General features: G+C 35.8%; 11 protein-coding genes across 11 annotated transcripts; all 11 read right to left on the bottom strand.

Annotated features, from left to right (window-relative positions):
* Positions 1 to 2,569: 2,569 nt before the first annotated feature.
* On the bottom strand, positions 2,570 to 4,947 carry LOC114520226. The gene is made up of 5 exons (XM_028540454.1): positions 4,667 to 4,947; positions 4,290 to 4,326; positions 4,156 to 4,210; positions 3,626 to 3,761; positions 2,570 to 3,445 (listed from the first exon to the last, which is right to left on the bottom strand). Exons 1-5 carry the CDS (start codon positions 4,880 to 4,882, stop codon positions 2,909 to 2,911), a joined length of 981 nt encoding a protein of 326 aa, XP_028396255.1. The 5' UTR covers positions 4,883 to 4,947; the 3' UTR covers positions 2,570 to 2,908.
* Positions 4,948 to 7,030: 2,083 nt separating this feature from the next.
* Positions 7,031 to 10,441, bottom strand: LOC114520116. Its single transcript, XM_028540331.1, has 5 exons — positions 10,083 to 10,441; positions 9,248 to 9,281; positions 9,032 to 9,086; positions 8,371 to 8,506; positions 7,031 to 8,121 (listed from the first exon to the last, which is right to left on the bottom strand). Exons 1-5 carry the CDS (start codon positions 10,392 to 10,394, stop codon positions 7,591 to 7,593), a joined length of 1,068 nt encoding a protein of 355 aa, XP_028396132.1. The 5' UTR covers positions 10,395 to 10,441; the 3' UTR covers positions 7,031 to 7,590.
* A 497-nt stretch (positions 10,442 to 10,938) lies between these two features.
* On the bottom strand, positions 10,939 to 14,708 carry LOC114520053. The gene is made up of 5 exons (XM_028540255.1): positions 14,098 to 14,708; positions 13,009 to 13,042; positions 12,744 to 12,789; positions 12,487 to 12,622; positions 10,939 to 11,937 (listed from the first exon to the last, which is right to left on the bottom strand). Exons 1-5 carry the CDS (start codon positions 14,401 to 14,403, stop codon positions 11,416 to 11,418), a joined length of 1,044 nt encoding a protein of 347 aa, XP_028396056.1. The 5' UTR covers positions 14,404 to 14,708; the 3' UTR covers positions 10,939 to 11,415.
* Positions 14,709 to 16,854: 2,146 nt separating this feature from the next.
* On the bottom strand, positions 16,855 to 19,342 carry LOC114520167. Its single transcript, XM_028540392.1, has 4 exons — positions 19,040 to 19,342; positions 18,432 to 18,505; positions 18,197 to 18,332; positions 16,855 to 17,754 (listed from the first exon to the last, which is right to left on the bottom strand). The coding sequence occupies exons 1-4, from the start codon at positions 19,340 to 19,342 to the stop codon at positions 17,263 to 17,265; spliced, it is 1,005 nt and encodes a 334-aa protein (XP_028396193.1). The 3' UTR covers positions 16,855 to 17,262.
* Positions 19,343 to 20,800: 1,458 nt separating this feature from the next.
* LOC114520215 (uncharacterized skeletal organic matrix protein 5-like) lies at positions 20,801 to 21,706 on the bottom strand. Its single transcript, XM_028540441.1, has 2 exons — positions 21,635 to 21,706; positions 20,801 to 21,476 (listed from the first exon to the last, which is right to left on the bottom strand). Exons 1-2 carry the CDS (start codon positions 21,698 to 21,700, stop codon positions 20,976 to 20,978), a joined length of 567 nt encoding a protein of 188 aa, XP_028396242.1. The 5' UTR covers positions 21,701 to 21,706; the 3' UTR covers positions 20,801 to 20,975.
* A 2,701-nt stretch (positions 21,707 to 24,407) lies between these two features.
* LOC114520111 (uncharacterized skeletal organic matrix protein 5-like) lies at positions 24,408 to 25,326 on the bottom strand. Its single transcript, XM_028540324.1, has 2 exons — positions 25,258 to 25,326; positions 24,408 to 25,103 (listed from the first exon to the last, which is right to left on the bottom strand). The coding sequence occupies exons 1-2, from the start codon at positions 25,321 to 25,323 to the stop codon at positions 24,612 to 24,614; spliced, it is 558 nt and encodes a 185-aa protein (XP_028396125.1). The 5' UTR covers positions 25,324 to 25,326; the 3' UTR covers positions 24,408 to 24,611.
* A 3,562-nt stretch (positions 25,327 to 28,888) lies between these two features.
* On the bottom strand, positions 28,889 to 30,027 carry LOC114520110 (uncharacterized skeletal organic matrix protein 5-like). The gene is made up of 4 exons (XM_028540323.1): positions 29,943 to 30,027; positions 29,809 to 29,857; positions 29,571 to 29,706; positions 28,889 to 29,486 (listed from the first exon to the last, which is right to left on the bottom strand). Exons 3-4 carry the CDS (start codon positions 29,634 to 29,636, stop codon positions 28,986 to 28,988), a joined length of 567 nt encoding a protein of 188 aa, XP_028396124.1. The 5' UTR covers positions 29,637 to 29,706; positions 29,809 to 29,857; positions 29,943 to 30,027; the 3' UTR covers positions 28,889 to 28,985.
* Positions 30,028 to 32,974: 2,947 nt separating this feature from the next.
* LOC114520166 (uncharacterized skeletal organic matrix protein 5-like) lies at positions 32,975 to 34,113 on the bottom strand. The gene is made up of 4 exons (XM_028540391.1): positions 34,053 to 34,113; positions 33,917 to 33,971; positions 33,626 to 33,761; positions 32,975 to 33,466 (listed from the first exon to the last, which is right to left on the bottom strand). Exons 1-4 carry the CDS (start codon positions 34,111 to 34,113, stop codon positions 32,975 to 32,977), a joined length of 744 nt encoding a protein of 247 aa, XP_028396192.1.
* Positions 34,114 to 38,269: 4,156 nt separating this feature from the next.
* Positions 38,270 to 40,975, bottom strand: LOC114520165. The gene is made up of 5 exons (XM_028540390.1): positions 40,712 to 40,975; positions 39,423 to 39,456; positions 39,287 to 39,341; positions 38,996 to 39,131; positions 38,270 to 38,828 (listed from the first exon to the last, which is right to left on the bottom strand). The coding sequence occupies exons 1-5, from the start codon at positions 40,973 to 40,975 to the stop codon at positions 38,334 to 38,336; spliced, it is 984 nt and encodes a 327-aa protein (XP_028396191.1). The 3' UTR covers positions 38,270 to 38,333.
* Positions 40,976 to 41,809: 834 nt separating this feature from the next.
* LOC114520164 (uncharacterized skeletal organic matrix protein 5-like) lies at positions 41,810 to 43,693 on the bottom strand. The gene is made up of 5 exons (XM_028540388.1): positions 43,550 to 43,693; positions 43,003 to 43,033; positions 42,622 to 42,673; positions 42,391 to 42,526; positions 41,810 to 42,301 (listed from the first exon to the last, which is right to left on the bottom strand). Exons 1-5 carry the CDS (start codon positions 43,691 to 43,693, stop codon positions 41,810 to 41,812), a joined length of 855 nt encoding a protein of 284 aa, XP_028396189.1.
* Positions 43,694 to 44,345: 652 nt separating this feature from the next.
* LOC114520163 lies at positions 44,346 to 50,255 on the bottom strand. Its single transcript, XM_028540387.1, has 9 exons — positions 50,240 to 50,255; positions 49,996 to 50,131; positions 49,210 to 49,733; positions 48,861 to 48,864; positions 46,774 to 47,088; positions 45,839 to 45,872; positions 45,703 to 45,757; positions 45,418 to 45,553; positions 44,346 to 45,250 (listed from the first exon to the last, which is right to left on the bottom strand). The coding sequence occupies exons 2-9, from the start codon at positions 50,059 to 50,061 to the stop codon at positions 44,759 to 44,761; spliced, it is 1,626 nt and encodes a 541-aa protein (XP_028396188.1). The 5' UTR covers positions 50,062 to 50,131; positions 50,240 to 50,255; the 3' UTR covers positions 44,346 to 44,758.
* Positions 50,256 to 50,926: the final 671 nt, after the last annotated feature.

Here is a 50,926-nt window from a genome sequence, read left to right as displayed (position 1 = left end):
TGTGACAAGTCTTGGATAGAGTTTGCTTACAGTTATATTTCCTAACGCGTACGAACCCATTCTACACATACAGTTATAGCAGTGGCGTAGCCAGCCTGACAATTTAGTCATGCTATGCTAATATTTTGGTGTTCATCGACTGTGAAAACACTAAATTTCTAAAGAAATAAATAATGATAATAACATAAAATTTGCATAGCATGACTAAATCGTCAGGCTGGCTACGCCACTGAGTTATAGCAGAACTGTATTTTGAAAATATTTAGGCATTTGATCTCACGCATGTAACACATAAAGCCTCTTACAGACGAGCAAGTTTTCTATGACAAGTTTTTATGTGACAAGTTTTAATTGTTCGTCTGTACGCCCAACTTTGACAATTTTTTCCATGACAAGTACACTTGTTCAAATATACTTGATTTCGAACAAGTGTTCTTGTCATAGAACTAGGACACCGGATAAATTTATGAGGCATATTATTACTGTAATGAGGCTTGTTTCAAGTCTGGTGGCTTATGCTCAACTTTGTATTGCTATATTAGCGTGAAATAAGCCTTATTTAGGTTATTTCCATGATGAGTAAAATCTTGGCCAATTCTTTTAGCTTTTGCAGAAGTATTTTACAAGAGAAACATGTCCGTATACGTTTATATACCCTTTCGATTTACACCACAATAATACTTTTTTTTCCCTTTAGATCTTAGACCTACTGAGTATCTACATATCTCATTATATATGCAATATGTATATATATATATATATATTGTATATATATATATATATATATATATATATATATATATATATATATATATATATATATTGTATATATATATATTGTAACTTTTGTGGTGAAAAAAATTTCGCATCCAAAGTGAAAATCTCGGAGCATGGTTATACACAAATGCTACAATTTCTTATACACGACATGCATTTAAATAAATACTCAACAACAATATTTATGAGTTCGGGCTCATCGTCTGTCAAAACAAAGTCCTCATTCTTGTTTTTTACTTTGGATTTGGTAGATTTTTGCTTTGAATTCGACATCCAACCTGTGACACGCGGGTGGAAAGCATGAAGGTCTATTTGCAGGATCAAATAACTTTATCGTTTTCGGATCGTTTTTGTGTTTACGTGTGGACACTGATAAACATTTTAACGGATAAAAATTTTTGCGTTTTCAAATTCACAAATTAACCAAAAATATTATTAACGAGATAACCCACACAATATCGGCGTGTCAGTCTATAAATCATATGGCAATATATCGGTTTATACCATTCTATATATAGCCATTATAATCTATATAATTATTAAAATTCTCTTACATAATACCACGCGGGCGTCCGAAAAATCTACTCAATTTTTAGAAATAGTTGCCATTCTATTATAATAAGAGCTGCATGCAAATACTTTTTCGATGGAAAAAAGCAAAAAAAGATACATTTTACTCTAGACTTTTAGCTTACATCACAGAGGGAATAGACACACATGCACAACTAATGTTTGACCAACGTCTCAAGTTCTATATATCTTATCAGTTCACTATCTCGTGCTGTCATGCAGCCATCTGACAGCATCGGAATTTGTCGATATTGTCCAGCGAGTTACCAAAACCACGATAGAGTCCAGCGATGTAATGCCCTGGCTGAGAACAGTGTGCATGGCCATCCTTCTTGATCAAACGATGTTCCAACATTTTCATAATAACACGATCCATACTGGTCATGCAGGATGATAATTAGGTTTGCTGCAATAAACAATTACTTTATGGTTTCCGTGTTTAGACGGCCTGATCCAAAAACGCAGGAATGTTGCGAGAATTAAGAAAAGCGCGCGAAACACAAGCGGAGGGCGAGTGATTTAGTACTAAATATTACTTTTGCCTGTTTTGCAGGCGCCATACTATATATCACAGACTGCCATATTCGTATAAGTATTTGGTGCCTGCGTTCTGCATTGCCTGATAGACGATATGTTATCATTATGATCGAAATTAGCCATGGGTACAAAAAGAAATAATTGCACTATTTTTACTTGGCTTCCAGACTTCTTAAATATTCTGCATCCTGACGTGGCGACTAAATTTTATAATGTATTCGACATGATAATAATCGAGTACAGAGTAAACCGCATTGAAAATCGAATTTTGTCTGTTTTGTTGATCACCTTATTCGACAAGTACCTGTATCTTCGCTCATTTCTTTCTAAAACACCTACTGACTTTGAGCCTGGATTAAAAATAAGTAGAAGAATAAAACACAAAATGCGCGCGCTAAAAAGGACACTAGTTTAAGATAGACGATGTGAAACACGTCTCAAGGTGTAGCCCTATAGTTTGTTAATTTCGCTTGATCCAAATCGGCAATTACTGTATGACCTGTTCGTGGAAAAGGCTATTTCGTTGTGCACTATGATTGGCTGTTTAGATGAAAGTGGCTTTGATCATAATTACACCCGTAATAATTATAATATTTTTTTGTGAGGTATTTGTCATAATTTTATTCGAACATGCAGGATTGGTTGAGACAATTGTTGTCGTAAGATAATAATTATTGTTGTCGTAAGATAATAGTTATTGTTGTCGTAAGGGGTAAGATAATTGCAAATTTTAAGATTGGTGGAGCTCATATGGAAATCTATGGAGCTCTCTCTCTATATAAGAACTTTTTATATATAATCCCGGTTATACCCGCGATGACAAACTTTCACGATGCCTAAAATAACTTTGAGGTATTGAAATAGATATCTAACATCATTTTGTTAATGGTGTAGTTATGCCGGCTGAGCATGTGCTTGTTTGGCCATTTCAATACCTCAAAATCATCTCTATATAAAAAGTACACGGAACATACTAGAGTCTCCTACGATTCTAGCTTCCTAGTTCTTTACACTATAGGACCTGCTACTGGACGAGTATATAACCGAATGCCCAGATGTAGGTGTCAGCATTATAATGGGAAGAGCTGTGACACACTGCCAAGTTGCCGCATGTTATTGTAGATTGAATACCACAGCCCAGATACGAAACACCAAGTCCAATATACGAGTCACAGGTATCACAGGTGACTTCATTATTCGCAACTAATCCAATTCGAACACGCATGTAAAGTTCGTTAATTTGACATCTCAGGTTAAACCCTTCATCATTGCAGTTGTTTTGCAGCGATGAGCCCGCGATCAGCGATTTCCACGTTTCCTTTCCAGCGGTTGTCCTAGTTGTTGCTCCGCCAGCGATCACATCGAACAGCGACCTAGCTTTCTTGTCAATCGTTATCCAGTTTGTGACATCGTTGACCTTCATTCCAAGGCAGATTCTGGTAAACGGTGTGTTCCAGTAGGAAGCCATTTTTGTTTGCTTCTCTGACAAGCCTTCCAAACCATCTTCGACTGCAAAAGTTTTCTTGTTCGTCCAGTAGGAAGAACTGTAGTTGAAATCATTCTGGGGTGTTAAAAACATTACATGTTGTCAGACATTGTAATGTAAACCTGTGATTCACTTGTTAAGCCCATTAAATCTTACAAAAATATCGATTGTTGTATCTTTTGACCAAGAAACTTCGCTCTCGTTTAACAAAGCATAGGCGTGTGAGGTAAATTTTGAAAAGGTGTTGGAGCGTACCTTGTTGCCATCCACCTTCATCACTAGTGTCCAGCCTCCCTTTCCACATCCAGCTGTATCAGCCATTTGACAGTACACTGGGTATTTTTCGAGCGAGTCATTTGCTTGTAACGTGTAAACACCGTCAGAAAGTGATCTAAAATTTTAATGATTTTAGTGGTTATAAGGTGCGATCATATAATCTTGAAAATAAAGTCATTATTGTCCTTGAATTTAATATATAATACTAAAACAAAATAACATAAGATAACATAACATAATTTTATTTCACATTATTTTTGACTAAGTAAATATAACTACCTACTACAGAATCAATTAAAAAAGGAAGAAAATAAACACAAGAAATATAGCACTGAGGAAAATGTCTAGAGGTCGAAGTAGCATAGCTTTCGAACCGTCCTCTGATATAAAAAAGGCATATGGTTTAAAGAATATGTCGACAGTTCTGATGAAAAGTAGGTATATAATAGTATAAAAGGGAGAGTCGTGTGAATATTAATAAAATATTTACTATACGTCAACATACATACCCATCTCTTTCTAACAAGTCTTTGCAACTTTGGTGTAATTTACAAGTCTTGGTTGCTGTAATAGTGAATTCAACTATAGAATGATTCATCTCTTGACAAAGAATCGACAAAAATTCACTATTTAAGCCACTCACCTTCCGAAAAGAATTGAGACTTATCGCCTCTGCAACTCTAAAATAACGTAAGAATATATACTAAATAATTCACTTCATGTACACGCGATGTATTAATCACCATACGCGCAAGCTATAGTTGCAATTTAAACAAGGCGATTACCCTACATAGGAACGCTTATAAAGAAATTATATATAATTTTGGCACATGACACACTTATATCAAAGATATGTGCAGTTCAATTGAGCCCAATGTTTCCCTTTGGAGACTGTTTTACTATCGCGTTAATGTGTATAGAATACAGAGAAAAAAATTTAGGTGTAGGGGAGCTGATCAATTCATATATTGCATCGAATTTTCGATGATGCTTCTAAAAATTTCAAATCTATCATCTTACTCTCGTTACTATTTCAAGATAGTTGAATTCCGGATTGCTTTCTCCTCCTATTTCCACTGTTTTGCTGTTTAGCTCGCACAAACCTCGACCCTTCCCGGACGTTTTGAAATTTGCCGACGCGCACGATCCGTCCATCGAACAATAATTACTACAGTGTAGTTCATTGTTCGCCTTTACTGTCTTGAATACATAATTTGGTAGGTATTTCCCTCTCATTTTGCGAAATACAGCTTCGTCTAGGCATCGTGCGCCCTTTAGTATCGATAGAAAGATCAGCGCCAAAAAAGCCTTCGCGAAGCCAGCCATTTCTGCTATTGTTGACTTTGTTTTTGTGACATGTCCCGACAGGAGCAGCTGGATTGACATTATAATTACTTTTGAGCCTTTCCAATTACGACAATATAATACGATACACGAAAATAGGCAGCGTTAATACAGCACGCTCATGCTGAACCTTATGTAAATATTTCTCGCATAAGCTATGATATTATACATACAACTTGAAATATATGCTGCTAATTTTGATGTAGGGAATTTCAGCACTTTTACAGGCATTGGAAAAGCTAAGCCTTCCTCTCATATCGACTTACAAATAAGCAAACATAGTAATTAGTTTTTATTCCTTTATTACCTGGTATTAAAACGAATAAAAATAATCTTTATGAATCTGCGGTTGACAATAATTACTTAACATTTCATACTTAGGAGTATTTACATGTCTTTTATCGCACTTTAAATCATTAGGCCCGATGTTCAAATTTCTAAAAACCTCTCATTTAGATAACCGCAACGTACTGTCACATTGGCGGAATTTTGAAGAAAAATATCTTATCGATTGAGATCAATAATAACATAAAAAGTGAAATTTGAAGAGCGCTTTATCAAATATCAAAACACTCATTAAATATGAATTTCTTCGAAAGAAATTTCAAACCTCGTCAATATTTTGCAAAGGTTGACATTAAAATTAAAAACATTTGATATACCAACTTCCGGCGGAGTCCCTACACTTGCGCACGCGCAGAAGCCACTGTGACCTTTCTTACCTCTTTTTAACTATAAAACTAACAATTTATGAGTTTATATGATCAAAAAATTATGTTATATCCTAATGAAGTGTTAAATGCCTCTTCTTTCAAATGACTTTGGCACTATGATTCGCTGTTTGTTGGCAGTAACTCTGGCATAATTTCGTGCAAATTTGTTGAAATACAATCTACCATCTTTGTATATATACATATATTAATATACATATTATACATATTACCATTTGTTGATAGGTATAGACAAGAAATACGGAAGCCTTTTAAAGCTCACAAATGTATGAGCCTGTTGTTCGCATGTTGGCATTTTTAATATCTATATTTCACTCTGTACTTAGGGCATTTCGAAAGGATTATATTCTTTTTATAGGCTACAATTAAAAGAAAATAAAGTTGGTTAAAAAATTTCGATCGATTGAAAATTTGCTCTTTGTTGAGAGCCGCTCTATATGACAAGTTCCATTTTCAAAAAAAATTACCCTCAGGTTCTACGTGGGGAGGGAGAGTTTATTTCCACGGCTTTGCTTCGTTGTTTGTACAGGGTTCAAGCTGGGTTAAAAACATCCTACTTAATCGCATATGCCCCTATATGAGCGCATCTCATATATAAACACTTCATCCTGTGCCGCAAATGTTATTAATTTTCTTCAACCGTTAACGTTAAAATGTAGTTTTAATTAAAGTTTTAACCACTTGCGCGCAGGTTATAATCATACCTTGCGTTTATTTGCTCATGAAACTGTAAATATACGACAATATATTAGTGGGAATATATAGTTTCTATATCCCTCAGGACATACTATATCCCTCAGGACAGTGCTGTGCAAACGCTTTTGGTTCTATCCCACAAATAAAAGCTCCGAAAGGCTCTGCATGGATAAAACACCTTTACTGAAAAATCAAGTTAGTTCAAAAATTTCGATCGATTGAAAATTTGCTCCTTGTTGAGAACCGCTCTATGACAAGTTCAATTACCCCCACGCATGCAGGTTCTGCCTGGGGAGGGAGAGTTTATTTCCACGGTATTGCCTCGTTGTTTGTCCAGGGTTCAAGCTGGGTAAGAGACATCCTATGTTTAATCGCGTATATACGAGCGCATCTTAAACACTTCATACCGTGTCGCAAGTGTTATTAATTTTCTTCAACTGTTCACCTTTGTAAAATTAAGTTTTAATTGAAGTTTAACTCCAGTGTACGCGTCTAAGGGCCTGTTTGCATGGAGCGCGAGTCATCCCGTGGCTTGGCGGGGGTAAAAAGCGCATCACATCAAAGGCTTAACCTTATTAGTCTTTCGCTTTATATTCAGTTTTCACCTCGCCTAGCCAGGATAACTTGCTTCATGTAAACATGCCCTAAATTGCGTCTATTGCGTCTATTTACTTATGAAACTGTAAAAGTTATAAATATGCGACAATATATTAGTGTGAATAATTTCTTTTGAAGATAACAACCTTGGCTGAAACACTATACAAACATATCATCGAAAAATCAACTCTAAAATAAACCAAACTATAAGCAGCCTAATTTATGCAAAAATACTTATATATATTGTTCAAAAATACTGTTAACTTACATCAACTCTCTGTAAGTTACGAAAGCGAGTATCCAGCATTTAATTCATTAATGAATTACTATAATTATGCGATGATAGCCAAGACGAATTGCGCCAGACATTTATAATGTAGTCCTACGTTTTAAAGGTTATAATATATATATAAGGGTGTAATATTTCAAAGAGGTTAAGTAATTAACACTGAATAATTTCATCCGAATATTGTTATACAAATTCTTGCATTCAAATAATGAAAAACTCAGGTGCTACCACAACAGTGTAAACCATGCATATTATCCATAAGTTTCTATGTTAAACAGTTGTTTCATTCATTGCACCAAAATGTACCCAAATGCTTGAATGTCGACAACTTTATCTGCTGCGCATACTGCACGATTACCACAAGATTTAGATTCGCTCGTGTCACAACCAACGAAATTTACACCAAAACCAACCCAAGAGTCACAAGATAGACAATCGTGCTCATTGTTTGCGACGAAACCGAATCTGACATGCGTCTTCAATGAAGAGTCGTGGGATTGGAAATTCACGTTAAAACCCTCAGTATTACAATTTTTCTGTAACAATGAACCTGCGATGAGCGATTTCCATGAGTCTTTTCCGGCGGAGGTGCGTTGGAACTGGTTGCCTGCGATCACACTGTACAGCGAGCTTGCTTCGTAATTTAACACCATCCATCTTCTGTCGCCATTAACGGTCATACCAAGACATATTTTCTTAAAAGGAGTGTTCCAATAAGAGGCCAGTTTACTTTCCTTCTCTGTTAGTCCTTCAAGTCCATCTTCAACTGCATAACTTTCCTTGTTCGTCCAGTAAGGTGATTCATAGGTGAATGTACTCTGTTTTTAACAACAACAAGAACAATTATTAAGGGCATGCTGGTGTAAAATGATGCTGTTACGCACAATTGTACGTTTTGAGTCGAAATTTAAAGCTTTCATTCCAATCATTTTCAATGTTTCTTCTGCAAATAAATTCACTTTGATCTGCAGTAGGTTAAAATTATAAAGGTGTTATAAAGATAGAACGAGAAACATTGTTTATTGTGTCACTTATTTCCTACACAATCTTAATAACTTCAATCTCACCTGAACTCCATCGACTTTTAAGACTAGTGTCCAACCACCGCCCCCACAGTTGGAGATGTCGGACATGTGACAATATGCTGTATAGGGCGACTCAGAAGTATTCAACTGCATGGTGTATCTACCGTCAGGCAATCGTCTAAATGAAACATTTTGATTTAATTATGCGGCTGAACGAAGTGAAAGAAATTAGAAATAGATCACGAATGTCATCCGAAGGATCATAATCGTATAATGTTAGTTTATTTTATAGAAGGAAATAAATTATCACTGCTATAGAAAGATCTTAATTAAAATACTGCAAGTGCAAAGCTAGTCTGGCAGCAAATTTTGTAAAATACGGAAAACATAGCCATGCAAAGTTGCCAAATTTTTTATACTTTTGTATTACGCGCAGAAATGTGTAACTAAATTAGTTACAAACTTCCGGCCGTAATACAAAAGTATACAAAATTCGTCAACTTCGCATAGCTATATTTTCCGTGATTTACAACAACTCGCAGCCAAACCTGACGGTTTTTCTAATTTTAGTAAGCTCTTTCAGAAATGTCCTTTTTATCGCCGAGGTAAGAAATTAGTCTAAAGCACAAGTCGTCCATTAACTTCCTTAAAAGTACGAGAGTAAAGACAATGTAAAAGTTCAAAGACAAAAATTCCCACTTACCCGTTTTGAAGAAGTAATTCGTTGCACGATGGACTTCGAGTGCAAAGTTTAGTTTCTAAAATGCATATATTTGTCAATTTTCTTGAATTTTTGTCATTCGAAATCAAATTCAAAGGGATTTCCATTATTCAACATGATTTATTACTTTCTGCTTATTTAAGAATACACTACTGCAACGCTTTTTTATAAAGATGTATTGTTATTTATAAAGCATACCTGTTGAAAACACTTGTCCGACTTCAGGGCAATCCTAAGAATAAAGCCAGATTTGATAAAAATTAATATAATTATACCCTGAGTTTTGTGTCATTTCCTAATAATATACGTTTAGGTCAGGTTAGCTCAGGAAATTGTGTACTTGGTTTGAAATAACGAGGGGTTGCTGCATGGCCATGGGTGTATTTCTATATATATACATATATGCTAAGTGCAAGAGTTAAACTAATCATTAAATGTTTTAATTTAACAGCGCTTCAAAAAGTCGTTCCATGTCCCCAAATCTTTGATAATTGCGTGCATGGGAAATATAACCCGTTTAATATTTTGTATGTAACATATACATTACGAGTGTAATAAATATACACGCGAATTGCATCAATTGAGTTTCCCGCATTTCTTATTTTAATGTAAAGAAAATAAAAGAGCATGTAAACAATATTAAAATTTAACAGCGACAAACATTTGAAGTAAGCTTTCCAGCTGGGTATAAGACAAAAACAATTAAATAACCCGTCGTTTTTGTCAGTAATCTATGTTTTTGTGTAAGATCATCCCTTAGTGTAGGTTTTCTTTTAAAGTAGTTTCTCCTATGTTTTATATGATAATGCTTGAATCCTATAGTAACTTTTCTGTGGTCAAAACATGTACATGCAGCAAGAGTGAAAGGTTCACGGATTAGATATATTTTTTTTACGAATCCCTATACAAGATGATCTTCTTTAAAGCAATTTCATTTTCTTCTTCAGAACTTACGACAAACCGTTAAGATAACGACAAAGCGCGTATAAGATGACGATATATAGATATATATAGGTTTATTATATTCTTTTACCTTCTTCACAATTGCAAGATGGTTAAACTCCACATTATATGTTTCTTTTTTGGTGTCATCGTGAAGCGGTTTACTGTTGAGCTCACATAAACCTTTGCTTTCCCCGGATACTTTGTAATTTACCGATGCGCATAGTTCATCCCTAATACAATAAGTGGCACAATCGTGCTCGTATTTTGCCTCCTCCTTCCGGAAAACATGATTCGCCAAATATCTTCCTTTATGCTTGCGATACGAGGCTTGAAATGAGCTTTCACCCTCGTGGACTGCTGTCAAAAATATGCACAAGCAGAAACTGGATAAAAACGACATTATCAGATATACGAATTAAATTGAAATGATTGAAATTATGAGCATCTCCCGACCGCTTTTAGCTATATCCAAATAATATGCATATTTGCATGCCCAAGCAGGTGCATGTTTCCATATTGCTCCAGAATTATTAATATATTTCTCTCAGCATTTTTTTCTCCTGGCGATCGAAGCCCTTTAAGTTGTATCATCAGAAACTTTTTTGTATCTCTTTACTAAATGCTTCCTTTGGTTAGATACTTATATGATTCATATGTTTTTTACATCGTATATTTCAGGCTGATTTTCCCAAAAATTATTGTTATATTTTAATAAAAAATAATAATAGTCAGCCGTATAATATAGTTGTCAACGTATATTGGCACCTTTTTTCAAAACTTCACAGTCATGAAAAGAACCTTTCTAAACAAAATTAAATATAGAACTTTTATATTGCATACGTACTCTAAAAACCCATAAGAATTTTCTTAAAGGTTTTGAATTATAGTAAAGAAATATTTTCAATATTGCACAAAGTGCTTTGTGCGAAATACATGCATGCAATCTAAATTCCTATTTACATATAATTAAGCGAACAATCCATATCAATGAATATATACATATATATATTTATTTATATATTACCCGCAGTTGCGAGGAGATGGATTTTATGTTCGAGTGTATCTTATAATAATAGCTATACGCGTGGTAATAAAATCACACAAATTGCGCTTTTGCGAAGGTACACTACTGCAGGTGGGAACCATATTTTCTAAATTTGCTCACAAAACTAGATGCGTTAAGAAAACGAGGATATATGTGCAATAGGCTGTACTGGAAATCCGCCGGGCAGAACTTGATATATGAATAAACCACCCCCCCCCCCCCTTAAGTACACTACCAAATGTAAATGATGTTTCTTAAAACAGACTACAATTGTCAATTACACAATATCTATATCTGAGCAATGTCAAGTCTATAGCTTGTTCAAGTTATACGTATTATTGCCAAACTCCTGTTGATGTTCAAATAAGAGATTCAATTACTGCACCAACATATATCCAAATGCTGGAATATTTACTAGTTGAGATGATCCGCATACAACGCGGTTACCACAGGCGAGGTTTACCGTTTCACAACCCGTGTACTTTGCACCAAAACCCACCCAGGAATCACTGCTCAAACAATCGCCTTCGTTATTAGCCAAAAATCCGAGACGGGCATCGAATGAGTAAATATGAAAAGCATTACGTATCATAAAACCCTCACGGTTGCAATTTGCCTGTAAAAGTGAGCCAACAATCATAGACATCCAGGCGTTCTTTCCAGCGGAGGTGCGTTGGAACTGGTTGCCTGCGATCAAACTGTGCAGCGAACTGGCTTCATAATCCAACATCATCCATCTTCTGTCACCATTAACGGTCATACCAAGACATATTTTCTTAAAAGGAGTGTTCCAATAAGAGGCCAGTTTACTTTCTTTCTCTGTTAGTCCTTCAAGTCCATCTTCAACTGCATAACTTTCCTTGTTCGTCCAGTGAGATGATTCATAGTAGAACGTCGACTATACAAAGTGATGAAATGAAAAAATTATTCCAGCGTATTATAGTTAGGATTAACAAACGATTACATGCAGTAAAAGTCTTTAGCAGAGATTGACGTGCAATCTCTTGAGAGTCAAGTCTATTCAATAGTGTTTTTATTTAAAGTTCCCTTGACACAAGTATCACTATATACAAACACTTACTTGATAGAATTGTTACTATTTAAATCAATTGATAAAACGTACCCCGGCTCCTTTCAAATTAAACAGCGCAGCTGTTCCCTTACAACTGACAATTTGAAATACATGCATCTGACCTATATAACTTAGCGCTGTTATACACTATGAAACTTTGCTTGCAACTTGCAATGCAACTCTAATTTTGTGGGATGTTCATTTGTAAAGAGAGTTCGATATGCTCAGAAAACGTTATCGATTGGAATAAATGTTGTCAACTTTAGATGCCTTAAAAGTAGAATTTCATTGCAAGTTGCGAAGAAGGTTGCATGGTGTAGCACCGGTTTTATGAGAGTCTGAGTTATTTTGACGATTAATTTATAAAAAACCTGCCTTTTTCCCATCAACTTTTAAGGCTAGTGTCCAACCTCCACCTCCACAACCTTGGATATCTGTCATGTGACAATAAACCTTGTATGGTGCTGTAGAACTGTTTAGGCGAAGACTGTAGACACCATTCGGCAATAACCTGGGGAAAAATACATGTCGAGTATCACATCTTCTGATGGAAATTATTAATTTCTAAAACAGTTTCTTTCAACAACAAATATAAAAAGAACAAAGCGATGTTAGATTCAAATATAACTCACGGTCTATGCAGGTGCAAGACCTTGCAAGATGGAAAATATTTTGTCGCTATAAAAGGAAAACAAAGCCCTTACATTCTTTGCCATGTCGACAATCGGTTGTAAGACATTTGTATTGTGGTATGACAATCATAAAGGTCAACACTGATATATAAATAAGTTTGGTAAAGTGATGCTAATCTCAATAAAATCCGGGGCAAATATGGAACAATAAAATTCCAAAGCAGTGAAAGGGAGAGGAAGTTCGTATTTTACCCCATGCACGTACCTGATGAAAATACTGGCGCAGGCGCGGCCCAAAACTGGAAAAAATATAAAAATGAATTGATTAGTGATTGATTGATCAATTATTGATTGATTGACACGACAATTAAAGGACATAATCGACAAATCAACTAAAACGTAAAAAAATCCGTAAAAAATAAGTTAAATTACTTAAAATGGCGCCACCTGACATTGCTTAAGCCATGCAAATGATGTAAAAATGAAGAGGAGGCCGAGATACTTATTCCACCTGCATCGCGGTGAACATGACTTTTAAAAGAAATTTTTGAAATTTTTATCATGTTTATACTTGTTTTTATAAATTTTGGCTGCATCAGTCGAACTAAATTATTTTATTAAAACTTTTTAATTTGCACTAGCAATCGACAAACAGAATTGTTGTTATATAGTAGTACTTTTTTCCCAGCTCGTTTTCTACTTCGAAATTGCAGGTAGATACGTATGTAACTACGTACGTAAATAACAACCCTGACACAAAATCTTTTTACTCTCTAGTATAGCTGTTTCATCGTAGAAACAAAGTATTTTTGATGTGATAATTGGAATGGCATCTCTTCATTCCCTCCTTTGATAGAGCTCGTTTTCGTCTTTTTTTATGAACTTGTAATGCGTGCAACAGGTGCAGGGCCGAAACTAGATGCGATACATATAGTCGGGGGTGCATGTTCATATAATTATTCGGTCTGCCCAAGGGAGTTTCTTTTCTACGTACATATATGCGTTTCACAAATCCTTCCGGCTGAACAGAATATATGAATATATGCACCCCCTAAATTATTGCGCTATATTCTCGGCCTTGAATGGGTGCAGATAGAATTGTTCATCAAGATTAAATCCGGCGCATATTAGAGCTTTCTGTTTGGCAGAATGACGAAGATTTTTGAGATATCTGTCACTCGTGACTCGTGGCTGATTCACGAGTAACAAATGAATAAACCCATGAGCGTTCACCGCGCTTCGAAGCTTGCTGCTTACCACTCTGCCATCAATGACACGTTGTGTTAATAAGAAAGTTCTATATTCAGTGTTTGGAGGACTTTAAAAGATTCTACTTATTCTGTTGTCTACTTACGATTTCTAAATGAGTATACTCAAGATTATAGACTGCCTCATCCAGTGAATCGTTCATCGTCATGTTGTTTAGTTCACAAAGTCCTTTATCAATTCCGGAGGTTTTATAGTTTACTGACGCGCATCCCGTTTCCTTGAAACAATGAAGAACGCACTCGAATTCACTCTCCGCTTTTTCAGTGCGGAAAATATGATTTTCCAAGTACTTTCCAACATGTCGGCGAAAGACTGTTTCATTTAAGCGTTCGCTGGCTACTACCTCAATTAGGAGGAAGATCGACACATAAATCAAGTGTACGGCGTACATTTCTGCGACAACTGCATGTACCTGCTATGACATGCGATATTTAAGTCGTGCAATCCATTATCGCATTAGTAATATCGCCAGGTGATGTTTACTATTAACGATGAAAAATGCACTCTCAAACCACCTGCATGTTTTAAGTATTATATCTCTGAAATTTCACTAAAATTCGTAATAAAAAAATCGGTGAGTTCCAATGTCACCAAAATGTTTTTCTTATTGTATTGATTAATTTTTGGCCCACTTTACTGACACCCATTTTTATTATACTGAAAAAAAAACAGCTATAACTCAAGATTCTTGTTGCTGAGCAACGTCAATGATAATATATAAAGACCACATGAGACATTGATATTTTGATAAACATTATTACACTATATTATAAGAAAATAAAGCGTCTTGGCTAGTAGATGATTCTTTGTAAATCTTCAAACATACACTTGCGTGTTTCGATACCATACATTCCGCGCGCTCTTTCCTTATTTCTTAAATGAAAACGAACATCGACATGGAAGAGGGGGGTGGCGTCGGAGTAATTCCGATGTAATTATAGGGACAATTCATGTTAGGGACATGAAAAGGCACTTCTGTAATAGTGCATACTGGATAACGTTTGAAAAACAGCACACAGTTATAAATGCAACATTACATAAGGAATCCATTAAGTCATTGCGTATTTTCATAGTTAAATTATCTAAATCTAAATCAAGATAAATGGCCTATTTTTATTTATCATTATTATATTAATCTTAATGTCATCTTAATCTTTAAATCAAAGGATTACTTGAGTTGCCTAGGCAGTTGCGTTATGTAAATGTCAATGTGTTATCATATAGCTTTTTATCTTACACTTTCTTGACGTCATGTGTTATCGTATAGCTTTTTAACTTACACTTTCTTGACGTCATGTGTTATCATATAGCTTTTTAACTTACACTTTCTTGACGTCATGTGTTATCATATAGCTTTTTAACTTACACTTTCTTGACATGTGTTATCATATAGCTTTTTAACTTACACTTTCTTGACATGTGTTATCATATAGCTTTTTAACTTACACTTTCTTGACGTCATGTGTTATCATATAGCTTTTTAACTTACACTTTCTTGACGTCATGTGTTATCATATAGCTTTTTAACTTACACTTTCTTGACGTCATGTGTTATCATATAGCTTTTTAACTTACACTTTCTTGACGTCATGTGTTATCATATAGCTTTTTAACTTACACTTTCTTGACGTCATGTGTTATCGTATAGCTTTTTAACTTACACTTTCTTGACGTCATGTGTTATCATATAGCTTTTTAACTTACACTTTCTTGACGTCATGTGTTATCGTATAGCTTTTTAACTTACACTTTCTTGACGTCATGTGTTATCATATAGCTTTTTAACTTACACTTTCTTGACGTCATGTGTTATCATATAGCTTTTTAACTTACACTTTCTTGACGTCATGTGTTATCATATAGCTTTTTAACTTACACTTTCTTGACGTCATGTGTTATCATATAGCTTTTTAACTTACACTTTCTTGACGTCATGTGTTATCGTATAGCTTTTTAACTTACACTTTCTTGACGTCATGTGTTATCATATAGCTTTTTAACTTACACTTTCTTGATATGTGTTATCATATAGCTTTTTAACTTACACTTTCTTGACGTCATGTGTTACCATATAGCTTTTTAACTTACACTTTCTTGACGTCATGTGTTATCATATAGCTTTTTAACTTACACTTTCTTGACGTCATGTGTTATCATATAGCTTTTTAACTTACACTTTCTTGACATGTGTTATCATATAGCTCTTTAACTTACACTTTCTTGACGTCATGTGTTATCATATAGCTTTTTAACTTACACTTTCTTGACATGTGTTATCATATAGCTTTTTTTAACTTACACTTTCTTGACGTCATGTGTTATCATATAGCTCTTTAACTTACACTTTCTTGACATGTGTTATCATATAGCTTTTTAACTTACACTTTCCGTGCATGATTGAGGTGGTTTGTTTTGTTTCTGAAATTATAAAAACTCAAATTTAAAGCCTAAAGCTGGTTTTCCAATAGCGATATTTTTCGCGCGAAGCGACTTTATTCCTTTGTATTTGAGCAATTTGTTCCAGATGGCTGCAGTTGAGAGCTCTGAAACAAAAGTAAAATGTCGCTTCGCGCGAAAAATATCGCTAGTGGAAAACCGGCTCAACCTTGCGGCCTCATTTCGGATGCAATAGACACTTGCTGAGTTTGTTCATCCCATAGCCATCCCATAAACTACACGGATCTCATTTCCCGCCTCGTTTCCAAGCTATTGTTTTGTGCATATACACTCAAGCAAATTCTGAAAGTTTCGATAGCTTCAAATATTTTAATTTAAACAAATTTAACCTTGTGGGACGACTTTTTCTTGCTTCATCGAAACCTTAAAGATGACAACATTAATATTCGTAGCTATGACCCGGCGAGAACATTTTAAGATTATATAATTATAACCTTTCGAATTCCGAATGAAATTCTTTTCGATATTCCGACACTTTATTGAAGGAAGTGCAGTGCGATATTAAACACATTGAGGCGGTGTTTTTAATTTTTTTTGGACGCAAGAACTAGACAACAATTAACAGTATTCGACCTTGCATGATATCACGCTATTCAACGCCTGAAATTAATGAAATTTGCCAAAATTAAACGGCAAAATTAGGTTTTTCGATATTTCGCAAGTAAACCTTCAAATTTCACTAACTTTAGGTTGCTTTTACCAGCAATATTGGCAATTCTCCTAGTTTTTAACTTAGTTTAATAGGGTTATGGTCCAGTGTAAGTTACCGGACTGTTATGACATTATAAGAGTGTTACTGAACAAGAATATACCCAAAGGTTTTCAACGTTTGCCGTCCTCCACCGCGAATCCAGCCATTTGCAGAACAAACCATTCTATTATGAGTAGTGCCCATTCCAATCCAAGTATCGCAGGTGCGACAGTCATTTTCATTGTTGCCAACGAGTCCAATTCGCAATTCAATATTTTCCCTAACATTAAAGCCCTCCACGTTACAGTTTGGTTGTACCGAAAAGTCTGCAATCCAGGATAACCATGCAGTTCGGCCAGCGGGCGTTGCCCTAAATTGGCCATCTGCGATCACACTGTACAGCGAACTTGCGGTGTAGTCGAAGGTCATCCATTTTCTGTCTCCGTTGTGCGACATGCCCAGGCATGTCTTTGTGAACGGAGTATTCCAATACGAAGCCAACTTGCTTTCTTTCTCTGTCAGTCCTTCCAGACCATCTTGTATCGCGTGTGTCTCCTTGTTCGTCCACAGGGGAGAACCATAGATAAATGTACTCTATAGAAAGTTGAAAGTTCTGTTAAAAATTGTAAAACTTGTAGAATATTTTCATTACATATATTGACTACTTTCATTACAAGTTGATACGCATGCACTATGCATGTCACGATTAAAGTGACGATATCATGGTTGCAGATTTTGAATACATCAAAAGTTTAAGGTATTTTAAAAAACTTTGCAATACATTTTTAATTAAAAAAAAAATTCGCGATGGATTTATTAGCCTTTAAAGTTACCGGACATGACGTCTAATGGGGAATTGCAGATAGGTTTTCTTTTGTTTCAGTTGCACGAAATTCCCGATTTGACGTGATGTCCGGTAACATTAATCCATCAAGTCAAATTTTTTCAATAACAAAATGTATTGTAAAGTTTTTTAAAATACCGTAAACTTTTTTATATATTCAAAATCCGCAACCATGATATAGGCACTTCCAACCTTTTTTCCATCAAGTTTCATCACTAGTGTCCAACCTCCACCTCCACATCCTGGGATATCTGTCATGTGACAATATACCTTATATGGTGGTGAGGATTGATTCTTCTGCAAAGTGTAGACACCGTCAGGCAATGATCTATATAGATACATTTACACCAAATTTCTTTGAAATGAAAGCCTAAAAATTTATCAATTATATTCAACTTTTGTCTTCCAAGATAATTTTTACACTCACCCATCCCTGACAAACATTTCCTTGCAAGATGGAGCAAAGGCGCTTTGTTCCTCTTTTTTGTCGTCCAGCCATACCTTGAAAACAATAAAATATTATATATATTCAAATAGGACGTAATTTGTCGAAAGTCAAAACCGTGTGATTAATCAGCGTTTAATCAGGTTTGTCAACGAGAAACATTATAAAGATTGTGAAGATTGAGGTTATTGTGACGCCGAAAAATCAACATACTTTCTGTACTTTCATGCAATTTAAATTTGATAGCTTCTTCCTCGCTTCCTTCTTGTTACTATACTCGTGTTTTTATGATCGTAATGTTGAAAATCACTTCTGTTTACGAGGGAACATTATAAGAAACAATTCGCTAAACAAGGCCTAATATTCTTCCCTTTTTTAAATTAACAATTTCGCTATCTGATATGTAAAAGAAAATCGAATTGAAAACACACAATATTATTTGAGGAAGAACGGATTCCACACTGGCTGTAAAATATATAGCTATAGTTCTTTGTGGATTTGCAACATGAGTGAATGTAATATTACATTATGTTCAAAATTATGCATTTAACAATGAAGCTGATACAAGAAAGAGTTTTAACCATTCTTACCTTTTCGAGATACACGTCGTCAGAGTAACGCTTTTTTTTCGATAGATCTTTTACCACAGCGTTGTTGAGCTCGCATTTTCCTTTGTGAACTCCCGCAGTCTTATAATTCACGGACAAACACGACCGATGGCGTAGGCAATACATGCCACATTCTGACTCGCTTTGGGCTTTCTCTGTCCGTAAAACTTTACCCGCCAAGTATTTTCCAACATGTTTGCGAAACACAGCTTCGCTTGTGCATTCACACAACTTCGCCTTTTGTAAGGTGGTAAATAAAAGACACGCTTTTAGCAAGCTGTACATTTTAATGAATGATGCGTTTTGACAGGAATTTTTATATAATACACATCGCGTTTAATGAACTTTTTTATACAACAGGCTGCCTTCCAATATTAAATTTTTTTAATTTATCGCTGACAATTTAATAATAAAAGCAATATTATATAATTAAGATAACCGGATTTCTCGTTTGATTTCTAACATGAGTGATATATATGAGCTGACAGGAAACATTAAAACCGCCAAAACAATCTAAACATGCAAACCAAAATTATGTAACATGGCTTATGTAAATAATATTTACTTGAATAAGAAATTAGATTAGCTGCAGGGAAGGCTTCAACTTTGCGGCTTGCGCTTGTAGAAAACGATTTTAAAAGCAAACGCATGCATGATTAATGCCTTGTTTCCATCCAGTCGTTAGCTGTCGTTACATGCATGTCTTTCCGTGTCTTTGGAATAATCGTGAAAGACCGATAACGAATTATGGGAAGAATCATGTCGTTTCCTGTCTTTTTATGTCGTTGAGATAGGATTTGTTCTATTCGAGCGACACTGTCGTTTTCTGTTTCTCTCAACCGTTATCGGTCTTTCACGATTATTCCAAAGACACGGAAAGACATGTAACGACAGCTAACGGATGAATGGAGACTAGGCATAACAGCTATATCGGATCTAATAATGAGTTATCCTGCTTATATACGATGCATGAATATTAAGATAGATTTTACTATTTTCTCAAAGGGGCTGTTCACATGAACCAGGTTACGAGATTCAATAAAGCGTAAAATGGACTTTGAGGTAATAAAATAAGTAAATAACACAATTCTGGCAGTCGTGTTATCATATTAACAATAGCATGTGATTGTTCTGTTTCAAAAAGACTTCTCAATACCTCAAAGTCACTTGTGAGTTTGGGAACCGCAACGTCCTTATCAACAAAGGCATTGATCCTTTAAGACAAAATTAAGAAAGTGTAAATTACGTGGCCTGTAACGTTGCACACCGCCGGAGTTGGTGAAACGGCATCGTGACTTACACCAATTTCACGGTGCAAGACAACACGGCAACAGTTAATGTGTTCGATGTTGTTTGGAGTGTTAGAAGCAATTTTACTGATCGACCATATTTATAATAATTAATAACTGTTTAAGAGAAAGAGGAAACTTGAAGATAAAGCGATACTAACTCGTATTTTCTTCGAATACCACAATGTTAGGTGAATATATTTTGCCGGTTGCGGTTGCTGTTGCCGTTGTATATCCCAAACTCACTACTATTTAGAACAATAGCACGTCGCATAGATGACAAACGTTAAACACGACGAGAGTTTGATACTTTGTCAATGCTCGTGCATGTTGAATAGCCTATCATGCACTAGTATCAATTACACCACGATTTTGGAGACGTCAATATTTGCTAATTTTTCTTTCATATGTTACGAAAAGGATATCGTTCGACAACTAAAAACCAATTCGCCTTAATAATAGAATATCATCGCGTTAATCGCCTGACAGCGCGATGGAGATGGATTACCATCTTCGAAACAATCTTTGCAAATTACACAAGCTACGTATTTAATCGTGTCGTAATCCGAGTGCCTGGTATTTTCTGAATTGAGACGAGACTCGTGAAACACGCAAAGTATTTTAGGTAACTATTGAACCAGAATATATGCAAATGTCACTAAATCTTTGTAACCGTTATCCGGTGAGTGGGCGGCGAAATTGCCGCAAGTCTTCCCATTGATCGCTGTTCCAAATCCAAGCCAAGAATCACACGAGTTACAATCATTTTGTTCATTAGCAACGATACCAATACGGAGTTTATAGTCATATACACGGAGTACATTAAAACCCTCTTTATTGCAGTTTCTCTGCAATGATGAGCCTGCGATCAGAGATTTCCATGCTGTTCGGCCAGCGGTCGTTGCTCTAAATTGTCCGTCGGCTAACACACTGTACAACGAACTTGCGGTATATTTGAAGGTCATCCACCTTTTGTCTCCGTTATACGACATACCCAGGCATATCTTTGTGAACGGTGTTTTGCAGTAAGAATCTAACTTGCTTTCTTTCTTTGCCAGTCCTTCCAAACCATCTTGTATGGCGTATGTCTCCTTGTTCGTCCACAGTTTGGAATTATAAATGAATGTATTCTAAGAAAATACATACTTTATACATCATAATTACAATGTGAAGGGTTTCTGGCTGTTCAGCTAGAAAACTAAACACAAGACTACAAACGCTGGAATTTGGGTGTTCGTAATATCCTAGAAATCTAGATCTAGTTAAAAAGAAAATTATCTTATCTAACCTTATTCCCGTCGAGCTTCATCACTAGTGTCCAGCCTCCACCCCCACATCCTGGTATATCTGTCATGTGACAATAGACCTTATATGGTGACGAAGAGGAATTTTGCTGTAAAGTGTGGACACCATTAGGCAATGATCTAAAAAAGGGAAGTAAAGCAGGATGTTTATACATATAGCATGTGATACAAGCGCGATAGTTTGAAATTATACAAAGTAATCAGATGAAAGTAATTGGTAAATGAAGCTAATTCTTAGGATATATTAGATAAAAGTTCAACTTACTTATTCTTAAGAAACAGTTTCTTGCAAGATGGGGAAGAAACTTGTTCTTTTGTGTCTATGATAATTCAAAATATACCGTAACTATATATTTTCCCTCGGTTGTAACTGATATCATTTCAAATTACACGAAACTCACCAGGTGAAAACTCGTTCTCTTGATTTGACCAGACCTTTAAACAATACGATAATAGATTTATTTTAAATTGTAGTCTGACTTATTAGCGTATCAGAAACCTAAATCTCATCAGAACTGAGCTATTATTTCCTTCATATTTCGTTTGACAAAATATGATTTCATCTTTTGGATACGTCGTTCGCTGTTTTCCCACAAAAGGCTATTATTTTGTCAGTCAATTATGTTCTGGAGATCGAGTTTTGCTCTTGTTAATAATGATTTTTTAAGAGCAGGATTCTGGCTTAAAATAAGTTGGCATTACGTGAGTCACTTTATAAGATCAGCAGACGATGATTTAAAGAAAAATGGTTTAGTGGCAAGCTAACTTGCGGTCTTCAAATATATATAGTTGTGTTATTTTTTGTACCGGTAGTGCGAAAAAGGCGTGACAAACAATATGTTTTTAAATGGAAACGGAAAGCCTGGCGAGATAATAATTATGTAAATTTGCGTGTTACACCTGTACTTGTGTACATTATATATTATAACGCAAAAACCGTTTGTTATCAATTAAAACCAATTAAAGTAGTTAAGTAGAAATTTAATTCCATTATGTAATATCCCTGAAGTGCACGTACAGGCTACGTTATAACTTTAAAGTAAGGGATGGATATAGCTATTGTAGTCTTTTGTACATTTCTTCAAAAATTCCTTTTTATACTCCTATATATGACAGCTATATGTGTAAATATGTCATTGTGAAAAGCAGCGTATTTTCTTAAATAAAACGTTTTCAATATCATGCAAACTCATCCTACCAACGTTTGGCAAATATCCCATCGGCGCACTTTAATTAGAAAGCCATTAATTAATTTGCCTTCATTGTGTAATGCTTTTAATCGAGAAACGCCTATCATGTATAGGGCTGAGAATTTTATATGCCATCTACTGCAGTATTCGCGATTACTTGGAAAGTCAATGAAAAAATAATAAAAAAAATTATGATTTTGTCCAATCGAAAATACAAGCCATGAGATAAAGATTAATGGAAGCACATAAATTTAACAGTATAAAATCACTATTTCTACCTTTTCAAGATGGACATATTCAGAATAATGTCCGTTCTCTTTCGACGATAGATCTTTTAACACTTCACTGTTCAGCTCACATTTGCCTTTATGTTTTCCAGCAATCTTATAATTCACGGACAAACACGACCGATGGCGTAGGCAATACATGCCACATTCAGACTCGCTTTGCGCTTTTTCTGTTCGAAAAACATTATTCGCCAAGTACTTTCCAACACGCTTGCGAAACATAGCTTCGTCTGTGCATTCGCTCAGCGCAGGCATTGTTATACATAGCAGACATGCTTTAAGAGCGTACATTAGAGCGTACATTTTAAACTGGATGAAAGAAATGCGATCATTTTAATGTCAAGTATACCACTTAATTATTTAGGAGGCTGTATGCAGCCTTTCACAACTGATTGGTTATCTTATATATCTGGCTGACATGCAATTTAGTTATATGACAATTTAATTGATTAAGGTTTTCTGTAAAGGGATTTATGTCTACAATAATTTAAAACAAAGTGATCGATGCACACGCACCTTGCTTCTGAAGGCGGTTTCCTTTTAGGTTTGAATGATATTTGGTGATAAATAGCATTTTAAGTGATTATTACTGCATATAATCTAAGAATTTTAAGATAGTGGGGATGAGTCTGCCTCAAGGCCTTTTAAAATTTCTAATTAATTCGGCTGTCAATAAGCCGGTAAGAAATTAAGTGGGTAAGCTAGCCTTACTAGCTATACATTAACTTTCTATCCCATTGACAGGAAAATTTAAGTTCAATCAACAGTATCGTGCATATAAATATCGCTATATTTTGCGCATTAGTTCAACAGGTAAACTTTTAATAGTAAATTTACAAAGTGCGCCACGAGAATTAGGAAATTGCTTTATGTAGTAAATAAAAAGAGTACACAAAAGTCGGTTTATGATGAATTTTTCGAAAAGCTAATTCTGCGTGCAAGCCATAGGAGACGTCTCCAGGTCCTTCACTCATGACACAAGTATATATCATTAGTACTGCTGGGGTCTGTCGTGTTTCTAATACGTCTTGCGAAACTCTAAGCCAATCGTGGTAATGAAAGAAGGGATCGCTTTGAAACAAATTTGCACGCAATATTCTTAAAAACAAAACTGCTGTCGACCAATTCCGGGGCGCTTTCACAGGATTGAAGATTTAATATAAGCGCGAATTCCAAAAGCAAAGTGTAAGACAAAGTGTAAGACAACAATTGAACTTCTATACTTTTTAAAGTACGATGTGCTTCTGAATGTCGCGATCGAACAACATTTAGATTCGCAAGACATCTAAGTTAAATGCGTACGAGCTGTATTGTTTATGTTCAGAAGCTTTATATTGAAGACTGGCACGTGCGCGGCACGCAGGAGTTCCTCACACATCCTTCAGGCATGTGTCAAGAATTTATACGAAGCTACGTATAACTATAATATATCATATCTGAACTTAGTCTTAGATCTTTAGTGTAAGGCTTCCTTTTGAAGGTTATTAATAAACAAGAATGTATCCGAATGTCACTAGGTCTTTGTTTCCGTTATCAGGAGAGTGGTGGTAAGCATAATTAGCACAAGTCTTTCCACTGTACTGTGTTCCAAAACCAATCCAAGAGTCGCACGAGTAACAATCGTTTTCTTGATTGGCAAATAATCCAATTCGCATTCTCGAAAAGACATTAAACCCTTCCTTGTTGCAGTTCCTTTGTAGTGACGAGTCCCTGACCAGCGATTTCCATGCTGCTCTGCCAGCGGTAGTTGCCCTAAATGTGCCGTCAGCTATCGCACTGTACAGCGAATTGGCGGTGTAGTCGAAGCTCATCCATTTTCTGTTTCCGTTATACGACATGCCGAGGCAAACCTTTGTGAACGGTGTTTTCCAGTAAGAATCTAACTTGCTTTCTTTCTTTGCCAGTCCTTCCAAACCATCTTGTATCGCGTATGTCTCCTTGCTCGTCCACAGTTTAGAATCATAAATGAATGTATTCTAAGAAAATACATAGATACCTTATACATCATAATTACAATATCAAGCGCTTCTGGCTGTTCAGCGAGAAAAACTAAACACAAGACTACAAAAGCTGGAATTAGGGCGACTTAGAAATCTAGTTCTAGTTAAAAAGAAAATTATTTGATCTAACCTTATTTCCATCGAGCTTCATCACTAGTGTCCAGCCTCCTCCCCCACATCCTGGGATATCTGTCATGTGACAATATGCCTTATATGGTGACGAAGAGAAATTTTGCTGTAGAGTGTGGATACCATCAGGCAATGATCTAAAAAAGTGAAAGTAAAGCAGGATTTTTATACATAGAGCACGAGATACAAACGCTAAACTTGCGACAATTTAAAATAATACAAGGTAATCAGACGAAAGTAATTGGTAAATGAAGCTATAACTCTTAGGATATATTATTAGATAAAAGTTCAACTTACTCATGCTTAAGAAACAGTTCCTTGCAAGATGGGGAAGAAACTTGCTCTTTTGTGTCTATGATAATTCAAAATATACCGTAACTACATATCTTTCCTCGGTTGTAACTGATATCATTTTACATTACACGAACTCACCAGTTACACGAAACTCACCAGGTGAAAACTCGTTCTCTTGATTTGACCAGACCTTTAAACAATGCGATAATAATAGATTTATTTTAAATTGTAGTCTGATATATTGGGAAATCAGAAACCTAAATTTCATCAGAACTGAGTTATTATTTCCTTCATATTTCGTTTGACAAAATATGATTTCATCTTTTGGATACGTCGTTCGCTGTTTTCCCAAAAGGCTATTATTTTGTCATTCAATTATGTACTGAAGACCGAGTTTCGCTCTTGTTAATGATTTTTTAAGAGCAGGATTCTGGTTTAAAATAAGTTGGCATTACGTGAGTCACTTTATCAGATCAGTAGACGATGATTTAAAGAAAAATGGTGTAGTGGCAAGCTATCTTGCGGTCTTCAAATATATAATTGTGTTATTTTTTTTACCCGTACCTCGGTAGACGAGCTTAAATAAATATCCATTAGTGCGAAAAAGGCGTGTCAAACAATGTATATTTTTAGATGGACAAAGAGAGCCTGACGAGATAATAATTATGTAAATTTGCGTGTTAGCTATTACAATAGCGCGCTGAAATTAAGTGAGGTATCCTTTTGGGATTTGTGTGTATATTGATATAATATTAGAAAGGTATATAGATGACGCACGCTGAATCGCTGTTGATCTGTAAAATTGAAGCATAGTGACAGATCATAAGGTTTTTTTCAATACCCTTTGGACCCTTAAATGACACTGTAAGAAATGAAAAAAACTTCTAAAATGTGCTAAAGCAGAAAACATGTATACGAGCAAAAAATACCCGTCTAAAGAATTCAACGCAGATGAAACACGAGACCTGCAAAGCACCTGCGCAGCGCCTCCAAGTCGCGAAAAGAAACTCTTACCTGTAATATTTGAAGTGGAGAGGAATTATAGTTACATCTATAATTTCTGCGTAGTTACAGGAAAATTTGGAAAATTTCCATTAATCGAATCAACAGAACATCCCAAAGCTATAGATTTATAAATCAATTTTCTAAAACCTCGTTTTACAGTCATGCAGTCGGAAATTCGAGACGGGAGAAATATGGAGATTGACGATGAAGGCCCGAGTAAACTGATCGACCGGATGCTTTAATTGCGTTAGTGAATATACGTCCATGGTGCAACTACAAGCTGATTATTTATATTCTAATTATCTAATTTTAAAAGCCGCAGCCTGAAAAACTCCCTGATGTGCACGTATAGACGACGTTTTAACTTTGAAGTGAGAGATGAATATATTGTACAGTTTTTGTAGCTACATATCTTCAAAAAAGGCCTTGTTATACTAATATTTCTATCCTATCTTGTGAGAACTATGTACAAACATGCCATTGTTTTTCCAATCGAAAATACACGCCATGAGATAAAGATTGATAAAAGTACATGAATTTAATTAACAGTGTAAAATTTTCCCTACCTTCTCAAGATAAACATATTCAGAATAATGTGCGTTCTCTTTCGATGACAGATCTTTTAACACTTCACTGTTCAGCTCACATTTGCCTTTATGAACTCCAGCAGTCTTATAATTCACGGACAAACACGACCGATAGCGTAGGCAATACATGCCACATTCTGACTCGCTTTGTGCTTTTTCTGTCCGAAAAACATTATTCGCCAAGTACTTTCCAACACGCTTGCGAAACATAGCTTCGTCTGTGCATTCGCTCAGCGCAAGCATTGTTATACATAGCAGACATGCTTTAAGTAGTGTGTACATTTTAAGCTATGTTCTCGATCATTTAACAGTCGCTTTCAACAAACTTTACACGTTCGAGTTCCGAACCATATTTGGAAATTGACAAGTGGGCGGAGAAATCGCCAATTACGTTAGGATGTTCAAAACAAACTCCCGAACTTCGACTTGAATTCGGAAATTCATTTCGTCAGTTCTAGCGAAGATGTCATAAAAAACTGCGTCTGTCGCCGTATTATCACAACGGATGGATTATTATTAAGAGATTTACTATTACTTTTCTGATATTAATCGAGACCGCTTGGTCTTGATGTCGGGTATTCATAGTTAACTTGTTTTGCAACTTGCAAGTTGTTTACAAAAAATGAACTTCCAAATTTCAAGTCGAAGTCCGGAAGTTTATTTTGAACTTCCTAACGTAATTGGCAATTTCCCCGCCCACTTGTCAATTTCCAAATATGGTTCGGAACTCGAACGTGTAAAGCTTGTTGAAAACTTGAATCCGAATGTAATGTCAAACCAACTGTAATGGCTTTTGTGCTTGTGACAAAGTTATGTAATATATGCACAAAGCTGACAATATTTTACGCATCCGAAGGCTTAGAGTAGTGACGGGGCATTTAAATTAACTTAGTTTAATTTCTAAATGATCTTCTTTTTTATACACCCTGTATATCACTTAATTATTTACGAGGCTGCACGCCTTACAAAAATTCTGACATGCTACGTAGTTATATATGACAGTTTAATTGATTAAGGTTTTCTGTAAAATGATTGATGTTTACAATAGTTTAAAACAAAATGATCGATACACACGCGCTCTGCTTCTGATGGTTGCCTTTCAGGTTTGAATAATAATTGGCGATTAATAACATTTTAAGTGATTATTACTGCATATAATCTAAGAATTTTAGGATAGTGGGGATGAGTCTGCCTCAAGGCCTTTTAAAATTTCTAATTAATTCGGCTGTCAATAAATAATATTTACTTGCATTTGAGCGAGTAAGAAATTAGTAGCTATGTACATCAACTTTCCATCCCACTGACAGGAAAATCTAAGTTCAATCACGAGTGTCGTCAATATAAATATAGTTATATTTTGCGCAATAGTTGAACAGGTAAACTATTAATAGTAAACTTACAAAGTGCACCATGGGAATTGGAAAATTGTTTATGCATGTGGTAAAAAGAGTGCACAAGAGCCGGCTTATGATGAATTTTTCGAAAAGCTAATCCTGCGTGCAAACCATAGGAGACGTCTCCAGGTCTTTCCCTCATGACACAAGTATATATATAATGAGTACCGCTGGGGTCTGTCCTGTTTCTAATACGTCTTGCGAAAGTCTACGTCCAATCGTGGTAATGAAAGAAGGGACAAATTTGCATGCAATATTCTTAAAACTGATTTCTCGTTTGATTTCTAACATGAATGATATATAAGAGCTGACAGGAAACATTAAAACCGCCAAAACAACTGCAAATTACACAAGTTAGCTACGTATTTCTTTGTCGTGTCGTAATCCGAGTGCCTGGTATTTTCTGAATTGAGACGAGACTCAAGAAATACGCAAAGTATTTTAGATAACTATTGAACGAGAATATATGCAAATGTCACTAAATCTTTGTCACCGTTATCCGGTGAGTGGACGGCGAAATTACCACAAGTCTTCCCATTGATCGTTGTTCCAAATCCAAGCCACGAATCGCACGAGTTACAATTATTTTGTTCATTTGCAACGATACCAATACGGATTTTATTGTTGGTTACACGGAGTACATTAAACCCTTCCTTGTTGCAGTTCAACTGTAGTGAGGACTCCGCGATCAGGGATTTCCATGCAGCTCTGCCGGCGGTCGTTGCCCTGAATTGGCCGTCTGCGATCGCGCCGTACAGCGAACTTGCGTTGTAGTTTAAGCGCATCCATTTTCTGTCTCCGTTATACAACATACCCAGGCATATCTTTGTGAACGGAGTATTCCAGTACGAAGCCAACTTGCTTTCTTTCTCTGTCAGTCCTTCCAGACCATCTTGTATCGCGTATGTCTCGTTGTTTGTCCACAGGGAAGAACCATAGATAAATGTATCCTGCAAAATAAAAATTTCGTGTTAAAACCCAAAATTTTCGGGAAAAATAATCAGAAGCGCTAGACTTTTTAAGTAAAATTTAACCTTTTTCCCATCAGCCTTCATGACTAGTGTCCAACCCCCACCCCCACATCCTGAGATATCTGTCATGTGACAGAACACTTTATACGACGGAGACTGAAAATTCTTCTGCAAAGTGTAGGTGGCGTCAGGCAGTGGCCTAAATACAAGGATAATACATCTTTATCAAGATACTAAGAACTTTTAGTTGATTTATCATTTTTTATTAGAATTTTTCAAAGGCATAGATCATGGTTCTTACCTATTCTTTAAAAATAACTCCTTGCAAGATGAAGAAAGGGTGTTTTTTTCTAAAATTGATAATCCAAGATGGCACATAGTTATTCAATCTATATTTAAAATCCATTTTTTTGGGATAATTTACGATCAAAATACCTGCTGAATTCGTTTTTTCTTCTTTTAACCAAACCTGGAAAACGATGCAATGGATTTTTTAGATGTGCCCGTTAAAAGCCATTTATTGTCAAATTAGAATCAAATGTGGTATAACAACTGCCTAAAATAGACGAAACACTTCTCGATATTTCGACCTGAGGGCCTTTGTCAGGAGAGTTAGTGTGACGAACTCTCCCGCATAGTATATTTCGCGCCATTACACATGCATGCACTTGCAACGACGAAAAATAAAAAAAACCGAGGCGAATTTTCAGCTCCGTCGCTGGCGCCGGAGCAAAAAACATCGAATACACCTGCTTGCAGTCATCAGGGTTCCCATGCACTATCAGAGGAAGAATCCTTTTTATGCCCAAGAATATCACTATGCAGGGCAGGATATATTTATTTAGTACGATACATTTCTTACGAATTTCTTTGCAAATAGATTGTGTTCCCCTTATTGCATCGTATATATTATTATTATATATACGTTTTATTTTAATTCGAACTTCATGTCATTTCAAATGTTCACACGCTAAATGCTTCGTTATCTTTAATTAAAACGAATTAAAGTATAAATTTTATTCCATTATGTAGGCTACTATTTTAACAGACATGCAACATAGGCCACATACGCGATGGGGAATATATTTATGTAGGATACTGAAAATTGCATATTGCCACATGCATGAAAATATGTAAATATAGGTTTTAAATCGAAGTTTATTTATAGTTTTCATAATTTCTCCTGATCGAAAGTATATCTTAAGTCAGTGGAAGTTTAGCTGTATTAACTTTGATATTTTCATTTTTGTTAATTAATACCAAGGATAACTTATACATAAATGATATACGGACTGTCTATCGTTTCGCCGGCTATTCCTACCTTTTCAAGATGAACATATTCAGAGAAAAGTTTATTTTTCTTCGTCGAAGGATCTTTCGCAACATTACTGTTCAACTCACATTCGCCTTGACGAACTCCAGCAGTCTTATAATTCGCTGACAAACACGCCAGGCAACGCAGGCAATACATGCCACATTCTGACTCGCTTTTCGCTTTTTCTGTCCGAAAAACGTAGTTCGCCAGATAGATTCCAACATGTTTCCTAAACACAGCTTCGTCCATGCATTTACTTAGCGCAGGATTTTTCAAGGTGATAAATAGTAGACAGACTTTTAGTAAGGCGTACATTTTGCTTGGCGGTAAAGAAAATGCCCATTTTAATATACGTGCATATGTATAACATAATTACTATATATCAATTTCAATATAATATATAATATTTCAATAACGATTGTCTCCTTTCATACGTAAATGAGAATTTATTAAAAAGCTATTTATACTGCAATAGCGCGCTGAAATTAAGAGGACTCTTTTAAGTGGAGAGTAGGAATTAGCTATAATTTCTGCGTCGTATAACAGACAAATTTCGGAAATTCCATTTATCGAATCAAATGAACGTCCCATCGTCAATTTTCTGAAACCTCTTTTGACCGTCAGTCGTAAATTTGAGAAGAGAAATAGATGGAGATTGCGGGCCGGAATGAAAGCTCGGGTAAACTGATCGACCGGATGCTTTAATTGCGTTAATGAATGTACATGCAGCTGTCAGGATTCTCGCAGCCTGAAAAAAAATCCCTGACGTGCACGCACAGGCTACGTTCATCCCTCGAAGTGAGGAATGAATATATTGTAGTCTTCTGTACATTACTTAAAAAATTCTACATAATATTCCTATATTCTATATCTTATGGCATTGCTAAAACCAAACGTTTTCAATATCATACAAACTCATCCTAACAACGTTTGTCAAATATCCCATCGGCGCACTTTAATTAAAAAGCCATCAAGCACAAATTTGATTTCATTGTGTAATGCTTTTAACTGAAAAATACACATTGTGATGAAATAATCTTGCAGCGCTGAGTATTTTATAAGCCATCTGCTGCCTGCATGCAAGTACTATGTGCGTTGACTAATTGGAAACAATTATTTTGTCAATTCGGAAATACAAGCCATGCATAAAAGTACATAAATTTAACAGTGTAAAATTACTATTCCTACCTTTTCAAGATGGACATATTCAGAATAATGTCCGTTCTCTTTCGACGACAGATCTTTTGCAACTTTGTTGTTCAGCTCACATTTGCCTTTATGTTTTCCAGCAATCTTATAATTCACGGACAAACACGACCGATGGCGTAGGCAATACATGCCACATTCTGACTCGCTTTGCGCTTTTTCTGTCCGAAAAACATTATTCGCCAAGTACTTTCTTTCCAACACGCTTGCGAAACACAGCCTCGTCTGTGCATTTGCTCAGCGCAGGCATTGTTGTACATAGCAGACATGCTTTAAGTAGAGCGTACATGTTAAACTGGGTTAAAGAAATTATCAAATCAAATATCAAATATCGTATATACCACTAAATTATTTACTTGGCTGCGTTTCACAATTGATTGGTTCTTTTATTTATGTGGCTGACATCAGTGACATGCAATTTAGTTATTTGACAGTTTAATTGATTAAAGTTTTCGGTAAAAGGATTTATGTTTACAAATTACAATAATTTAAAACAAAGTAATGGATGCACACGCACTCTCCTTCTGATGGCGGTTTCCTTTTACCTGTATTTATGTACGTCACAGTTTTGTCTCCCAAGAGTTGTGGTGCACAGCTTTGGCTAATTTTCCGTTGCGCGATTCGATTTCGCTCGCATGATGCGATTAGTAGGTTGGCAAGCCATCTAAATGAGTATGAACTGTATTGTTTATGTTCCCTTATATTGAAGACCAGAACGTGCACGGTACGCCGAAGTTAACAACAGAACAGGCATCTTGTTAATATAAGATTTGCCAAAATTAAACTGCAAAATTAGGTTTTTCGATATTTCGCAAGTAAACTTTCGAATTTCACTAATTGCAGGATGCTTTTAACAGCAATATTGGTGAATTTTCCTAGTTTTTAACTCAGTTTAATAGGATTATGGTCCAGTGTAAGTGACCGGACTGTTATAACATTACGATTGTTACTGAACAAGAATATACCCAAAAGTCTTTAATATTTGCCATTGCCCACCGCCAATCGTGCCGCTAGCAGAACAAATCATTCCCGCATGAGCAATGCCCATTCCAATCCAAGTATCGCAGGTGCGACAGTCGTTTTCATTGTTGCCAACGAATCCAATTCGCAACTCGCGATATTCCCTAACATTAAAGCCCTCCACGTTGCAGTTTGGTTGTAACGAAAAATCTGCAATCAAGGATAACCATGCAGTTCGGCCAGCGGGCGTTGCCCTGAATTGACCATCTGCGATCATACTGTACAGCGAACTTGCGGTGTAGTCGAAGCTCATCCATTTTCTGTTTCCGTTATAAGACATACCCAGGCATATCTTTGTGAACGGAGTATTCCAATACGAAGCCAACTTGCTTTCTTTCTTTGTCAGTCCTTCTAAACCATCTTGTATCGCGTATGTCTCGTTGTTCGTCCACAGTTGGGAATTGTAAATGAATGTATTCTAAGAAAATACGTAGATACTTTATGCATCATAATTACAATATGAAGCGCTTCTGGCTGTTCAGCGAGAAAACTGAACAAGACTACAAACGCTGGAATTAGGGCGATCGTAATATCCTAGAAATCTAGATCTGGTTAAAAGAAAATTATTTGATCTAACCTTATTCCCATCGAGCTTCATCACTAGTGTCCAGCCCCCACCCCCACATCCTGGTATATTTGTCATGTGACAATATGCCTTATATGGTGGCGAAGAGGAATTTTGATGTAGAGTGTGGACACCATCAGGCAATGATCTAAAAAAGGGAAAGTAAAGCAGAATGTTTATAAATATAGCACGTGATACAAACGCTAAACTTGCGATAATCTAAAATAATACAAAATTATCAGATGAAAGTAATTGGTAAATGAAGCTAATTCTTAGGTTACATTAGATAAAGGTTCAACTTACTTATTCTTAAGAAACAGTTCCTTGCAAGATGGGGAAGAAACTTGTTCTTTTGTGTCTATGATAATTCAAAATATACCATAACTACATATTTTTCCTCGGTTGTAACTGATATCATATTACATTATACGTAACTCACCAGGTGAAAACTCGTTCTCTTGATTTGACCAGACCTTTAAACAATACGATAATAGATTCATTTTAAATTGTAGTCTGATATATTAGCGGATCAGAAACCTAAATGTTATCAGAACTGAGTTATTATTTCCTTCATATTTCGTTTGACAAAATATGATTACGTTGTTCGCTGTTTTCCCAAAAGGCTATTATTTTGTCAGTCAATTATGTTCTGGAGATCGAGTTTCGCTCTTGTTAATGATTTTTTAATAGGAGGATTCTGGCTTAAAATAAGTCGGCATTACGTGATTCACTTTATCAGAAATAAATCAGCAGACGATGATTTAAAGAAAAATGGTTTAGTGGCAATCTAACTTGCGGTCTTCAAATATATAATTGTGTTATTTTTGTACCCGTACCTCGGTAGACTAGCTTAAATAAATATCCATTAGTGCGAAAAAGGCGTGTCAAATAATGTATATTTTTAAATGGACAGGGACAGCCTGACGAGATAATAATTATGTAAATTTGCGTGTTACACCTTTTCATGTGTACATTATATATTATAACGTAAAAACCGTTTGTTGTCAATTAATGTGCATTTTGTGACGTACGTTTTTTACGAATTTCTTTCTTTTCCCCATCATCAAACGACCATACACAAATAGATTGTGTTCCCCTTATTGCATCGTATATACTATATACGTTCTGTTTTAATTCGAACTTCATGTCATTTCAAATGTTCACACGCTAAACGCCTCGCTGTCAAACTTCAATTCAAATCAATTAAAGTAGTTAAGTAGAAATTTAATTCCATTGTGTAATATCCCTGAAGTGCACGTACAGGTTACATTATAACTTTGAAGTAAGGGATGGATATAGCTATTATTGTCTTTTGTACATTTCTTCAAAAATTCCTGGTTATACTCCTATATATGACAGCTATATGGGTAAATATGCCAATATGAGATATCCTTTTGTGATTTGTTTGTATATTGATATAATATTAGAAAGGTATATAGATGACGCACGCTGAATCGCTGTTGATCTGTAAAATTGAAGCATAGTGACAGATCATAAGGTTTTTTTCAATACCCTTTGGACCCTTAAATGACACTGTAAGAAATAAAAAAAAACTTCTAAAATGTGCTAAAGCAGAAAACATGTATACGAGCAAAAAATACCCGTCTAAAGAATTCAACGCAGATGAAACACGAGACCTGCAAAGCACCTGCGCAGCGCCTCCAAGTCGCGAAAAGAAACTCTTACCTGTAATATTTGAAGTGGAGAGGAATTATAGTTACATCTATAATTTCTGCGTAGTTACAGACAAATTTGGAAAAATTCCATTAATCGAATCAACAGAACATCCCAAAGCTATAGATTTATAAATCAATTTTCTAAAACCTCGTTTTACAGTCATGCAGTCGGAAATTCGAGACGGGAGAAATATGGAGATTGACGATGAAGGCCCGAGTAAACTGATCGACCGGATGCTTTAATTGCGTTAGTGAATATACGTCCATGGTGCAACTACAAACTGATTATTATATTCTAATTATTTAAGAAGCCCTGAAAAAACTCCCTGACGTGCACGTATAGGCGACATTGTAACTTTGAAGTGAGAGATAAATATATTGTACAGTTTTTGTAGCTACATATCTTCAAAAAAGGCCTTGTTATACTAATATTTCTATCCTATCTTGTGAGAACTATGTACAAATATGTCATTGATTTTCCAATCGAAAATACACGCCATGAGATAAAGATTAATGAAGGTACATAAATTTAACAGTGTAAAATTTTCCTACCTTTTCAAGATAAACATATTCAGAATAATGTGCGTTCTCTTTCGATGACAGATCTTTTAACACGTCACTGTTCAGCTCACATTTGCCTTTATGAACTCCAGCAGTCTTATAATTCACGGACAAACACGACCGATGGCGTAGGCAATACATGCCACATCCTGACTCGCTTTGCGCTTTTTCTGTCCGAAAAACATTATTCGGCAAGTACTTTCCAACACGCTTGCGAAACATAGCTTCGTCTGTGCATTCGCTCAGCGCAAGCATTGTTATACATAGCAGACATACTTTAAGTAGTGCGTACATTTTAAGCTGTGTTCTCGATCATTTAACAGTCGCTTTCAACAAACTTTACACGCTCGAGTTCCGAACCATATTTGGAAATTGACAAGTGGGCGGGGAAATCGCCAATTACGTTAGCATGTTCCAAACAAACTCCCGAACTTCGACTTGAAATTTGGAAATTCATTTCGTCAGTTCTAACGAAGATGTCATAAAAAACTGCGTCTGTCACCGTATTATCACAACGGATGGATTATTATGAACAAATTTACTATTACTTTTCTGATATTAATCGGGACCGCTTGGTCTTGATGTCGGGTTATTCATAGTTAACTTGTTTTGCAACTTGCAAGTTGTTTACAAAAAATTAACTTCCAAATTATAAGTCGAAGTCCGGAAGTTTGTTTTGAACTTCCTAACGTAATTGGCAATTTCCCCGCCCACTTGTCAATTTCCAAATATGGTTCGGAACTCGAACGTGTAATGTTTGTTGAAAAACTTGAATCCGACTGTAATGTCAAACCAACTGTAATGGCTTTTGTGCTTGTGACAAAGTTATGTAATATATGCACAAATCTGACAATATTTTACGCATCCGAAGGCTTAGAGTAGTGACGGGGCATTTAAATTAACTTAGCTTAATTTCTAAAGATCTTCTTTTTTATACACCCTGTATATCACTTAATTATTTACGAGGCTGCACGCCTTACAAAAATTATGACATGGTAGTTATATATGAGAGTTTAATTGATTAAGGTTTTCTGTAAAATTATTGATGTTTACAATAGTTTAAAACGAAATGATCGATACAAACGCGCTCTGCTTCTGATGGTTGCCTTTCAGGTTTGAATAATAATTGGCGATTAATAGCATTTTAAGTGATTATTACTGCATATAATCTAAGAATTTTAAGATAGTGGGGATGAGTCTGCCTCAAGGCCTTTTAAAATTTCTAATTAATTCGGCTGTCAATAAATAATTTTTACTTGCATTTAAGCGAGTATAAGAAATTAAGTGGGTAAACTAGCCTTAGTAGCTATACATCAACTTTCCATCCCACTGACAGGAAAATCTAAGTTCAATCACGAGTGTCGTGCATATAAATATAGTTATATTTTGCGCATTAGTTCAACAGATAAACTATTAATAGTAAACTTACAAAGTGCACCATGGGAATTGGGAAATTGTTTATGCATGTGGTAAAAAGAGTACACAAGAGCCGGCTTATGATGAATTTTTTGAAAAGCTAATCCTGCGTGCAAACCATTAGAGACGTCTCCAGGTCCTTCCCTCATGACACAAGTATATATATAATGAGTACCGCTGGGGTCTGTCCTGTTTCTAATACGTCTTGCGAAAGTCTACGTCCAATCGTGGTAATGAAAGAAGGGACAAATTTGCATGCAATATTCTTAAAAACAGAACTGCTGTCGACCAATATTCCAGGGCGCTAATTTGAAATTGTTCGAAATGTGTCTCAGATTTTAGTTTTTACTTCAACACCGATCCTTTAAGACATTGATCAAGACAAAAAAATAAGTAAATTACGTGGCCTTTAACGTTGCACACTGCCGTAGTTGGTGAAACGGCATCGTGACTTACACCAATTTCACGGTACAAGACAACGCGGCAACAGTTAATGGGTTCGATGTTGTTTGGAGTGTTAGAAACAATTTTGCTGATCGACCATATTTATACCAGTTAATAACTGTTTCAGAGGAAGAAGAAACTTGAAGAGGCAAATCAAGTCGATACTAACTCCTTTTTTTCTTCGAATATACCGCAGTATTAGGTGAATATATTTTGCCGTTGCCGTTGTATATCCCATACTCACTACTATTTAGAACAATAGCACGTCGCATAGATGACAAACGTTGAACATGACGAGAACGTTGGATGCTTTGTCAAACAACGGGCTTGTTGAATAGCCTATTATCCATTAAATATCAATTGCACCATGATTTTGGAGGAGACGTCGATATTTGCTAATTTTTCTTTCATATGTTACGAAAAGGATATCGTTCGACAACTAAAAACCAATTCGCCTTAATAATAGAATAGACTGACAGCGCGATGGAGATGGATTACCATCTTCGAAACAACCTTTGCAAATTATACAAGCTACGTATTTTTTTTGTCGTGTCGTAATCCGAGTGCCTAGTATTTTCTGAATTGAGACCAGACTCAAGAAATACGCAAAGTATTTTAGGTAACTATTGAACGAGAAAATATGCAAATGTCGCTAAATCTTTGTCACCGTTGTCCGTTGAGTAGGCGGCGACATTGCCAGAAGTCTTCCCATTGATCGCTGTTCCAAATCCAAGCCATGAATCGCACGAGTTACAATCATTTTGTTCATTTGCAACGATACCAATACGGATTTTACTTCTTTGGAGTACATTAAACCCTTCCTTGTTGCAGTTCAACTGCAGTGAAGACTCCGCGATCAGGGATTTCCATGCAGCTCTGCCAGCGGTCGTTGCCCTGAATTGGCCGTCTGCGATCACACTGTACAGCGAACGTGCGGTGTAGTCGAAGGTCATCCATTTTCTGTTTCCGTTATACGACATACCCAGGCAAACCTTTGTGAACGGTGTTTTCCAGTACGAAGCCAACTTGCTTTCTTTCTTTGTCAGTCCTTCCAAACCATCTTGCATCGCGTATGTCTCCTTGTTCGTCCACAGTTGGGAATTATAAATGAATGTATTCTAAGAAAATACATAGATACTTTTTACATCATAATTACAATATGAAGCGCTTCTGTCTGTTCACCAAGAACAACTAAGCACAAGACTACAAAAGCTGGAATTAGGGCGATCGTAGCATCCCAGGCATGTAGTTGTGCATGGTTAAAAAGAAAATTATTTGATCTAACCTTATTCCCATCGAACTTTATCACTAGTGTCCAGCCCCCACCCCCACATCCTGGTATATCTGTCATGTGACAATATGCCTTATATGGTGACGAAGAGGAATTTTGCTGTAGAGTGTGGACACCATCAGGCAATGATCTAAAAAAGGGAAAGTAAAGCAGAATGTTTATACATATAGCACGTGATACAAACGCTAATCTTACGATAATATGAAATATTACAAAATAATCAGATGAAAGTAATTGGTAAATGAAGCTAATTCTTAGGATATATTAGATAAAAGTTCAACTTACTTATTCTTAAGAAACAGTTCCTTGCAAGATGGGGAAGAAACTTGTTCTTTTGTGTCTATGATAATTCAAAATATACCGTAACTACATATTTTTCCTCGGTTGTAACTGATATCATTTTACATCACACGAAACTCACCAGGTGAAAACTGCTTTTCTTGATTTGACCAGACCTTTAAACAATACGATAATAGATTTATTTTAAATTGTAGTCTGATACTATTAGCGAATTAGAAACCTAAATCTCATCAGAACTGAGTTATTATTTCCTTCATATTTCTTTTGACAAAATATGATTTCATCTTTTTGATACGTCGTTCGCTGTTTTCCCAAAAGGCTATTATTTTGTCATTCAATTATGTACTCGAGATCAAGTTTCGCTCTTGTAAATTAATGACTTTTTAAGAGCAGGATTCTGGTTTAAAATGTGAGGCACTTTATCAGATCAGCAGACGATGATTTAAAAAAAAATTGTTTAGTGGCAAGCTAACTTGCGGTCTTCAAATATATAATTGTGTTATTTTTTGTACCGGTACCTCGGTAGACGAGCTTAAATAAATATCCATTAGTGCGAAAAAGGCGTGTCAAACAATGTATATTTTTAAATGGACAGGGACAGCCTGACGAGATGATAATTATGTATATTTGCGTGTACCACCTGTACACGTGTACATTGTATACTATAACGTAAAAACCGTTTGTGTTCAATTAATGTGCATTTTGTGACGTACGTTTCTTACGAATTTCTTTCTTTTCCCGATTATAGAACGACCATACACAAATAGATTGTGTTCCCCTTATTGCATCGTATATATTATATACGTTCTGCTGGAATTCGAACTTCATGTCATTTCAAACTGTTCACACGCAAAATGCCTCGCTGTCAAACTTTAATTGAAACCAATTAAATTAGTTCAGTAGAAATTTAATTCCGTTATGTAATATCCCTGAAGTGCACGTACAGGCTACGTTATAACTTTGAAGTAAGGGATCGATGTAGCTATTGTAGTCTTTTGTACATTTCTTCAAATATTCCTTGTTATACTCCTATATATGACAGCTATAGGGGTATATAAGTCATTGTGAAAAGCAGCGCATTTTCTTCAACGAAACTTTTTCAACATCATGCAAACTCATCCTACCAACGTTTGTGGAATATCCCATCGGTGCACTTGAATTAAAAAGCCGTTAAGCACAAATTTGCCTTTGCTTGTGTAATGCTTTTAATCGAGAAACGCCCATAACGCATAGCGCTGAGAATTTTATTTGCCATCTGCCTGCATGCATGCAAGTATTTGCGATTACTTGGAAAGTCAATGAAAAAAATTCAAAAAAAATTTTATGATTTTGTCCCATCAAAAATACAAGCCCTGAGATAAAGATTAATGGAAACACATAAATTTAACAGTGTAAAATTACTATTCCTACCTTTTCAAGATGGACATATTCAGAATAATGTCCGTTCTCTTTCGACGATAGATCTTTTGCAACTTTGCTGTTCAGCTCACATTTGCCTTTATGTTTTCCAGCAGTCTTATAATTCACGGACAAACACGACCGATGGCGTAGGCAATACATGCTACATTCAGACTCGCTTTGCGCTTTTTCTGTTCGAAAAACATTATTCGCCAAGTACTTTCCAACATGTTTGCGAAACATAGCTTCGTCTGTGCATTCGCTTAGCGCAAGCATTGTTATACATAGCAGACATGCTTTAAGTAGAGCGTACATTTTAAACTGGATGAAAGAAATGCGATCATTTTAATGTCAAATATACCACTTAATTATTTAGGAGGCTGTATGCAGCCTTTTACAACTGATTGGTTATCTTATATATCTGGCTGACATGCAATTTAGTTCTATGACAATTTAATTGATTAAGGTTTTCTGTAAAAGGATTATGTCTACAATAATTGGAGACAAAGTGATGGATGCACACGCACTCTGCTTCTGAAGGCGGTTTCCTTTTAGGTTTGAGTGATACTTGGCGATTAATAGCATTTTAAAAAAAATAAGTGATTATTACTGCATATAATCTAAGAATTTTAGGATAGATGAGTCTGTCTCAAGGCCTTTTGAAATTTCTAATTAATTTGCCTGTCAATCAATAATTTTTACTTGCATTTAAGTGGGTAGGAACTTAAGTGGGTAAACCAGCCTTAGTAGCTATACATCAACTTTCTATGCCATTGTCTGGAAAATCTAATTTCAATCCACAGTGCCGTGCATACAAAATTTAATGTAGCTATATTTTGCGCAATAGTTGAACAGGTAGACTATTAATAGTAAACTTACAAAGTGCGCCACGAGAATTGAGAGATTGTTTATGTGGTAAAAAGAGTTTGCAAGAGCCGCTTTACGATGAATTTTTCGTAGTTTTCCCCACCCCGGATCGACGACGCGCTTGTAAAACAAAGAAACACCAAACGCGAGACAATAGCTATGCATAATTTGTGGTCCCAAGACAGCGTTGTCATTCTTACGACGCCTTCAAATGAGACATTTTCACGGCCTCTCCTTGTAAATTCATGGTTGAACCAGAATATATCCAAATGTCGCTAAATCTTTATAACCGTTATCGGGTGAGTGGACAGCAAAATTTCCACAAGTCTTTCCAGTGACCTGTGTTCCAAAGCCGAGCCAAGAATCACACGAATAACATTCGTTTTCGTTATTGGCGAAGATTCCAATTCGCATTCTTAAAAGTACATTAAACCCTTCTTCGTTGCAGTTCAACTGTAGCGAGGACTCTGCGATCAGAGATTTCCATGCAGCTCTGCCGGCGGTGGTTGCCCTGAATTGGCCGTCTGCGATCGCGCCGTACAGCGAACTTGCGGTGTAGTCGAAGCTCATCCATTCTCTGTCTCCGTTATAAGACATACCCAGGCATATCTTTGTGAACGGTGTATTCCAGTACGAAGCCAACTTGCTTTCTTTCTCAGTCAGTCCTTCCAAACCATCTTGTATCGCGTATGTCTCGTTGTTCGTCCAAAAGGAAGAACTATATTTAAATGTTTCCTAAGAGAAAAATGAGAATAGCGGTGTTGTTGGTGGTATTTGTGATTTTGTAAAACCAGTGCTACATTGAAACAGTGTAAGAATCTAACCATCTTTCCGTCGAGCTTCATCACTAGTGTCCAACCTGCACCTCCGCATCCTGGGATATATTTCATATGACAATATACCTTATATGGTGACGAAGAGATATTTTGCTGTAGAGTGTAGACACCATTAGGCAATGATCTTCAATGCAATAATATATATTGTCCATTTCACAGATATTATTGATGACACATTAGTGCGTTTTACACCTATGATTAGGTTTATTTTCAACTTACGTATTCTTGTGAAGTAGTTCTTTGCAAGATGGGGGATAAATATGCTTCGCTTCTGTAATTGAAAACAGCGTGTTTGAATATCTATCACACTGACTACTTTAATTAAAAAGTAATTAAAATGAAATATATAAAAAGAACGCTAATATCCCTCGAAATGTGAACCATGATTCTGAACAAAATTCGCCCACGTTCACTTGCACTTCTCCTTTCGTTTCTCCTTTCGTTTCTCCTTTCGTTTCTCGTATTTTTAAAAAGAGAACTGCTGTCGCGGCGCTTATTTCAAATTGGTCGAAATGTGTCACAGATTTTAGTTTTTACTTCAGCTTAGAGAACTTCCCATTGTTTTGACCACACCATCCTTTGGGATCAACCGAAACTTACCTGAAGGCATTACTTCATGTCCTGTCCTCACCTTAAACAATAATAAATTAGTAATACAGATAAAATTCAAGGCGATTTGCGATCTCAAAGATATATAGTTTCTATTGGATAACTCGTCTAACTTCTCTCGCGACAATATTTCACGGTAATAAATCTTACTTAAATATCAATTTGCAATATAGAGTTAAATGTCGTTGGGCAATATGCCATTTTCTATAAACGTACAGGGCCAAATTGACGGGAAAATTATTTTTTATATTTGGCTTATCGCCCACATTAAATGTTTAATATTGAGTACGAAATTAAAAGTGTTTAATGTTTTTCGTTGCAAAAGATTGACATTATTTATTGTCACAAATAAAGTCTATTTTAATAACTTTCAAAAGAATTTTCATCCAATCGAATGAATGCATTAGATTGTGATCGCATTAGAAACTATAGTATTCCGATGAGAAACCTTAAATTTCACGTTGACCTAATGTTTTTCCCTATTTTATAATCAAGCTAGGTTAAGGATTAAAGTTAAAGATTCGTTGGTTTTTCTTACCTTTTCAAGATAGATGTATTCGGGGTTATGCGCTTTTTCATTCCTCGTTTTCGTCGTTTTTCGGTTGAGTTCGCACCGACCTTTGGCGTCTCCGCCAATCTTGTAATTCACTGAGGAACACGACGAATGACGCAGGCAATACATGCCACATTCGGAATAACTTTTTGCTTTTTCAGTCCGAAAAACGTGATTCGCCAAGTGACTTCCAACACTCCTACGAAACACAGCTTCGTCTGTGAATTCGCCCAGAATAGCGCTCCTTAACAGGAGGAAAAGCAAGCATGCCTCCTTCATTGTGGTTTACAAACACTATTGCTGCTAAATATGCTTTGATTCAATATACATGATGTTTTGACGTACGTAATTGTAATAATGAAACTTGCATGTTTATTAGATAGATAATAAATGCTTGTCTTTAATAATTATAGGAATATAAATATTTATTGCGTTAAAATTGAATTTTAAACTATTTCCTGTAAGCATCTGCCATGCGACAATATATAGCAGCATTAATATTAATTACATGCTTTTATAACTTGGATTTTAAACTGTTTCCTGTATAATCTGTCATGCAACAATACCTTACATGCAAGGAGAGAATATTTTGCGAATTAATCAAATTTAATCATTTCCGACACATCTAAGATATAATCAATGGTTTTTAATCATTGGAAAATGATATACCGTAGTATTTTTCAATCTCCAGCCGGCGAAAATATATTTACGTTCAAATGCCAATGAAGTGAAAATACATTTGTTCTACAATTTATTTGTATCGTACACGGTACGCTTGTATGTATACATTTAGATTAATTAAATTACCGTTAAGATGAAAGTGTAGCTACCAGCTATAAAAATCTCTTGATATATTCGCCATATTAAGCTAAAGCCGTTATATTATTTTCTTCAACATTGGTCGGCGGAAGCCGGAATGTCTCGATCTTAAAGCACATTCATGCAAGGTTTTGGTTCTGTCCAATGTAGTTTTATGCAAACTCGTGCAGACAACGGATTCCTTGATGATGAATCAATAGCCTAATTAGTTAATTATTTGATTGTATACTTCTGCAAATTTACAACTAAAATTTCAGCTTCCTTCCGAGGCTCCCTTACCTTAAACATTCTTCAGACATGTGTCAAGAATTTATACGAAGTTAGTTATCTGAACTTAGTCTTAGATCTTTAATGTAAGACGTCCTTTGAAGTTTATTATTGAACAAGAATGTAACCGAATGTCACTAGGTCTTTGTTTCCGTTGTCAGGGGAGTGGTTGAAAGCATAATTAGCACAAGTCTTTCCACTGATTAATGTTCCAAAACCAATCCAAGAGTCGCACGAGTGACAATCGTTCTCTTGATTGGCAAATAATCCAATTCGCATTCTCGAAAAAACATTAAACCCTTCCCTGTTGCAGTTCCTTTGTAGTGACGAGTCCGTGACCAGAGATTTCCATGCAGCTCTGCCAGCGGTAGTTGCCCTAAATGTGCCGTCAGCTATCGCGCTGTACAGCGAATTGGCAGTGTAGTTGAAGCTCATCCATTTTCTGTTTCCGTTATACGACATGCCGAGGCAAACCTTAGTGAGCGGTGTTTTCCAGTAAGAATCTAACTTGCTTTCTTTCTTTGCCAGTCCTTCCAAACCATCTTGTATACCGTATGTCTCCTTGTTCGTCCACAGTTGGGAATTGTAGGTGAATGTATCCTAAGAAAATACATAGATACTTTATGCATCATGATTACAATATGAAGCGCTTCTAGCTGTTCAGCGAGAAAAACTAAACATAAGACTACAAAAGCTGGAATTAGGGCGATCGTAGCATCCCAGGCATGTAGTTGTGCGTGGTTAAAAAGAAACTTTTTTGATCTAACCTTATTCCCATCGAGCTTTATCACTAGTGTCCAGCCCCCACCCCCACATCCTGGTATATCTGTCATGTGACAATATGCCTTATATGGTGCCGAAGAGGAATTTTGCTGTAGAGTGTGGACACCATCAGGCAATGATCTAAAAAAGGGAAGTAAAGCAGAATGTTTATACATATAGCACGTGATACAAGCGCTTGCGATAAGTTAAAATAATACAAAATAATCAGATGAAAGTAATTGGTAAATGAAGCTAATTCTTAGGATATATTTGATAAAAGTTCAACTCACTCATGCTTAAGAAACAGTTCCTTGCAAGATGGGGAAGAAGCTTGTTCTTTTGTGTCTATGATAATTCAAAATATACCGTAACTAAATATTTTTCCTCGGTTGTAACTGATATCATTTTACATTACACGAAACTCACCAGGTGAAAACTCGTTCTCTTCATTTGACCAGACCTTTAAACAATACGATAATATTAGATTTATTTTAAATTGTAGTCTGATATATTGGGGAATAAGAAATCTGAATCTCAGCAGAACTGAGTTATTATTTCCTTCATAGTTCGTTTGACAAAATATGATTTTATCTTTTGAATACGTCGTTCGCTGTTTTCCCAAAAGGCTATTATTTTGTCAATTATGATTTTTGGCACTTCATTCGTTTTAGGTAAATAATTATCATTTAATTCCGCTCGAAATTAAGGCCCTTTAAACCTCTATTATTTTGTCAGTCAATTATGTACTGGAAACCGAGTTTCGCTCTTCCTTAATGCATCAGTGATTTTTTACAAGCAGGATTCTGGCTTAAAATAGTTGGCATTACGTGACGTCACCTTATCAAATCAGCTGACGATGATTTAAAGAAAAATGGTTTAGTTCCCAGCTAACTTGCGGTCTTCAAATATATAATTGTGTTATTTTTGGTACGGTACGGGTACCTCGGTAGACGAGATTAATTAAGTATCCATTAGTGTGAAAGGCGCGTGACAAACAGTGTATATTTTTAAATGGACAGGGACAGTCAGACGAGAAAATAAATAAATTATGTAAATTTGCGAGTACCACCTGTATTGTGTACATTATATATGAAATTACAAAAATATATTTTTCGATCATCAAACATAGTCATAGTAATGAAGATGTATTCTGACGGAAAATATACCGTCTTTATTCAATAACAAAAACACTCCCCATCTCTTTCAATGCACTGATTTTTGTCGCCCTAGTATATGTACTTTGATAAAAAGTTCATAAATGAACCGTTTTAATTTGATCTATTTTCATTCTTCCCCCTCAGAGATAATATTAACAACGTCAAGTTGCCAACTTTCCTTCACTATAATCTCATTCTGCTCACCTTTTCAAGATAAACGTAGTCAGGATTATGTTTATCTTCATTTGGCAGGTCTTTTATCGTCTTGCTGTTGAGCTCGCAGATTCCATCTGTAGGTGAAGTAAATTTGTAGTTTGCCGAAAAACAGGACGAATGACGTAGGCAGTAAATGCTACACTCGGACTCGCTCCTTGCTCTTTTGGTACGAAAAACGCAATTCGGCAAATAAGTTTCGACACGTCTGCGAAACACGGCCTCGTTTGTGCTTTCACTCAGAGCAACGCTTTCTAAGATGAAGAAGAGCAGACATGTTTTCATTGTAGCGTGCATGACGATCTCCTAAATGTTTATCTTTTTAATGTATACTGTGTAATAAATTCGCAATAAATCGAAATTATTTGTTTACAAATCTTCTTTCGTATGATTGGCGTATAATGCTGACGCTTCCTTCTTTGATCTCAGCTTGCGTCTTCCGGATCGCATTAACTTTCAATGTTTTTCAACACACATGCAGACATATATATAAACAAAATGAAGGGCAACCGTAAAGCTTGAGCTAGACGAAGATTTACCTTTTAATTTCACTTGTGTACGTTAATCCGTTAATGTCTTTTAAAAGTTCAGAAAATTCAAAGGGATTTTCTCTTCATTAAGCTGGCGTGCGTAATTTTTCCGAACCTTCCAATACATTTACTAAAATTTACCACAAACTTACAAAAATACACTTTTTATGTGTAAAATTCAAACATTTTTAATTGTTTTGAACTAAAAAACTAACAGACAAAGCATCCAATTTTTTTGCGTGCATGTTGTTGTTGTTGTTGTTAGGGGGCGACGCTCTTTAAAAAAACCCTAAGGCTCTATCATTACTTGTTTGATCGGAATGAAACTTGGCACAATTATTCTAAGCAATATTCCGCATCGATTGACGGAGTTCGAATTTTTACTTTTCACCTTTGAAGCAAGTTACAAGCAATTCTTGACTATATTTGCAGCAAATAATATATACATATCATTAATATTCAGCCTATATATAAGTAAACGCAAACGATTGGAAATACATTGTCCTCTCTATTGTTGTAAATACAATGCAGTTCAGAAACTCGGTCACGCAGTTCCTAGCTGGTCCACTATAGTACGATCGTACTTGTTTTAAGAAACTAGCGTTGCATGTTATTTGTTTCAAAGTATATTATTGATTTTTGTTTGCATTATTTTTTTGTCTGAGAGCCGCCAGGCATAAGATAAGGGCTGCATATGTAAGATGATAGGATTTGTTGCGTATTTTAAGATCAGCTAGTGGCGGATCTAGGAATGTGCAGAATAAATTACACAGCTTAATTTTAAATTCAAAACCTCTTAAAAACAACGCTATTGCTTATAGATTTGAAATATTTTTACATTAAAATCTACCAATGCGATTCCGAATTTAAGCTGTAGAAATTTATTCTGCACACCCTTGGATCCGCCAATGTTTAAGAAAGTAAAGCCGGTTTTCCACTAGCGATAATTTTCGCGCGAAACGACATTTTACTTTTGTTTCAGAGCTATCAACTGCAACCATCTGGAACGAATTGCTCAGATACAAAGGAATAAATTCGCTTCGCGCGAAAAATATCGCTAGTGGAAAACAGGCATAAGGCCTAAGTTGTACATCGCATTTTGATCGCGCGTTGAAAGTAAATCAAACAATAGATAATGAATAGTAATATAGCTTGTAGGTACACCACGTAAATATTTAATAATACTGAAGTATTAAAGAAACGAGCTAGCCTGATTTCCATGAAAAGCATGATTTGATTATTAGCTACCACACCAGTATAGCTAAATGGCACTGAAATAATAATAATAATAATAATAAAAGTATTACAGCATTGGTAAACAGGGTTATATAAACTTATATATACAACTAATATTAAACTAGTATTTATCCATAGAACTATCAACATCTTAAATTGTTTGAGTGATTTTTACGATTGTGCGTTATTATAATTATTGCACGAATATGTAACCATTCAAACGTAGTTGGTCTTTTCCTCTCATTCATTCGTGCAATTAAAACTTGTCCCTTAACTACAGGCCTGGATGCGAGGGTATGTACTGTTTCTTACCCTTCTAAGAATTTCGAGATACACATAATCTTCATCACGTTGTGCCCCTTAGGGTGATTCATCAAATGTACGAGAGTTAAGCTCACATAAACCTTCATCCTCTCCTATAGCTACAGTCAAATTCGCAATTTCCCTTCGACTTTTTTATCCAAGGCTTTCTAAAATACTGGGACCGGTCGTTCGAAAGGCGTTTAGCTTAAACGGTGCATAAGTTCATAAGTAACTCCTGGCCGCGTATACCTTCCTCCTGATTGGTTAATCAAACACGCCGGTTAATCGCACATGTGTTATTATGTGTTATATTTATTACTGTGGGTTATATTTATTACTTATGCGTTATATTTATTACTGCACAAAAATATATCCGAACGTGACGGAGTTTTTAATTCCATTATCGTGACTATGGTGGCTTGCATGATTGCCACAAACCATTCTACTGTGCCAGGTACCGTCAGTCGTAAAAGAACCTCTGCTGATGCCAATCCAAGAATCACACGATGCGCAGTCGCGTTCATTATTACTAACAATTCCGATTCGCATTGCCGATTCACCATTGAACCGCACATTAAACCCCTCTCTGTTGCAGTTATATTGTAGTGAAGATTCCACGATCAGGGATTTCCATGCAGCTCGGCCAGCAGTAGTTGGCCTAAATTGTCCGTCCGCGATCACACTGTACAGCGAACTTGCAGCGTAGTTAAAGGTCATCCATTTTCTCGTTCCGTTATAAGACATACCCATGCATATCTTTGTGAACGGAGTATTCCAATACGAAGCCAACTTGCTTTCTTTCTCTGTCAGTCCTTCCAGACCATCTTGTATCGCGTATGTCTCGTTGTTCGTCCACAGGGGAGAGTCATAGGTAAATGTATTCTAACAAAAAAATGAAATAAGATTACTTTTTAATTGGTAAAGAATGAGGTGGTGTAAACGCTAGATTGCTTCCTCAACTCTTCATGCAGGGATGGAATTTTCTGTATAAAACGTGGATCATCGACTTGTAATTTAGCTGTATGAAAAATCACACATTGATGAATTCCAGCGATCAATGCCAGCAACCTATTTCTGAATTAACTTAAGGAGGGCAGTCATTTTTGTTCGATTTCTAGCTTTCTTGGAATACGCCAAATCCTACCTTAGTTCCGTTTAATTTCATGGCAAGAGTCCATCCCCCTGCGCCACAGGCCCCAATATCTGTCATCTGACAATACACGTCGTAGTATTCACCCGAAGAGCCTGACTTCAGCCTGTAAATTCCGTCAGTGGAATTCCTAGTTGGGTAAGTGCAACTTCAGATATAGCGTAGACATGGATGATAGAGAATTTAACAGAATACAGAATTTACATTGAGTATTTTATAAGAATTCGCTGATACGTACTTGTGTCTGCTTAAAATATCCTTGCAGGAGAGAAAGAACTCTTGGCACCTCCTGGTTTCTATAGGCAAATGTGATGTCAAAGGCTTTTGAGCTGTGTAAGTACGCACCGGTTGCATAAAACTCTTAACTACATATTGCTTTGTTACATGCTAGTTAACTCCGAAATACACAAATCTGATTGGCCAATTCTGTCCTGATCCGCGTTGCATGAATGCATAAAACACAAGATTACCCACCATCTGAAAAATCTTCATTGTCTTTGCAATTCTTTATTAAAAGAGATAAAACACACACAAAAATGATTGTACAATGGGAAAGGTAGCATTCAGAGCGAGCTAGAATTGAGTTTATTGGCTGCGAGGAATCTAAAATGGCTGTGAAATGAGATGAAAAGGAGAGAAGGTATATGAGAGGATTTGTTCTAAAAAATATTTGAAACAAATGTATTTAAATGTGTAAATATAGACACGCTAGAAAAGCAGGCAAGTTGCATTCGAGAGACTCTCATCGCTTGTATTTTTAATGTAGGCTGCACCCAGACCTAACTAAAGACTGGCGCAAATATTTAATTAAAACGGTTTTTCATCATAATTTATAGATATGTGGATGAATAATAGATAGATTATAATAACGCGTATTATGAAATTACTTAGACATGCAGGTAATTCATTTAAAGATTAATTGTTG

Source organism: Dendronephthya gigantea, unplaced genomic scaffold, assembly GCF_004324835.1.
Source record: "Dendronephthya gigantea isolate DGI-Jeju-01 unplaced genomic scaffold, DenGig_1.0 000015F, whole genome shotgun sequence".
In the NCBI taxonomy this organism is placed as follows: domain Eukaryota; kingdom Metazoa; phylum Cnidaria; class Anthozoa; order Malacalcyonacea; family Nephtheidae; genus Dendronephthya; species Dendronephthya gigantea.
The sequence above is the reverse complement of the archived record's forward strand: the minus strand, read 5'-3'. Positions and strand labels throughout refer to the sequence as shown.

Coding starts and splice junctions, on each gene's coding strand:
- LOC114520166 (XM_028540391.1), bottom strand. CDS start 34,113: ATGAATCTATTATCGTATTGTTTAAAGGTCTGGTCAAATCAAGAGAAC. Junction 33,972..34,052: donor AGAGAACGAGTTTTCACCTG/GTGAGTTACGTA, acceptor GAATTATCATAG/ACACAAAAGAACAAGTTTCT. Junction 33,467..33,625: donor TGAAGCTCGATGGGAATAAG/GTTAGATCAAAT, acceptor GTATTTTCTTAG/AATACATTCATTTACAATTC.
- LOC114520226 (XM_028540454.1), bottom strand. CDS start 4,882: ATGAGAGGGAAATACCTACCAAATTATGTATTCAAGACAGTAAAGGCG. Junction 4,327..4,666: donor ATCTTGAAATAGTAACGAGA/GTAAGATGATAG, acceptor ACGTTATTTTAG/AGTTGCAGAGGCGATAAGTC. Junction 3,446..3,625: donor TGAAGGTGGATGGCAACAAG/GTACGCTCCAAC, acceptor TTAACACCCCAG/AATGATTTCAACTACAGTTC.
- LOC114520167 (XM_028540392.1), bottom strand. CDS start 19,342: ATGTACAGCTTGCTAAAAGCGTGTCTTTTATTTACCACCTTACAAAAG. Junction 18,333..18,431: donor GAAATGTTTGTCAGGGATGG/GTGAGTGTAAAA, acceptor GTATCTATATAG/ATCATTGCCTGACGGTGTCT. Junction 17,755..18,196: donor TGAAACTTGATGGAAAAAAG/GTTGGAAGTGCC, acceptor AACTTTCTATAG/AGTACATTTATCTATGGTTC.
- LOC114520165 (XM_028540390.1), bottom strand. CDS start 40,975: ATGCTTGCGCTAAGCGAATGCACAGACGAAGCTATGTTTCGCAAACAT. Junction 39,457..40,711: donor AATATGTCCATCTTGAAAAG/GTAGGAATAGTA, acceptor TATTGTTTAAAG/GTCTGGTCAAATCAAGAAAA. Junction 39,342..39,422: donor AGAAAAGCAGTTTTCACCTG/GTGAGTTTCGTG, acceptor GAATTATCATAG/ACACAAAAGAACAAGTTTCT.
- LOC114520164 (XM_028540388.1), bottom strand. CDS start 43,693: ATGTATTGCCTGCGTCATTCGTCGTGTTCCTCAGTGAATTACAAGATT. Junction 42,527..42,621: donor GAACTACTTCACAAGAATAC/GTAAGTTGAAAA, acceptor ATTGCATTGAAG/ATCATTGCCTAATGGTGTCT. Junction 42,302..42,390: donor TGAAGCTCGACGGAAAGATG/GTTAGATTCTTA, acceptor TTTTTCTCTTAG/GAAACATTTAAATATAGTTC.
- LOC114520116 (XM_028540331.1), bottom strand. CDS start 10,394: ATGTCGTTTTTATCCAGTTTCTGCTTGTGCATATTTTTGACAGCAGTC. Junction 8,507..9,031: donor GAATTACTTCTTCAAAACGG/GTAAGTGGGAAT, acceptor TGTTTCATTTAG/ACGATTGCCTGACGGTAGAT. Junction 8,122..8,370: donor TAAAAGTCGATGGAGTTCAG/GTGAGATTGAAG, acceptor TGTTAAAAACAG/AGTACATTCACCTATGAATC.
- LOC114520215 (XM_028540441.1), bottom strand. CDS start 21,700: ATGACAGATATACCAGGATGTGGGGGTGGAGGCTGGACACTAGTGATG. Junction 21,477..21,634: donor TGAAGCTCGACGGGAATAAG/GTTAGATAAGAT, acceptor GTATTTTCTTAG/AATACATTCATTTATAATTC.
- LOC114520110 (XM_028540323.1), bottom strand. CDS start 29,636: ATGACAGATATCTCAGGATGTGGGGGTGGGGGTTGGACACTAGTCATG. Junction 29,487..29,570: donor TGAAGGCTGATGGGAAAAAG/GTTAAATTTTAC, acceptor TTTATTTTGCAG/GATACATTTATCTATGGTTC.
- LOC114520163 (XM_028540387.1), bottom strand. CDS start 50,061: ATGACAGATATTGGGGCCTGTGGCGCAGGGGGATGGACTCTTGCCATG. Junction 45,758..45,838: donor AGAGAACGAGTTTTCACCTG/GTGAGTTTCGTG, acceptor GAATTATCATAG/ACACAAAAGAACAAGCTTCT. Junction 45,251..45,417: donor TAAAGCTCGATGGGAATAAG/GTTAGATCAAAA, acceptor GTATTTTCTTAG/GATACATTCACCTACAATTC.
- LOC114520053 (XM_028540255.1), bottom strand. CDS start 14,403: ATGTACGCCGTACACTTGATTTATGTGTCGATCTTCCTCCTAATTGAG. Junction 12,790..13,008: donor TGCGCCAGTATTTTCATCAG/GTACGTGCATGG, acceptor TTCCTTTTATAG/CGACAAAATATTTTCCATCT. Junction 12,623..12,743: donor GTCTTGCACCTGCATAGACC/GTGAGTTATATT, acceptor ATTTTTCCCCAG/GTTATTGCCGAATGGTGTCT.
- LOC114520111 (XM_028540324.1), bottom strand. CDS start 25,323: ATGACAGATATCCCAGGATGTGGGGGAGGAGGCTGGACACTAGTGATG. Junction 25,104..25,257: donor TGAAGCTCGATGGAAATAAG/GTTAGATCAAAT, acceptor GTATTTTCTTAG/AATACATTCATTTATGATTC.